The sequence below is a fragment of the Oryx dammah genome, unplaced genomic scaffold, assembly GCF_014754425.2.
Source record: "Oryx dammah isolate SB20612 unplaced genomic scaffold, SCBI_Odam_1.1 HiC_scaffold_12, whole genome shotgun sequence".
NCBI lineage: Eukaryota > Metazoa > Chordata > Mammalia > Artiodactyla > Bovidae > Oryx > Oryx dammah.
The window spans coordinates 12,947,668-13,019,756 of NW_024070196.1; the positions used below are offsets into that span (position 1 = coordinate 12,947,668).

Consider the following 72,089-nt stretch of genomic DNA (forward strand, 5'->3'; position numbering starts at 1 on the left):
CATCTAATATCTCCTACTGCAAAGGAGTCATAGCTCTTACTATGCTTCTTTGGGTTCCAGGCACCATATTCCACACCTAGGTGTACTTTAGTCTGTTAACTAGGTGACACAGAATGCTGCCATATTTGAGTAGGATCAGGAGCAGGACAGGGCTCTGCAGAGGGGCCATTTGACCCGGAAGACATCATTTTATCATGAATAGTGGAGCAAAAAAGTGGGCATACGACCAATACTTTGGCCACCTGGTTCGAACAGCTGACTCACTGGAAAAGATCCCGATGCTGGGACAGATTGAAGGCAAAAGGAGAAGAGGGCGGCAGAGGATGAGATGCTTGGGTGGCATCACTGATTCAATGGACATGAACTTGGGCAAACTCTGGAAGATGATGAGGGACAGAGAGGTGTGGCGTGCTGCAGTCCATGGGGTCACAAAGAGTCAGACATGACTTAGTGACTGAACAGCAACAGGACCATAGGACTGACTAGTCATATCATGTATGATTTTACCCACATCACCCAGAAGTTGCCAGGCTGTTAGAGTAATAAGCAGCCTGCCAAAAGGGGCAAATGAAGCACTAGTTCAGAGGCAATGCCTTATAAGGATATTGCCCATCCATCAGGAAGCAATACATTCACAGGATCAGAAATCTCTCAGTGATGCTGTGTTCCCATCAGGAAGAATCCATGGATCTGGAACCAAGAGACAGAAGTAGAATTGGCCCCGCTTCCTATTACCCCCAGTGATCTGCTTGGGTATTCTGTGGATTCCTGTCTCCACAACTCTGGGCCCTGCAGGATAAGAAGCCCTTGCTCCCAAAGGGGGCAGGCTGTCACCAGGGGACACAGCGAGGGTCTCATTGAAGTTCAGGCTACAGCTTCCCCCTGAGCCCTTTGGGCTTCTCAGGTGCAGGGACCATCAAACAAAAAGAGGAATCATCATCTTGTCAAAAGTAATTGACCCTGAACACCATGAGGAGGAAGCCTTCTGATACCCAGTGGAGACAAGGAAGAATGTGTGGGCTTAGGTGACCCAGTGGGAGCACCTCCTGGTACTCTTCGCCCACATGAATGGAAACATACAAGAAGCCTGGGAGGAGAAGCTTGTATTTCATACGGAGCCAGGTTCTTCGGAAAAACTACCAAGATCAAGATCAATCTGGGTGGTAGCTGAGGGTGAAGGGAATTTAGAATGGAGCAAGGAGGAGGGAGATGTTGGATGCCAGTTGTGACGCTGAGTTAACTGCAGAGATGGGGGCTCTATTTTGTTACACAAACCTCCCTCTACCCGTGTTTCCATCCAGGAAGTGAGGCCCATCAGAGCCCAGGAGGAGCTGTCTCCATATATCAGGGAGACATAGATCTGTGTGGCACACAGGGTGGATGACGGCAGGCACGGAGATGTGGGGCTCAGCTCTCCTTTAAGAAGGATGACAGGAGGAGGAAGGTGATTACCTGACAGGTTCCCAACTGTTGGTTTCTTTGGGATTTCCCTCAGCATTTAAGTGGCATTCATGCTGTCTTCTCTGAGAGGTCCCCAGTGAATGACTGAGCAAAGGCAGCAGTACAAGAGGTCAGAGCATCCATGAAGTGGTCCCCAGCCAACAACAGAGGTCTAGCCCTTTGCACACACTCCTCCAACAGGGATCTGCTCTGGAACTTGCTGTTGGGCTGGCCCAGACATTGTCAGATCTTCACTATGTCTGATAACCCTCTCCTCTCGGTCCTGCCTCTTCCACGTCTCCTTCCAGGGCTGACTTTCCTGCAAAAAAAAAGGTCTGTACTATTTTTTAAAATTAATTGTTATTACAGTATAGTTCCTTTCCAGTGTTGTTATTTTCTACTATACGGCAAAATGAGTCAGCTGTACATATACATATATCGCCTCTTTTTTTTGCATTCCTCATTCCATCTCAGTCACTGCTCTCCAGAGAACTCCACTTGCAACCCATGTTTTATTCATTTTTGTAACTGGATTACCTCGTGTAGCTCCTGGAACAGAAGAGATGCCCAATAAATACTTGGCAAATAAGACTGAACTGTCTACTGCGGCCTTGGATAAAAATGTGTGCTTAGTCATGGTGAGGGGACACAGCAGATGCAAACAGAATTTCTTGTCTTCTTTAACTTTTATCTTCTCGTTCATCAGACTTTTAGGGGCTTGGATGCAGCAAGGATGATGATGTTTTTGTTGGCTTCTTGTTCATTAAAATGACACAATCAAATTCTTCCAAGTGTTTTGCAGTTTTCTGAGGCAGAAAATTTTCCATGCTGGGAAAGGGAGACAAATTTGTACTTCTATCACAAAGAATTTTCCCTAAGTTTCGCTTGAATGACTAAAAGATGTGTTCATCAGAGCCAGTCAAATTGGAGATGCAGTTGAAATAGCCCGAGAAAACCACAGAAAAGCGCTCAGTGTGACTCTGAAGCCACCCACATAGCCATGGCTGAGCCTTCAGTCAAGTCATAGGGACAGGAACTAAACTCATGGGGTGGCTAAAAGTCTATTTGAAGCGCTTGGCCAAAGTATGTAGATTTTATGAGGCAGCCTTTAAGATGAGAAACAAAAAGTGATTTAGATCAGCTGCCCCCACTGTGAATCAAATTTCTTGGGTCACGCTCTAGATGGCTCTGCAGTTATATACACTGCTTTGAGCACTCATGTAAATAGCAGGATATAAAGTCTGTCGAATGAGTGTAATCCCAATAGCATCTCTAGATAATTAGCAGTTGCGTCTCTCCAGGTCAGAGGTATTTAAAAGAACTTGGGCCGACTGTTTTGTTTCAGGAATAGAAGACAAAGAATGGAAGAAATATCTCCATAAATTTCCTTTGAGCTTGCCAATGATGAAGTGAGTGAGCTTGTTACCTTTGTACCGAAAGCCTGACACACTCTCCACAGCCATGTTTCTTTGGGGTCTTGACTTAGTTTATATTTTAAACAGAATCAGAGTTTGAGCAAGCTTAGAGAACTACTGTAAATTCCCATGAAACCCTTTCTGTTGCTACTCAAAGTCCCACAGTCATTTGTGAGTATAAATGTTGTGACTTGTAGCATCATTTGAGTCACCTATGATGCAAAGCCCCGTGAGGGCTTCCGGCAACTACACCTCCCTCTTAGCCTAGCCAGATGCCAATCCTGAACTTCCTCTTCAGTTCAGTTCAGTCACTGTCGTGTCTGACTCTTTGCACCCCCATGGACTGCAGCCAGGCTTCCCTGTCCTTCATTGTCTCCTGGAGCTTGCTCAAACTCATGTCCGTTGAGTCGGTGATGCCCTCCAACCATCTCATCCTCTGTCGTCCCCTTCTCCTCCTACCTTCAGTCTTTCCCAGCATCAGAGTCTTTTCCAATGAGTTGGCTCTTCACATAAGGTAGCCAAAGTATTGGAGCTTCGTCTTGGCTGTCCTGTATTATAGTTGTGCTGAAGCCTGTACTTCAAAACTTCTTTTTGCTCAAGACATTAATTATGTATAAGTCCTTCATTATACCATTTTAAGAGATGTGGAATAATTTGGTATTCTTTTACCACACAATTTATAGTCACGTTAAAAGACAGCAATTTTCCTTGTGTGGAATTTCCTCACCCTTTGTTTTGTCAAGGCATCAGAGATTCATTTAATAAAAGGGACCCTTAACATATAAAGCATGATTGACTTCATCCAAAGAGAATTTTTTCACATATTCATGTGGATCTTTATAGTTTGTTTATACTAAATATAAACAAACACCCTAGTTTGTTGACACATTAAACAACTGTGACCATATGTCTGGCATAATTCTGGGGATAGAGAGTGAATTTTAAAAGTAAATTCAGTTTCATGTGCTAAATACATCTCTTTTAAAAGGAAAATGAACTGCCTTCAATGGAAGCTTCTAATACAAGGCATTTAAATGCAAGTTGCTGGAGGAACCTTGCAAATCCCTTACCAATAATCTGCTGTGCTTCCAGTTTCTCCTTAATTGCTAGCCACTAAAGCAATTGTTTTGTTAAGGTCACATTGTCAGTATTAAAATATATGTGTATGATAGACTATAGTTTTAATTGGCATTAGGTTTCCAAAGGTATTACTATGACCTAGCAGCAAAAATATTTTTTAAAGGAGGAGTGCTGATAAATAATATTCACTGAAAATTTAGTATGCTAAACAATTTCAGGGCACATTATATAGTTTCCAGTAGCCACACAAAGAAGGGTAACGAGTCCAGTCATTAATCAGTTATCAAAATACATATTATTTTGTACTTCTTGGAAGCCAGCATCAATGTTTTTAATATTTTGTTGGTGCTAGCAAGAAGTCTGCTTTTTCCTGATATCAATTAAAGAAAATCTCCATGAGCAGAGTCACAAGTTCTTTCTTCTAAATAATTTAATGAGCCTAATTGTACATGCCATGCCAAGAAAAGAAAGGGCACAGAAGTGTGCTTTGGCACTTTTTGCCCAAGTAAATGGCACTCTGGTTTGAACAGATGGCTGCTAAGTGATAATGGTTTGAGCAGATGATTGCTGGGACATACTGTAATATGACTAAAGAAGGAATTTTGAAGATTTGGAGGTATTATTAGATGCCATGGAAAGAACACCTAAAAAGTTACAAGATATACCTGAAACTGTCTATGCATGCATGAAAGGTGATGTTTCAATTACTGACTTACGCCTAACAAACTATTCCAAACTTTAGTGTTTTAAAACAACAATTTATTACTAGCATGTCTCACTCTTCTGTGGGTCAAGAATTTAGACAGGACACCGTGGGGACAGCTTGTCTCTGCTCCACAGTGTCCGGGGAGTCAGCTGAGATGACTCAAAAGGCCGCAGCTGGAAGAGATGGGTAGGGGGCAGCCTAGGCATCTCTCTCTCTTTCCCGTGATTTCTTTCTCTCTCTTAACCTGTCCCTTCTCCATGAGGCTACTGAGTGTTAGCCTCAGGGCTGTCAGACTTCTTCCATGAAAACTGAGAGTCCAAGAGGACCAGACCAAAGCTTCTAGACTCCTAATACCTAGACCCAAGACTGGCTCAGCATCTCTGCTCAGCCAAAGGTCAAGGGAGGGAAACCAGATCACAAATCTCCAAGAGCAGAGTATCAAGGAATCTGTGGCCCTTTTTAGTCAACCACAGGTGAATAATGGAAACATTTGAAATTTGGGGGCATTAAAAAAATCATGAAGCACATCATAGTAGTTTGTCAACGGAATAACACATCTAAGTTTGAAGAAATGCTTGAACCCCCTGATCTAAGATAAAATAAATGTGTCTACCAATAGTCCTAGAGATATATCTTAAAGACCACATACTGTATACCTAAATACAGTGAAATAAAGTAGCAATCAGAACCCTGCTAATCTACCAACACCGAGACTCCTGACTGTGTGAAATCAGGATGGTTGGTTAAGGTTCGTGAATGCATCGGCCCACACAAACCTCTCCCACCTAAGATCATTTGGTGGCATAAGTGATCTACCTTTTCTGCTCACTTTTCAATTTGGTTCAACAAATGTGTATCGAGAAGCAGGTTTTATGCTAGGAAGTGAATAATTAGATGACATGACCACTGCCTTGGTGGGAATTACCATCCGGTGATGATTGTCTATCTTTCATCTTCCTTGCCCTCCTTGAAGCAGTCTCATGGCATCCCTGTCCCATTTCTCATTCAAATATATGTGTTGAGTGCTTAATCTGCACCAGTTATGTGAACCACTTGCAAATCCAAACAGAGATGCTATGGTTCCATGTGTCTTGTGTTAGTCTCCCAGGGTTCCCATAACAGCGCACCACAAGCTGAGTGACTTCAACAGCAGAAATGTAACGTTTTGCAGCTATGGAGACCAGAAGTTTCCCATCATAGTGTTGTCAAGGTCAGTTCCTTCTGAGGGAGCATCTGCTCCATGCCTCTCTCCTAGCTTCTCCTGGTTCACTGACCGTCTGTGACTGCCATTAGCTTGTAGATCTTGACCTTTGTCTTAACACGGCGTGTTCCCTGGATATGTGTCTGTGTCTACATTTCCCCTCTTCATAAAGACAGTAGTCATATAGAATTAGGGATGCACCCTACTTCTGTTTGACCTGGTCTTAACTATCGATAATTACCTCTACAACAATCCTATTTCCATATGAGGTGCTGCAGGTTAGAACTTCAGTGTGTGAATTTTGAGGAAGAATAGTTCAATCTACAACAGGTCCATAATGGTCATATTTCCAGAGCAGTTCACTTTGCCCAACAAATAGAACAACTTTACTTCTTTTTTTAATTTTATTTTTATCTTTAAATCATTTTTAATAGACACAGTTAATTTGAAGTACTGTGTTTCAGGTGTACAGCAAAGTGATTCTGTTATACATATACATATGTCTTCATATACAGACATACATATATACATATATATGTCTTCTTTTTCAGATTCTTTTCCATTATAGACTATTACAGGATATTGAACATAGCTCCTTGTGATACAGAGTAGGTCCTTGTTCATTATCTCCTTTATATATAATGGTGTGTATATGTTAATCCCAAACTCCTCATTTATCCCCAATCCTTCCTGTTGGTAACCATAAATTTGTTTTCTATGTCTCTGAGTCTCTTTCTGTTTTATAAATATGCTCATTTATATCTTGTTTTAGATTCCACATGTTAGTGGTATCATATGATATTTATTTTTCTCTGTCAACTTATTTCATTTAGGATGATACTTTAGGTCCATCCATGCTGCAAATGACATTGTTTTATTCTTTTTTGTGGCTGAGCAATAGTCCATTGTGTATATGTACCACATCATTTTTATCCATCCATCTGTCAAGGGACACTTCAGCAACTTCTGTCTAAAGAATGACAGTAAGAATGGACAGAGTGATTATAAATGTAAGCCAGCTCTCAAGAACTAAAAGCTTTGGTCTGAACGTGTTCTGAACAGGGATAATTTAGGAGAAATTTTGTATGCAGAAGAAAGTAGGAAGGTTTCCTTGACTGTCTGAAATTTATCCATTTAACAAATGTTTTGGTTTTGATCACTGAGGATAGAGCCAAACTGAACAAGGTGGACACAAATCTCTGAACTCATGAAGAGTATATTCTATTGGAGGGAGACAGGAAACATTTGAAATAGACAAGTCATATAGGGCTTTAGTAGGTGTCAAGCATTATGAAGAAAAACAAGAAAGGGTAAGAGGAATGGGGGATGGGGTTGGAGCAGGGGCTGAAATTTTTAATGGGGTGGTCAGGGGGGCTGCACTTAGAAAGTAACAGGTAAACAAGGAGTTGAAGGCCACAAAGGGGCAAGACAGGGGTATCTGGTGAAGGAGGGTCACAGGCAAAGGAAAGGACTAGGGGGCTAGGAGGGCGGCTGATGCATTTAAGGAAAACAGAGGCCAGGGCGGCTGCAGAATGAGACAGTGAAAGTAGAGCTGGTGAATAAGGTAAAAGAGACATAGTCAGCCAATCATAAAAGGATTTGTAGGTCTTGTACGGACTTCAGCTTTTCTCTAAGTAAAGGAAGAGGTCTTGGAAGGTCCTGAGCAGAGGACTAACGTGATCTGTGCGCATGCACACGCAGTCACTCAGTCAAGTCTGACTCTCTGAGACCCCATGGACTGTAGCCTACAAGGCTCCTCTGTCCAGGGATTATTCCAGGCAAGAATACTGGAGCAGGTTATCATTTCCTCCTCCAGGGGATCTTCCCAACCCAGGGATTGAACCTGGGTCTCCTGCTTCCTCCTGCTTCTCCTGCACAGGCAGGCAGATTCTGTACCAGTGAGCTACCTGGAAAGCCAATGTGATCTGAGTTGGGTTTTATTAGCATCATTCTGGTTCTAAAGGTGAAGGAGCAAAGAGAAACTCAGGGGGAAGCCCTTGGAGGTCATTGCAGATAGTCCAAGTGAGAGATGTTGGTGGATGGGGGCAGAGTGGTAGAAGTGGAGATCATGAGAAGTATCTGGATTCTGAATATATTTTCAAGCAAGGAAAGAAAGAAATGATAATCCCCAAATTTTATCTTGTGTCAAATGGCAAATTCTCTTGACCTTTCATTGTTACCAATTAATTATTTTTATCTAGACAAGACAAAAAGTAGTGAATATTTAAATCCAGAAGTGAAAAATCCAGGTAATAAGTTGCTTTGATTTTGAAATATAAAAGATTCTCTAGAAAGATGCAGTCAGCTAAGTCCAAAATGTGAGCAATACCACAGGATGAAAAATCCAAGTTCTTCAATAAATAAATAATAAAGAAGAAAAAACAGGGCTGGTGAACCCATAGATTAAAAGATACTTAAGAGACATATCAATCATATGCAATGTGTAGACCTTGTTTGGATCCAACTGTAAAACAGAAAAAATATATGAGATAGAGAAATGGAAACATTGCTTTCTTTGATGTAGTCATTTGATAATTATTGTGAGGAATTATTAAGGCATTGGAGAAGGCACTGGCAACCCACTCCAGTACTCTTGCCTGGAAATTCCCATGGACGGAGGAGCCTGGTAGGCTGCAGTCCATGGGGTCGTGAAGAGTCAGACATGACCGAGCAACTTCACTTTGACTTTTCACTTTCATGCATTGGAGAAGGAAATGGTGACGCACTCCAATGTTCTTGCCTGGAGAATCCCAGGGATGGAGGAGCCTGGTGGGCTGCCTTCTATGGGGTCGCACAGAGTCAGACACGACTGAAGTGACTTAGCAGCAACAGCAGCATTAAGGAATTATTGTGCATTGGTGGGGTGGATACAAAATTAGTATTACAGTTAGCTTTTAAAGAAAGAGTTCTTATTTTGATGGATATGTAGCAAAATATTTATAGATGAAATATGATGGCTGAGATTCACTTCACTGTAATCCAGTGGAGGAATAAGAAGTGATCATAAATGGAGGATGACTATTCATTTTACTGTTCTCTTGACTCTAATGTGTTAGAAGCTTTGCAAAATAAAGAACAAGTACATACATAAATAAATATACAAGTATATCAATACAATCTAATGACAACACATTAAAATTGATGATATCAGTTGTCTTAAGAAAGAGGGTGGTTGTGAACAGGAATATCTGGGGATTCTGCCCTGCTTCTTCCTCTTTTGTATCTTTCAGTGTCAAAAAAGATACATGTTATTAATAGACAACACATTTTTTTTGAAATGTGTTGTCTATTCAAAACTAGAACAAAAGTTATTAAACTGCCCTGGCAGATGTGCAGAGGAAGTAACTTGTACAGAAGACAAGCTACTGATTATTTTCTCCTGGAGTCTCCCTGTTCTGATCTCCTGCTGGCCTCAGATTATCTCATGACTGCTCATTCTGAGGCAATGCTTAATTCAGCAAAATATAAGCCAGTATTGGAATGACTCAGAGAATAGTACCCCTGAGCATTAGTGTACATATCATTCTGAAGCAAGTTTTTCCATGCAAGTTTCACTGAATCTGCAAACTGCTATTAACGTCTGATTTAGGATGGTGGCCTATTTTCCTAACCTAACTGATAGGTTTATATCCTGGTACTGAGTGAGCAGGTTAGATTTCATCATGTGACTGCCATGTATATTGTGGGAGTAACTTTTATTAATGAAATGAGCATATCTTATCTTACCTGAATGACAAACATTTTATTTTATTTAAAATTTCATGCCATTTCAGCCTAGCTCCATTAACTTTGCAGTGCACTTCCTATACAGTAATCAGAAAGTCGTCTGAACTTCTAACACTCAAGAGACCAAGTTCAAGGATGTAGAGTGTTAGTGGCTCAATCTAGTCTGACTCTTTGTGACTCCATGGACTATACTGTCCATTGAATTCTCCAGGCAAGAATACTGGAGTGGGTAGCTATCTCCTTTTCCAGGTGATCTTGCCAACTCAGGGATTGAACCCAGGTCTCCCACATTTCAGGCAGATTCTTTACCATCTGAGCCACCAAGTATATCAATCCAAAAGGCCTTCTGTGAAGTTCTCCAAATGACCAAATTTTAACAAATAGTTTTCCTGGAAAGATATAACTAAATCACTCTCCATACATACCCTTTGCAGGGTCTAAAATAAGCTGAACATTTACATCTTACATTTCTTGGTCTAGAAATCAAATCATGGATTAGACAAAGTTGAGTAGACTGATTCACATGAAAACTATTGTTGGTTTTTGGATTTTTTATGCAAATATTGGTCAGCATCAAGGTTGCTGCCCCTGTGGTTTTAGAGCTGAAAACCTGTAATTTTCTGCTTCAACGAAATAAGACCTAAAAAGCAAAATGAGTCGATGGCATACTTAGCTATTAGGGTCAGTGTGTGTGTGTCTGTGTGTATGTGTGTGTGCCTGGTAGAATATTAGCATTTAGCCTGGTAAAGAGATTATTAGGGTCTTACCTCCTAAAGATGAACTAACTGTGTGACCGTGTTAATTATTAAAGCAAGTGTAATGGCCAAATCTCATATGAAGTTCAAGGACTCTGCTACCACTATCTTTGTAAACTCTGGCTATGCTGCTTACATATCTCAGACACTTCTTCTTCATATATAAAATGAGGGGGTTTGATTGGACAGCCTTTAAATGCACTTCTAGCTTTTAGAGTCTGTAATTTTTAATTTTTTAAAGAGAAGCACAGGAGAGTCTATTAATTTCAGATCTCTTAGTTTTACCCCATCTTCAATTTATTTATAAACCTCTAATTTAGTAAAGGAGAGTTTGCAACACTACTGTCCAGTGGATGTCCATTTTCCCTCTTCCTCACCAAAAGAAGTTGGATTGAATATAAGACAACATTGCATCCAGCTAAAATACTGGGTTTTCAGATGCCATTGTTGATGGGGGAGAGGACAAAATGGAAGCAGAAGGTGCTCGGCGAGGCTTCCAGCAAAGCTCTTTCAAAGTGGGTAGACGTCCCCAGCAGTTGTCTTTCATTCGTTGGCCTTTTCTTCCTGCCTGCAACTTGAGCAGGATATTAGGTGTGGAGCAGCCATCATGTGAAAACAAGGCAACAAGCACCGCTGAGCAGAAAAGTGTAAGAAGCCTGGGCCCCTCTGTTGGTTTCCTAGGGCTCCCATAACAAAGAACCTCAGACTAAGTGGCTTAAAACAATGGAAACTTATTCTCTCACTGCTCTGGAAGTTAGAGGTCTGAAATCAAGATTTCAAGAGGCCATGCTCCCTTCATAGCCCCTAGGGGAGGATCCTTCCTTGCCTCTTTTAGCTTCTGGTGGCCCCAGGTGTTCCTTAGCTTATGACAGCATCAATTCCCTCTGGGCCTTCATCTTCATATGACCATCTTCCTCTGTGCCTCTACCTACATATCCTTCTTATAAGAGCACCAGTCACATTGGATAGGGTCCATCTTAATGACCTCAACTTGACAACATCTGCAAAGACTCTTTTTCCAAACAAGGTCACAGTCACAAATTAGGACTTCAGCATCTTTGGGGAGACATAATTCAGCCCACACCAGTCCCAATGGCATTCTGGAGCTGTTTCACCAGCTCTGGATTTTCTCTCTCTGAGCTCATGATATGAGGAAAATAAAGCCCCAATGGGTCTAAGCCTCTATGTATTCAGAGATTTTTTTGTATTCACAACAGAACTCATTCCCTAACTTACACAGTTATTTCTAAGTGAAGGCGCTGGCAATTAAAAAAGTATCTGTCATGTGGAGCCTACCTATTCAGAGCACAGTTTGTAATTTTTTAAAAGACAGAGACCATTATTGTCTTATTTGGGAGTGGAGCAATGGGTGGGAACCTGTGCCTGGCTAAGATTTTTCTAGTCATAATTTAAAGATTGAGTCTGTTTTCAAAATAGAGTCTGCCAGATATTGAAAAGGTCAATGGCCATGTATTCAGCAGCCAAATTTAGGCCCTAACCTTACCCTCAACTCACACCCATCTCAGATATGTCTTCATTAGTCACCACTACAAACCTCAGCGAAGGAGCCTGGAAAGGCAGCTTCTCTGCTTAAATTCCCAGAAGCACAGTTTACTTGTCCAACACAGTCAGGTTCGCTCTTATGGGACTGTCTTTCTGCCAGGTGAGGTGCTCAGAAACATGGATGCCAGAAAGCACTTCGAGCAGCCAACTCTGAGATTTGTCTTCGTTTTGAGAGTCTTGCCACGAATTCTCAGGCCATTTTCGTGGCATCCATACCCAGAACCTAACCATGATTCATTCAGTTTATTTATGGGCTCCTGCAGTGGGGGCAAGCAATTACTCCCATCATCTCTGTTAGTCAGAGAGCCCTGAACTGTTCACTTTATTACTCAGTGGACCTAGTAAAGGCTGATGTCAGAGTAAACACACAGTCCTCATCACTTCTAGAAGGGCAGAGTTGATGTCTGGACTTCTCATCCTTCCATCCTTTCTCCAAGAAAGGATTGAGTGCCTATCTGGTGCCAGATGGATGCCAGGCACTGAAGATTAGACAAATCAGATGTAGCCCCTACGTTCAAGGAACCTACAGTTTAGTTGGGCTTCCCATGTGGTGCCCAGTTGGTAAAGAACCTGCCTATCAATGCAGGAGACTCAGCTTTGATCCCTGGGTTGGGAAGATCCCCTGGAGGAAGGCATGGCAACCCACTCCAGTATTTTTGCCTGGAGAATCCCATGGACAGAGGAGCCTGGTGGGCTACAGTCCACAACGTCACAAAGAGTCAGACACACAACTGGAGCAACTTAGCAGGCATGCACAGTTTAGGTAGAAAGATCGAGAAGTCACCTGGTAACCACGGGAAACCCAAAATATTGATAAATGCTGAAAGGTTTAAGCACAGAATGCGAGGGAAGCACAAAAGGCAACAGACTCTTTTTGGGCAATCAAGGTAAAGTTAAACTGGTTATCAAAAGTTAGACCTGAGGGTACACTGGGAGTTAACCAGGTGAGACAGAACAGCATATTCAAAGGCCCCAAAGCAGAAGAATACACAACGTATTTTGAGAGCTGCACAGAGTTTGTAAAGGTGGAGTGTGAGGTGGAGGAATGTCAGTACAAACAGACAAAATGTGGTCTACTCACTGAAGACGCTGGGGAGCCATGGAACCACCAGGCAGTTACTTGATCAGGTTTGTGTTTTAGAAACTATCTTTCTAGAGACTTTCCTGGTGGCCTAGTAGCTAAGACTCTGTCTGAGCTCCCAGTGCCAGGGGCCCAGGTTCAACCTGTGGTCACAGCACTAGATCTCACATGCTGCAACTGTTAATAAGAATTTGCACACTGAAACTAAAGACTCTGTGTGCCGCAATGAAGACTGAAGATCTTACGTGCTGCAACTAAGACCCAGCACAGTGAATAAACACATGGATATATTTTTTTAAAAAGAAAATATCACTGTGGCAGAATGCATTAGAACAAAGTAGGACCAGACATGAAGAAAGCAGTAGAAGTCTATCTTGGTACGCTACGGGAGGGAGAAGTAGAGAAAAAGGAATGAAAAGACACGCTTAGGAGTCAAATTGACAGCACTTGATGAATTACCAGATTTAGCAGTCACCCAAGGATGACTCTAAAATTTACGCTTTGGTTAGCTGGTGTGTGATGTGAGAAGGTGTTCTTACAGGTTAAGCGCTAGGAAACGTGATAAACATTGTGAATTCTCTGATGTTCCAAATCCATATTCTAATCCATACTCTTATTTAATAAATATGAATTCTGACCCTAATCACATTCTGTTATAGGAACTTACTGAATTTTTTATATGTGAAAAGCAAATGTACTGTAGATACAATTAGATATTGTTGGGGATGAAATAAAAATATGTAGAGTATAAAAGTCGTAAGGCATGAATTAGTCATTCTCAGTTATTTTCATCTCATAATTTCCTTGAGAGTCTGTATTCCTCTTTTGTAATTCAACTGCAGTGAATGATCCATATAATTGTCATACAGATAATATAAGGTATTGTGATATTTCTTTTTTGTAGGAAATGAAAAAGGGATATTTTGGAGCCAAAAGGAGCTTCAGAGATAATGAAATATGGATTCATTAGGTTGGAATTGTTGTATAACAGCATTAAAATATTTTAAGGTAATAGACACTTAGGATGCCATTATGTTAATGACAATAGGTGCAACATGAGAAGACATGGTTGATGACTGTTACAAGTGAGGGGGCCTGAGGCTTGTGTGGATTAAATGAGGCAGTATTTGTATCATCAAGCACAGTTCTCATTGACTGATAACTACGATAGCAAAAGATTATCAACCAAAATCCATTCTCTGCCTTGCTCAGGGTACAAGGCTGCCCTCCTTGATTGCATTTCCCAACCTTCTTTGCATTTAGGTCTAGCCATATAGCAATATTCACCACAGGAACAAGAGCAGAAATGATGAGGGCTGTTTCTAAGCCTGAACCCTATAACTCTGCAGAAATGCCTCCACACTACCTCTTTTCTTTGAGCTGAACAGAGGCATGACTGCAAGCCAGCCAATGAGGGCAATGCCCTAGGGAATGGTATGGGAAGAAGGCAAAGGGGCCTGGGTCCCTGCATGGCCACGTAGAGCATAGGTGTCTGCCTTCCTGCGCTGGACTGATGTGAAGAGATGCCAGGTGTCTCTCTTACAGCAAGTTTGTCTGTCCCAGATACTATAGCTTCTTTCTTTTTCTTGTTCTTTCCCAACACAACTCTTTTGTTTCTGTAATATTGTCTTCCATGGGTATCAATATTGTTGATAGCTGCAATCACAGTGAAGGTATTATTTTGCACTCCATTATTTTCATTTCCCATATCACAACCTTGGTCCAGAATGAAATTATCTTCAGTTATTTATTTTAAAACAGAAAATAAAATCACTCAGGATGTACAAGGCAAAATAAAAAAATTTTTTTTGAGATTCTCTTTTTTATGTGACTGTTGTATCCACAGTATATAGTGATTACAGAAGATTGAAGGTAGTGATGCTGTCCTGATAGTGACATGGGTCACTCCCAACTTTATTCCCCTCACAAGAAGACCAAACTAGCAGCTATCCATAGACAGGACACCACTGGGAGAATCCCAGAGCCCAGGGGTAGGGCTGAAGCACCCTGGACCACAGAGTCGGGGAAGGGCCACTTATAAAGTAAGAGGAAGTGGCTATACCAACTGCATCGCCTCTCTCCCAGGTCAGCCCAGTGATGCATGCAGACATTCCCCTTTGGCCTCTGGTTTTTCCAGTCGGTAAAGAGAGCCCAAAGTGAACATCCAGCTTCCGCAGCAATTGCAGGAAGCCGATCTCAGAGCTCACTGAGGGAATCTGCAGGCTCGACCCCTTGAGGATCAAATAGAGATATAGAAGGGGTGGAGCTTACAGCAGCCACTGCTCAGATCTTGACAAACCACCTTCCTGCTTGCAGTGGCTCCTCAACAGAGATTCCAGCCAGTGGATCTGCCCATCTGCAGGGCAGAGCTGGTAGCCGTGTCTGGTCAGGGAGCTCATTTGATTAGGGTTTCCAGTCAAGGGGCTGTACTGGCCTTGGAGCCTGTCATGCTGCCCACCCCAGGCATTGAAGCAAATGTGCAGTCCTGCTCGACTGCTGAGCAAAGCCTCCAGTCCCCACCAGTCCAGGATGCCTGGTCAGAGAACCTGGGCAGTCATAGAGCCCAGCCTACAGCCCCATTAGAGCAGGGAGCCAAGCCAGCACGCTGGTGACATTATTGAACATGCATCTGACTCCCCATAACCCAGAGGGCTACACAGTGACCCTGGGCAATCCACAGTACCACTGAGTTACAGAGCCTGCCTATAGCCCTACTGTAGTAATTTAAACATTTCACTATTAAAAAAAAATCCACTAAACAAAAAAGAAGACACTAATGCAATAAGTAAGACAAAAATGCTATATGTTATATATAGAAAACAAGTAACAAAATGACAGAAGTAACCTACCAGTTGTGAGTGATAAAGAAATATAAAAATTTTAACAGGCCCATGACAAGTAAGGAGATTGAATCCATAATCAAACACCTCCCAATGAAGAAAAGCACAGGACCAAATGGCTTCACAGGTGAATTCTACCAAATGTTTAAAGAAGATTTAAATTCAGGCTTCCCTTGGACTGCAAGGAGATGCAACCAGTCCATTCTAAAGGATATCAGTCCTGGGTGTTCATTGGAAGGACTGATGCTAAAGCTGAAACTCCAATACTTTGGCCACCTCATGCAAAGAGCTGATTCATTGGAAAAGACTCTGATGCTGGGAGGGATTGGGGGCAGGAGGAGAAGGGGACGACAGAGGATGAGATGGCTGGATGGCATCACTGACTCGATAGACATGGGTTTGGGTGAACTCCAGGAGTCGGTGATGGACAGGGAGGCCTGGCGTGCTGTGTGCAGTTCATGGGGTCGCAAAGAGTCGGACACGACTGAGCGACTGAACTGAGCTGAAACTGTTCCCAAAAACTGAAGAGGAAAGGAACACTCCCAAACTTCTTTTACAAGGCCAGCATTACCCTGATGCCAAAGCCAGATAAAGACACAACAAGAAAGGAGAACTACAGGCCAATACCTCTAATGACTACAGGTGCGAAAATTCTCAACAAAATCCTAGAAAATTGAATTCGACAACACATCAAAAGGTTCATATACCATGATCCTTCAGTTCTTTCTTTAGTGTCATTCCTTCAAATGTGGCTATTTGGCTCCCTTCCCCACCACCAAAAAACCACACATCTATGGTCAGCTAATATTTCACAGGGGAGCCAAAAATACTCAAAACTCAAACCGAGGTCTCCTACTTTGAATGTGGATTCTTTACCAGCTGAGCTACCAGGGAAGCCCCAAAGTGAATGTGAAAGTCATTCAGTTACGTCTGGCCCTTTGCAACCCATGGACTATACAGTCCATGGAATTCTCCAGGCCAGGATACTGGAGTGGGTAGCCTTTCCCTTCTCCAGGGAATCTTCCCAACCCAGGGATTGAACCCAGGTCTCCTGCCATTGCAGGCAGATTCTTTATCAGTTGAGCCACCAGGGAAGCTCAATATTGACAAGAGAGCCTAAATACTCAATAGGTAAAAAATAGTCTCTTCAGTAAATGGTGCTGAGAAGATTGGATGTTACACACAAAAGAATAAAACTGGGCTCCACCTTACATCATTCATAAAAATTAACTCCAAATGTATTAAAGACTTAAATGTAAGATCTGAAACCGTAAAACTTTTAGAAGAAAAGCTCCTTCACACTAGTTTTGGCTTGATTTTTTAGATATAACATCAGAAGTACTGGCAACAAAAACAAAATTAAATAGGTAGAACTATATCAAACTAAAGAGCTTCTGCACAGAAAAGAAATATAATCAACAAAATGAAAAGGTAGCCTACTGGATGGGAGAAAATATTTGCAAATCATATATCTGATAAAGGATTAATATCCAAAATACATAAAGAACTCACAATTCAATAGATTAAAAAATGGACAGATGATCTGACCAGATATTTTCCCAAAGAATACATACAGGTGGCCAGCAGGTACATGAAAAGATTTTACTGTTGCTAATTATCAGGGAAATGCAAATTAAAACCACAGTGAGATATCACCTCATACCTGTTAGAATGACTGTTATCCAAATGACAAGAGATAACATTTGTTTTTGAGAATGTGGAAAAAAGGGAATGCTTGTACACTGTTGGGGGAATGTAAATTGGTACAGCCACTATGGAGAATGTTATGGAGGTTCCTCAAACTATTAAAAATAGAGCTACCATATGATCCGGGAGTTGGTAATGGACAGGGAGGCCTGGTGTGCTGTGATTCATGGGGTTGCAAAGAGTCGGACATGACTGAGTGACTGAACTGAACTGAACTGATGATCCACCCACTTCTGGGTGTCTACCCAAAGAAAATGAAAACACTAACCCAAAAAGATACATGCATCTCCATGTTCATTTCAATATTATTTACAATCGTCAAGGTATGGAAACAAGTATATATTGATGGATGGATGGATATTTCATTGTGTGTCTGTGTATATACACACACACAATGGCATATTATTCAGCCATAAAACGAATGAAATTGTGCCATTTGCAACAACATGGATGGGCCTTGAGGACATTGTGCTAAGTGAAGTAAGTGAGACAAAGATAAATACTGTACTATCTCAGTTATGTGTGAAAAACAAAAAAACAAGCTCATAGATACAAGAACAGATTGGTGGTTGCTAGAGGTGGAGGTGGGTAGGGGATAGGTGAAGGGAATCAAAAGGTACAAACTTCCAGTTATAAGTCATGGGGCTATAATGTTTAACAAAATGGCTGTAGTTGATCATACTGCCTTGCATACTTAAACATTACTAAGAGAGTAATCTTAAAACTTCTCATCAGAAGAAAACAAATTTTGTAAACATGTAGGCAACAGATGCTAACTAAACTTGTGATTACTTTTCAATAAATATAAATATAAGATCATCATGTTGTATACTTGAAATTAATACAGTGTTTTGTCAATTATGAAAAAGTGAAAGTAACTGAGGTGTGTCTGACTCTTTGAGACTCCATGGACTGTGGCCTGCTAGGCTCCTCTGTACATAGAATTCTCCAGGCCAGAGTACTGGGTTGGGTAGCCGTTCCCTTCTCCAGGGAATCTTCCTAACCCAGGGATTGAACCCAGGTCTCCTGCATTGCAGGCGGATTCTTTACCTTTGAGCTACCAGTGAAGTCCAAGAATGCTGGAATGGGTGACCTATCCCTTCTCCAGCAGATCTTCCCGACCCAGGGATCAAACTGGGGTCCCCTGCATTGGAGGCAGGAAAATTCTTTACCAGCTGAGCTACCTATACCCCAATTAAAAGTTATTAAAGGATACATAAATTTCCAGTTATAAGATAAATAATTTCTGGGGATGTAATGTATTTTATATATATTTGATAACACTGTACCATGTGTATGAAAGTTGCTGAGACAGTAGATCATAGACATTCTTAACACATACACAAATCATAACTACATGAGATGATAGATGTGTTAGTTAACCTTATTGTGGTACGTTTTCTACATATACACATATCAGATTACCACATTTTATAACTTAAAATCCCATGGTGTCATATGTCAGGTAGATCTTAATAAACTGAAAAAATTTCATAAACAAAAGGCTGGAATTGCAGACTGTTTGTCAAGCAGAAATTTTTAAAGTATCAGTTGTTCAGTATTTGACCCTTCTGCTTGGATCACTAGAAAACCTGGCTCCCCTTTGACCCAACAATTACTCTTTTCCTAAAGCAGCCTAACTTCCTAAGGGGAAGTTGAGATCATTTTAAAACCATCAGGAATTTTGCTGAAGTGCAAACACCCTGGTGTTATTTTTCCCTTCATGGAAGAACAATGCGTACCTCTGATTTTCTGACACCTGAAAAATTTGTGATTTTGCTTCCTTGAGAATCTAACCAAGAGATTCATTCAAGTTAATATTATTTCAAAATAGCAAAAATTGATAAAACATTATATATAAGATGGAACCTTAAGGGTGCAGATAGGGTTAGACCTGAACTTGATTGGTTCTTGCAGAAAAGGAAATCAACTCAGCAAACCACTGTCAAATCAAGTTAGAAGCATTTATTAAGCACCTACAGTATGCAGAGCACTGTCTCAGATACTTTCCTCCCTCACGAACAGATCATTGTCTCTGCCATTGCAATCTCATGAGAACAACGGATATAAGTAATAAAAATCCATGGTATAAGAAAACAAATTCTATAATACTTGTATAAGCAAAGTGCATTTGGGCCATCTTGGGAAGAGGAATTAATTCAATAACTGTTGAGGAAGAGAGTGGGAGGTGCGGAAGAGGAGGAAAGGATCTATTAATGTAATAACAGAGAATAAAATCAGTATTTCCCTCCCCCCCGCCATTCCCATTTCTCAACCCCAGAGTCACCTTCCCCTAGACTCTTTCAGAGAAAGGATGTTTGCCTCGCATTTGCTCCTGAGTCACCCTCTGCAGCTGCTTCTGTGAGTCACTTGCTGCTTCCCATGGCCCCCAGCTCTGCTTTGATTCTCATCCTGGTTCCCACCTGAATGATCTAGGATTCCTTTTCTCATGAAATGACGATGGTTTCCATGGAAGGATATAAGATCACACTTCCTTCTGTGGCTCTTCTTTTTGATTCCCCATAACACCAAAGCAGAACTTGTGCACGCCTCATATGCTTAATTAAATGGCTGGTGAAAACTAGCGTGTTCAGTCGCTAAGTTGTGTCTGACTCTTTGCAACCCCATAGACCATAGCCCTCCAGGCTCCTTTGTCCATGGGATTCTCCAGGCAAGAATACCGGAGTGGGTTGCCATTTCCTTCTCCAGGGGATCTTCCCCACCCTGGGATTGAAACTGGGTCTCTTGTGTCTCCTGCATTGGCAAGCAGATTCTTTACCTCTGTGCCACCTGGGAAGCATCCAGTGAAAACTAGGGAGGTTTATAATACAGGAGGAGAAAAAAAATGGGAAGACAAATTATCATATTCTCATGGCCCAAGAGGAAACATTGTAAGTCCTCGGTAAGTGTCCTCTTGTGAAAATATCTTAGTTCCTAACTTTGCTCCATTGCTTGGACTTCAGTCTCCTCTTGCCACTTCTAAGAATGGCTTAGTTCTCTAGTCTTTCAAAGCCAAATCCTTACTGCTACCTCACCCCATCCTTTGTCCTTGAACCCCGCTTGGATAACTCAAGGACACAATAGCTATGGCAATCCACTCTTTTAATTGGGAGACTTCAAGGGCAGCCAAGATGAGCTTTGCACTACAGGTCCAATCACTCATTTGAAGTCTCCATGCCAAGCTAATGTGAACCTCTGCACCCTCATCATTCTTGCAGTTTCCCAGTGAATAACTGTGGGATTAAACATGCCCCATGTTCCTTTTCTAGTAGAAACAATACTTTTCAAAGATAGTGCCCTCTAAATTTATGTTAAAGATGACAAGCTTTTTCTAAATGTGAGGCTGTCTCCCTATATATATTCCTCTGATCACAATGGAAATAACACTTTACAGTTTTCCAAGAAGTTTTGATTTTTTTTCTTACCTTCAGGTAATTTCCAGAAGCTTACCTGTGCTTCAGAAATAAAACCTACCATAGTACCTCACCAAGCAACAAGACCATCCATCCTGATGGCCAACATTAGCTACAGCAAGATGAAGAGGAAGCTTTCGGAGTTCTTTCTTTGGGCCGGGTTGACTTCATGGGTAGTCCTTTCCCACTAAAGGATCTCTGTTAGAGTAAAGGAGACAACGGAATGGTGGCAAATGGCACAAACTGGTATAGGTGCCCGGGCTTCCCAGGTGGCACGAGTGGTAAAGAACCTGCCTGCCAGTGCAAGAGACCTAAGACATGTGGGTTTGGTCCCTGAGTAGGGAAGGTCCCCTGGAGGAGGGCGTGGCAAGCCACTCCAGTGTTCTTGCCTGGAGGATCCCATGGACAAAGAAACCTGGCAGGCTACAGTCCATCGTGTCACAAAGAGTCAGACAGTACTTAGCACACACTGGACTGTAGCTGCCTGGAGCACAGCGACCCCACACCCTTCTTTAGGGTAACAGAATCTACCCCCTTAACCTCAGGGGTGGACCTGAAACCAGTCTGAGCCAATCATGGTTCTTATTTTCAGCCACAAGAATTCATCCAAGGATTGGAAACATGATTTAAACCCAGCCAATTAGAGTCCTGCCCCAGGATTTTTTTTAACCTAGTAATGGATAAGAGAAGCCCCTTTTCCTTCAGGCATGATGAAAGCCCAGGCCTGGCTAAAACTTCGTTAACCACCACAAAGAAAGAGCCTACTTTCTACAGTAAAACAGAATAAAATCAATATGCTTATGGCAGCAGAATGAGATCCAGAAGAACCGCAGACAGTGTTGGATCAGAACTGCTATAGATCCTAAGAATCATGCCTCAACTCTCTGAGTTATTTCAGTATTCTTTTTTTTTTTTTTTTAATGTTCAATGTTCTTTTAATTTTGTTCACATTTTGCTTAAATTAGATTGAATTGAGTTCAAATTGCAAGCAAAATGTTCCTGAGATTGTACCCTGTCCAGACCAAATCGACTTCTCTAAAAGTAGGAGTTAAGATAGGAAAAGTTACTCTTTCAGTGAACGTAAGAAAATCCTACATATGAAATCAGAAAGTCCTTCTCTGGCTCATAGCATTATTCTACAGAAAGCCCAGTGCAATCCTTTGGTAAAGGATTTCTGACCATGCTAGCATAATATCACAGGTCCTGTGTATCCTAATCAACCAGTTGTTAACTAGACCTCTATGGGAGGCTGTGGCCAGTCCTGCTGGGCTCATCCCCTCCCAAGTACTGAAGCAATTTAATTTGTGCTTGTCTTCAGGATGTAACTGCGAAACAACCACACATGTGGTATCTAGTAATTATTCAGCAACCTTTGCTCAGTGGGGCAAAGGTGATGTGGCATACTGAGAACTGTGCTTGGAATCTATTTTAGCCAAATGATAAAGCTTGCTGAAGGCTTTTTCTCTTCTTATAATTGTTTCTGGGTGTCCAAAGTGTGTTTACAGGGATGGTTTCCCACTCATCTTGATACAGGGTACTGTTAGTGCTGCTTCTGGTCTGAAGGAGCATCATTCTGTTAGCTTTTCCTCCTGTAGGCTGGCAGACAGTAAAGCAGCCAATACACAAAACTACTCTTTGGGTACGGCTGAAGGTGGTGATGATTGTGTACCATCCTGGGCATTTCACATTCATGAAATAGGAAGTGGGGCTCTGTGCCAGGCACTTCTTCTTGGGTTTCCTCTTCTCCTTTGGAGAGGGATGAAGGAGAACCTTTGTGAGAGGCATGTTCTTATTGGGAGATCATCACCACCAGAAAGGTCTTTTTATAACTTTATAAAAAGTAGGATAGAGGGTTTTTCTGTTTGTTATTTGGACTGCATCGCACAGCATGTGGGATTTTAGTCCCGCAACCAAGGGTCAAACCCATGTCCCCAGCAGGGGGAAGCACAGACTCTTAACTGGACCACCAGGAAAGACCCTAGGATCAAGTTTTAGAGTAGGGTGCTTGATGAGAAGTTTTGTAGGTCTCTAGTTGGGGCTTCCTGTTTTCTGAGAGGATAGCCATGGTCCTGTAGCATGCCATTGCCACTACACCAGGCCTGTCTCCTATGAAGAACTGGGGAGATCCAAGGAACCACATTCAACAAATCTCCCAGCCTGATACTTCCTGAGGCTTTGCTGTAGGTGGTTGTTTTTTTTTGGTGGGGGGGGAGAAGGGGAGGAATATTACAACAACATATAACTTCTGTAAGATTCATCTGTCAATTGACAAACTCTCTGACCCTATGAAGAACTACTTTAAGGTCACAGAAATCAGGAAATACTGGGAAATGTAGAATTTGGTGCAGTTTTTACCAATAGCTAAAGCAGAGCATAAGCTGGAATCAAGATTACTGGGAGAAATATCAAAAACCTCAGATATGCAGATGAAACCACCCTTATGGCAGAAAGCAAAGAATAACTAAAGATACTCTTGATGAAAGTGAAAGAGGAGAGTGAAAAAGTTGGCTTAAAACTCAACATTCAGAAAACTAAGATCATGGCATCCGGTCCCATCACTTCATGGCAAATAGATAGGGAAACAATGGAAACAGTGTCAGACTTTACTTTCTTGGGCTCCAAAATCACTGCAGATGGTGACTGCAGCCATGAAATTAAAAGATGCTTGCTCCTTGGAAGAAAAGCTATGGCCAACCTAGACAGCATATTAAAAAGCAGAGACATTATTTTGCCAACAAAGGTCCATTTAGTCAAGGCTATGGTTTTTCCAGTAGTCATGGATGTGAGAGTTGGACTATAAAGAAAGCTGAGTGCTGAAGAATTGATGCTTTTCAACTGTGGGTGTTGGAGAAGACTCTCGAGAGTCCCTTGGACTGCAAGGAGATCCAAGCAGTCCATCCTAAAGGAAATCAGTCTTGAATATTCATTGGAAGGACTGATGCTGAAGCTGAAACTCTTAATACTTTGGCCACCTGACTCATTGAAAAAGACCCTGATGCTAGAAAAGATTGAAAGTGGGAGGAGAAAAGCATGACAGAGGATGAGATGGTTGGATGGTATCACCAACTTGATGGACATGAGTGTGAGTAAGTTCTGGGAGTTGGTGATGGACAGGGAAGCCTGGCGTGCTACAGTCCATGGCGTTGCAAAGAGTCAGACACAACTGAGTGACTGAACTGAACTGAACTGAAAACAGAGCTGTGAAACTTCTAGAGACTCAGCCCAAGACCCAAGTTGTTATTTTAAAAAATGAGAAACTTCAGTGTCTATATTTTATATCTTAACTACAGCCATAGGCTTCAAAAGCAAAATGACTTCTTACCTTGTAACCCAGATGTTAGATGAGTCCCTTTGCCTCTTAAGATGATTCCAACTCCCATTTCATATTTTTTCCAAAGCCCAGTGCCCAACCCCAAATTTCTGAAAATTCCCAGGGGACCGTCACTCTCATTGTTGTTTCTAGCTCCAAATCCTGCTTCTGCTGATTAGTGTTACTGACAGATTATCTTGCCACGTGGCACACACTTCCCCTGTTCTATACCACATAAACCCGACTGGGGGGCTCAGTCCGTATATTCCCACAGGACACAGGCTCACACATACACTGCATTCTCACAAGGCATTTATGTATAAAGCAGAACTCACTAAAGATTTGGGGTGGTAACGGTAGGATCTACATCACAGAAATAAAAAGATCATGAAACAGAACACTGCATGGTCTTCACCTTAAAACATTTTAAGATAAATCCCTGTATTTCTCCACCTTCGCTCTCCCATAGTCCCTATCTGTTCAGGTTTCTCCATCTGTAGGTGTTTATTGTAGAGAACTATAGCTAGGACTGTTCTTCTTTGTCTCCAGGTACCCAGGCTCTCAGGATGCACCTGCCACCCAAGTAACTTATGGAGTATTTCCCTAAAGCAGATTCTCACCCCACTGTTAAGGTTTTATCCTATAGAATACACAGAATGAATTAAATTTTGAAGCTGGATGATTCTAAGGGATTCTAGCTCTTTCATGCACTATGTTTCTTGGATTTTTACACTGGAACCATGAAAGCTCTCAATTTACTCCCCATCTCTTGTGTCTGAGAGCCTTGTGTTACCCAGTTCCTTTGCTGCAGGTAAGTCCTGCTAAGCAATAATATTGTCACTATACTCTTAGAAATTCGTCTGTAAGAACAGTTGGATTTTTAATAATGCATAATCTGGGAGGAGTTACCCCATGCCTGAGGTTGGGGCGGTGGCCAAGAGGAGCAACCCTACGTCCAAGGAGTGGTGGCTGGATGGGTGCAGGAGGGCCTAGAGGAGCTACTCCACGTTCAAGGTCAGGAGAGGCGGTGGTGAGGAGCTACCCCTCGTCCAAGGTAAGGAGCAGCAGCTGCATTCTGCTGGAGCAGCCATGAAGAGATATCCCATGTCCAAGGTAAGAGAAACTCAAGTAAGACAGTAGGTGTTGCGAGAGAGCATCAGAGGGCAGACATACTAAAAGCATAATCACAGAAAACTAGTCAATCTAATCACATGGACCACAGCCTGTTCTAACTCAATGAAGCTAAGCCAGGCCCATGGGGCCACCCAAAAAGGATGGGTCATGGTGGAGAGGTCTGATAGAATGTGGTCCACTGGAGAAGGGAATGGCAAACCACTTCAGTATTCTTGCCTTGAGAACCCCATGAACAGTGTGAAATGACAAAATGATAGGATACTGAAAGAGGAACTCCCCAGGTCAGTAGGTGCCCAATATGCTATTGGAGATCAGTGGAGAAATAACTCCAGAAAGAATGAAGTGATGGAGCCAAAGCAAAAACAATTCCCAGTTGTGGATGTGACAGGAGATAGAAGCAAGATCCGATGCTGTAAAGAGCAATATTGCATAGGAACCTGGAATGTCAGGTCCATGAATCAAGGAAAATTGGAAGTGGTCAAACAAGAGATGGCAAGAGTGAACGTCGACATTCTAGGAATCAGCGAACTAAAATGGACTGGAATGGGTGAATTTAACTCAGATGACCATTATATCTACTACTGCAGGCAAGAATCCCTTAGAAGAAATGGAGTAGCCATCATGGTCAACAAAAGAGTCTGAAATGCAGTACATGGATGCAATCTCAAAAACAACAGAATGATCTCTGTTCATTTCCAAGGCAAACCATTCAATATCACAGTTATCCAAGTCTATGCCCCAACCAGTAATGCTGAAGAAGCTGAAGTTGAACGGTTCTATGAAGACCTAAAAGACCTTTTGGAACTAACACCCCAAAAAAGATGTCCTTTTCATTATAGGGGACTGGAATTCAAAAGTAGGAAGTCAAGAAACACCTGGAGTAACAGGCAAATTTGGCTTTGGAATACGAAAGGAAGCAGGGCAAAGGCTAAAAGAGTTTTGCCAAGAGAATGCAAACACCCTCTTCCAACAATACAAGAGAAGACTCTACACATGGACATCACCAGATGGTCAACACCAAAATCAGACTAATTATATTCTTTGCAGCCAAAGATGGAGAAGCTGTATACAGTCAGCAAAAACAAGACCAGGAGCTGACTGTGGCTCAGATCATGAGCTCCTTATTGCCAAATTCAGACTTAAATTGAAGAAAGTAGGAAAAACCACTAGACAATTCAAGTATAACCTAAATCAAATCCCTTATGATTATACATTGGAAGTGAGAAATAAATTTAAGGGCCTAGATCTGATAGATAGAGTGCCTGATGAACTATGGAATGAGATTCATGACATTGTACAGGAGACAGGGATCAAGACAATCCCCATGGAAAAGAAATGCAAAAAAGCAAAATGGCTGTCTGGGGAGGCCTTACAAATAGCTGTGAACAGAAGAGAAGCCAAAAGCAAAGGAGAAAAGGAAAGATATAAGCATCTGAATGCAGAGTTCCAAAGAATAGCAAGAGATAAGAAAGCCTTCCTCAGCAATCAATGCAAAGAAATAGAGAAAAACAACAGAATGGGGAAGACTAGAGATCTCTTCAAACAAATTAGAGATACAAGGGAACTTTTCATGCAGAGATGGGCTCAATAAAGGACAGAACTGGTATGGACCTAACTGAAGCAGAAGATATTAAGAAGAGGTGGCAAGAATATACAGAAGAACTGTACAAAAAAGATCTTCATGACCAAGATAATCACGATGGTATAATCACTCACCTAGAGCCAGACATCCTGGAATGTGAAGTCAAGTGGGCCTTAGAAAGCATCATTACGAACAAAGCTAGTGGACGCGATGGAATTCCAGTGGAGCTATTTCAAATCCTGGAAGATGATGCTGTGAAAGTGCTGCACTCAATATGCCAGCAAATTTGGAAAACTCACCAGTGGCCACAGGACTGGAAAAGGTCAGTTTTCATTCCAATCCCAAAGAAAGGCAATGCCAAAGAATGCTCAGACTGCCGCACAATTGCACTCATCTCACACGCTAGTAAAGTAATGCTCAAAATTCTCCAAGCCAGGCTTCAGCAATATGTGAACCATGAACTTCCAGATATTCAAGCTGGTTTTAGAAAAGGCAGAGGAAGCAGAGATCAAATTGCCAACATCTGCTGGATCATGGAAAAAGCAAGAGAGTTCCAGAAAAACATCTATTTCTGCTTTATTGACTATGCCAAAGCCTTTGACTGTGTGGATCACAATCAACTGTGGAAAATTCTTCAAGAGATGAGAATACCAGACCACCTGACCTGCCTCTTGAGAAACCTATATGCAGGTCAGGAAGCAACAGTTAGAACTGGACATGGAAAAACAGACTGGTTCCAAATAGGAAAAGGAGTACGTCAAGGCTGTATATTTTCACCCTGTTTATTTAACTTCTATGCAGAGTACATCATGAGAAACACTGGGCTGGAAGAAGCACAAGCTGGAATCAAGATTGCCAGGAGAAATATCAATAACCTCAGATATGCAGATGAAACCACCCTTATGGCAGAAAGTGAAGAGGAACTAAAGAGCCTCTTGATGAAAGTGAAAGAGGAGAGTCGGAAAAAGTTGGCTTAAAGCTCAACATTCAGAAAACTAAGATCATGGCATCTGGTCCCATCACTTCATGGGAAATAAATGGGGAAACAGTTGAAACAGTGTCAGACTTTATTTTTTTGGGCTCCCAAATCAGTGCAGATGGTGACTGCAGCCATGAAATTAAAAGACACTTACTCCTTGGAAGAAAAGTTATGACCAACCTAGATAGCATATTCAAAAGCAGAGACATTGCTTTGCCAACAAAGGTCCGTCTAGTCAAGGCTACGGTTTTTCCAGTGGTCATGTATGGATGTGAGAGCTGGACTGTGAAGAAATCTGAGCACCGAAGAATTGATGCTTTTGAACTGTGGTGTTGGAGAAGACTCTTGAGAGTCCCTTGGACTGCAAGGAGATCCAACCAGTCCATTCTGAAGGAGATCAACCCTGGGATTTCTTTGGAAGGAATGATGCTAAAGCTGAATCTCCAGTACTTTGGCCACCTCATGTGAAGAGTTGACTCATTGGAAAAGACTCTGATGCTGGGAGGGATTAGGGGCAGGAGGAGAAGGGGACGACAGAGGATGAGACGGCTGGATGGCATCACCGACTCGATGGACGTGGGTTTGGGTGAACTCCAGGAGTTGATGATGGACAGGGAGGCCTGGCGTGCTGCGATTTGTGCTGTTGCAAAGAGTCGGACACGACTGAGCGACTAAACTGAACTGAATACATTAATTGAATCCCAAATTATATTTCAAAAGACACATTCCCGGGAATGGAAAGGAAGTTAGATTCCTTCCTGCAGCAGAACTGGGGGACTGAAGAATCTAAATGACATCAGGAAACAGCTGGTCTCCAGATAGATGTGTTTATTCTCTAAAGTGATTAATAACCACATCATTTGGAATGTCAGAATGGCTGTTTTCCTAATTCTGCAAGGTCATTCAAGTCAAAATGATTGTTTCTTTTCTATAGGCAGTGGTATAGGGAGCAGGCATCACCCCTTGCCTGGAGAGGATGGGTAATGAATATGGCAGAATGATCCATGGGTTTAAAGTTTTCCGTTGAGTCCAGGAATATGATCACATGGGTTGCTCTTAGACATAGAGGGCTAGAGTTTTAATACTATGGCCTAAACGCCCAGCTACCTAAAGCAATTCAAGAATAGAAGAATAACGTGTAGTTGGCCATTTTTTCCTCAGAACCGTGGAGGCAATGTCAATCAACTCCCCTAGTCTTTGGAGTTCAACTGTGTCTCTCAGCTGTGTCTCTGCTCTCTAACGCCTCCCACCCCCGAATCTGCTGAGTCTGAACTCACAGACTCAGTATAAACAGTCTCCCCAGCATCTTACTGTGCTCCAGCCCCAGCAGTCTCTGAGTGGTTCCCCCATACACCCAAGGCATGAATCTTGGTACCGCTGCTTCTCTGTCTGGAGAGCTTGTCCTCCTTATGACCCCCATGACCTCCCTTCATCATTTCGTCCACTTCAAAAGGCTTTCTCTGATCACCTTATCCAAAACGGTTTTCCTGTCATGCTTTATCCCTCTTCCCTGCTTTATCTGTCTTTATAGAACTTACCTGATATTATAACTTAACATCTGTCTCCTCACTTAGAAAGTCCCTGACGTCAAAGACTTCATTCAGTTCACCACTGTATCTCCTATACCTAGAACAGTAGGTCCTGTGCAGTCTGTTGAATTAAAGAAAATACGAATGGATAAGTGATAGATGTGGAAGAAACTCTGTAGCTTAGTGGTTTTAGAGCATGGACTTCTGAGACAGGAAATTCAGGTTCAAGTTCTAGCTTCTCTGTTTACAGGCTGTCTGAACTTCACCAAGTCACTGGACCCATCTCACAGGATGCTTGTGCAGATTAAATAAGGAACTAAATGTAAGTGCTTAAGTGGGATAAGCATCATTGTTTTCTTCTTTGTTTTGTAGTTGAGGAACCAGAGGTAGACTGAAGATCTGGGCTTCTGATCTTGGGGATATCCTGTGCAAAGAAGGAAACAATCTCTTATTCCCTCATAAAGCCTTTCTCAACAGGAATCAAACCCCTTAAAAACATTCACTTTGACTCAGCAGTTTTATTTCTGCAGATTGATCCTAAGGAAATGATCACCTCTGTGTGCACAGATTTAGTGACATAGATCTTTACCACAGTCTTCTTTATAATAGCATTTTGGGGCTTTCCTGGTGGCTCAGTGGGTAAAGAATCTGCCTGCAATGTGGGAAACTTGGGTTCAGTCCTTGGGTTGGGAAGATCCCCTGGAGGAGGTCATGGCAACACATTCTACTATAACAATAGGAATTAGAAGTGTGCCAAGTGTCCAATAGGGAACTGATTTGATAAATTATGGTATAGCCATATGATGTAATATTAACATGGCCATTCAGAATGAGATTGTAGAAAAATTGTTAATAACAAAAGAAAATGCTTACATATACTCAAATGAAAAAGACTGACATACACAAAAAGGGCTGGGTGATTGGAATCAGAATGAATTGTATTTTCTTTGTGCTTTTGTGAATTTCTCACATTTTCTTCAGTAAATAGACCTTATTTTTATAGTCAGTCTTTTATATGCAAATAATAATAGCTTATTAGCCTCTTCAGAGCAAAGTGTTACTACATCTTACAGGGTAAAACTATGAGAGATGCCTAAACTTGAGGGAGTTTCCCAAGTCCTGATGGAATAAAATTCTTATCTCTTATTCCAAATGTCATGATTTTAAGTGAGCAATCTCCCCTAAAAGCTTTGGCATACAGCAGATTCTAGAGTATTCCAGCCTTACGACTGTTAGGACCAACTGTGTGTGTTCCGAACATCCACATTACTCTGTATTAGCACATTTAACTGATGACCTTAGCTATGTTGCATTTTTAAAAAACCAAAATTGACTTACAGCATTACTCATTAGATTTAAATTCTAGGGTGATTCATCATTTACAGTAAATCTATTAGATAAATTACACTGGAAAATTCACCATTGTCAGTGTGGCAGGCCTGCCTGGAAATTAAGAATGGGAAGGGAAATTGAAGGAGAGAGATTCCTATCCATGATTTGAAATTTAAACTTAGATAGCTATGGCAGGCATCCACGCCTCAGCCAAAGAGGAGAAGGCCCCTGTCACATGTCGAAGATATTCTCCTCTAATAATAGCCTAGGATCTCTTTTGGAAAAGGTTAATGCCTTGTTTCATAAGGAAAAATCTTGTATGTTAAAATACTTTCAGGAGTATTTCCTTACCACTTGAGATTCTTCTTTTCACAATATAACTGGACTGCATATGTGTTACATGCGGCAATAGTTAGGTTTCTGTCTGTTAAATATAGTCCCAAAACAACAGCATGTTCGGCTGGGGGCTCTTGCTCACCAGATGTTATTCCACTAATAGTGAGTGAGCTCATCCTTGGTGTGGAAGGCTATTCATTTGGGAGAGAATAAGTGAGACAATCACTACGTCACCTTTTCCTGTACATTATTCTCCCCTGCAGCTAACAAGGAAAATATGCTTCTGTGTCTGTTGTAACTAAGTCTTGTTATTGCTTTCTCAGATCTACATAAAGTGAATCTCAGGCAAACCCCAGTCCGAATTAATATGGACCTGATCATTGACACTGGAGGCTTAGCTTTGGGTGTGGGCTTTGTCTCAGATGCGACCATCATGACTTTGGGGGTGTGACTATCTGATCTTGCCTCCCAGGGGTACTGTCCTCTCCTTATGCTCTTGCAAGGGTAGTTATCTCATTTCCCTGAGTTGGCCATTTGGGAGGCAGGGACTGCTGCTTCTAGAATCATGAAGACTTTTGAATAATAGGGTAAACTTTTAAAATAATGCTTATGAGATCCTGTCTTTTTTTGTTTGCGTGACTCATGTGGTGCTACCCATCTAATCACAAGTCCAGGTTCAGGGTAAAATTATAGATAAACAGCAGAAGGGTGTATATGTATATACACATTTACACATATATCTCACACATACAGATATTTGTGTATATATGTTTTATAAAAAACAAAAGCAATCTTTATGTGGAAGCAATTTTTAGAAAGCACACATTATCAGTGAAGAACCTTAGCCCATTACTAAATTTTATTGCAGCCCTTCTTTAAATACGGTAATAGCAGCACACAATATTACTAAATTTCATGAAAAGCTTTAACTTCTGCAAAGGGCCTAAACCAATGCTGTTTTTCTAGTGTCTTATTTATCTTTAGAGAACATGATTACAAAGGGAAGTGAAACATCTAATAGTAAACCACTTGGCGAAGCTTTCTTTCCCTTTTTTTAAATTATTTTTTTATTGAAGTATAATTGACATACATCATTATATCAGTTTCAGGTATATATTCGTATGTTTTGCAAATCATTTTACAATATATACAAGTATCAAATCATTATCTTGTGAAACATGTTAGACAGTAAGTCTAATTAACCTGTCTTCATGCATAGTTGCAGAATTCCTTTTCTTAAGATGAGAACTTTTAAGATCTGTTCTCAACTTTCAAATGTGCAACCAATACAGTATTGTTACCTTCAGTCACCATGCTATACATTACATCCCCAGGACTTGTTTATTTTATAACTGGAAGTTTGTACCTTTCGACTCTCTTCACTGATTTCACTTATCCCCACCCTGACTCTGGCAACCATCAGTCTGTTCTCTGTATCTGTGAACCTGATGCTTTGTTGTTATTGTTGTTTTTAAAGTCCATGTATCATAAGATCATGTGGTATTTGTCTTTCTCTGCCTGACTTACTCCATTCAGCATTGTGCCCCCAAGGGTGTATCTATGTTATCACAAATGGCAAGATTTCATTCTCTTTGTGGCTAAATCACGGTCCATTGTATGTGTGTGTGTGTGTGTGTGTGTGTGTGTACATACCATATCGTCTGTTTCCATTCATCTGTCAACAGACACCTAGGTCCTTTCCATGTCTGGCTGTTGTGAATAAGGCTACTATGAATACGGAGTTAGTTTTCATTTTCTCTGATAAATATCTGGTAGTGGAATTGCTGGGTCAGGTGGTGGCAGTTCTACTTTTAATATTTTGAGGAACCTCCATACTGTTTTCCATAGTGGCTATGCCGATTTACATTCCCCTCCACAGTGCACAAAGCGTCCCTTTTCTCTACACCCTTGTCAGCACCTGCTGTCTCTTTTCATTTGGAGAAAAGCCGTTCTCACGGGCGTGAAGTGATATTGCACTGTGGTTTTGATTTGCATTTCCCTGATGATCAGTGGTGCCGAGCATCTTTTCATGTTCCTACTGGCCATCTGTATGTCTTCTTTGGGAAAATGTCTGTCCAGATCCTCTGCCCATTTTTAATAGGATTGTTTGTTTTTTTTTATTGAGTTTTATGAGGTCTTTATATACTTTGGATGTTGTCATATATATAAGTTGCAAACATTTCCTCTTGTTTTAATAGGTTGTCAATGAAACTGTTTTTAGTCGGGCACTCAGCAGTGTCCACTCACTTTCCCTCATGCCCTCTTGAGCTGCCTAATCTTCTTTTTGGTACCTAAATGTCACATCAGAAAGGAAGTTTGATGCCTGAGGAAATACTTGGCCAATGATAAAACCTCTTATATTTTTAATTTTTACTGCAGTCTTTCCTGTATTGATCTCTACCCCACATCTGTCCCTTCCTATGGCACATTTGTGCAGAGACCTGAACTGAAAATCAGGATTTCTGAAGCAGTTACCAACTCCATCACTTTCTGTGTCCTGACTTCTTCCCACGTTTTGAAATCTTCATTTCTATAATTGGAATAATAATATCATTAGTGGCAAAAAAGAAAAATCCTAGAATGCATGGCGCACACATGTTGAGTAAATTTGAATAGGTTGGGACATGCCCCTGGATCCACGGCTGTGTGTGACTTTTGTGTGGACCCTCGGCACATTTGCCTTCGTGGCCCCTTCCTTTATAAAAAGACATTTATAAGCTATATTTTATGATTGCATTGATTTAATGATAAATATATTAACATTTTAAGTTGAACTATTTTCCTTGACCTAAGAGTTTATTTTTCTTCTGACATTAAAGGAATGAAAAGATTTTCATGGGCTCTAAAAGTATCGTAGAACCCCCAGTAACTGTGCCTGTTTGATAAGTTAGCCCTGCTTACATCACAAAATCTCCACTGATGTATCAGGCTTCTCCATCCTTGACCACTTTTGTTGTTCCTTTCTTCTCTCTTTTTCTTTATTGCTGATATTTTCAACGGATACAGGTTGTCTGTTTCCCTTCCCTCCATAGGTTCGCCAACTCTGGCGGGCCAAGGCGTACTAACCAACAGAGTTCAAGAACTGAGTAGGCAAGTAACAGTGATGTATTGTACTGCACAGGGAATCATAGCCATTCTTGTAATAACTTCTAATGGAGTATAGTCTGTAGAAATACTGAATCATTATGCTATACACATTAAATTAATATAATGTAAATCAACTGCATGCCAATTAAAATTTTTTAATTAAAAAAAAATACTGTTCTACTAAGGGAATGCCTCTGTGGCTGAAACCCAGAGTGGGTGGAGGGAAGGATTTCTTTGAAAATTAAAATTAAAAATTTGGTTTCCTCTCTGGCAGTACAACATAGTGCAACATCTAGAGTCCGGCTGTTTGAGTTCAGCAAATTCTGACTCTGCCACTCTCTAGCTGTGTGACCTCTGGAACCTTCTTAACCTCTCTAAGTTCCAATTCCCTTAACAGAAACATGGAATAATGTGGTTACTGTCAGGGTTTAGTGAACTGCTGCTATACAGAAAGCTCTTAGCCCAGTTCCTGGCTTATAGGAAGTCACCAATAAAGTTTGTGTATGTCCTGAGTTGCTCGATTGTGTCTGATTCTTTTGCAGCCCCATGGACCGTAGCCCATCAGGCTCCTCTGTCCATGGAATTCTGGAGGCGGGTAGCTATTCCCTTCTCCAGGGGATCTTTCTGATCCAGGGATCAAACCTGGGTCTCTTGAATTGCAGGCAGATTCTTTACCATCTGAGCTTCCAGGGAAGCCCATAGTTATTATCTAATAAATAATTCAATAATTTTTTAAATAAAATAACTGTTCTAGGAGAATAGAAGATGATTCAAGTTCAGTCCAGGCTACTATTCTCTACTGTCTCTGGAGGTGATTGTGAGTAAGTCAGAACCACTTCTAGGTGGAGAGGTAAATATGCAGAGAGGTTCCTGGAGTCATGTACACCACCTTTTAAGAATAATTTTAATCAGACTATGGGCTTTGGGTGGTTTTTATCTTTCCTCTTGGTAATTTCTATATTTCTTGAATGTTTTAAGTGAACATTATCTTTAATAGAAAGGATAAAAATATTAAAACTTAATTTTAATAAGGGTCAACTACTCTGTTTTTTCAGACTAGGTGCTGACCCAGCTTCTATTTATCCATTCTAGAACAGGTCCTTGGTCTTGAAAGAACACCCTGCTAGATCCACACCCTGAGATAGTCCCTTTCCAGGCTACCTCTGAGTTGGCTGTATGACTTACTCTGGCCCGTGGAATAATAGCAAGTAGAAATTTAAATAAATTTTCTTTTTTTATGATTTTTTTAAAAATGTGGATCATTTTTTAAAGTCTTTGTTGAATTCATTATAATATTGCTTCCATTTTATGTTTGGGGTTTTGGCCACAAGGCATATGCGATCTGGATTTCCCTGGTGGCTCAGTGGTAAAGAATCTGCCTGCCAGGAGACACAGTTCGATCCCCTGGTCAGGAAGATCCCTTGAAGGAGAAAATGGCAACCCACTCCAGTATTCTTGCCTGGGAAATTCCATGGACAGAGGAGCCTGATAGGCTACAGTCCATGGGGTTGCAAAAGAGTCAGACATGACTTAGCAGGTAATAAACAACAGCAATATGTGGGATCTCAGCTCCCCGACCAGGGATCAAACCCACATCCCCTTGCATTGGAAGATGAAGTCCTACCTACTGAACCGCCAGGAAAGTCTCTAAATAACTGTTTTCTTGGGTTGATATTTTGAGTTGGAGATTAGGGCACATCTTCCATAAGACTTTCATTTTCTCCCAGTCAACACGATCACCAAAGAGAGAGAAGTGCTGCTTGCATTTTCTTTAACATGTTTTTCATTTGCTATCACTTGAAAGTGTAAAAGAACTTCTCCAAGTGCCTCAGTAATTAAAAAGGAGGAGTTAATGTGCTAAGACACAATAAGTTGAATATTTTTCTCAGTGGGTGGCCTTGAGAGTAGCTGATCTAGCCAACCATATGGTCCTTGTTTTCTGTATCTCTATTTATGTTAACTCCGGAATTCTGCCACTGTAAGGCAGCTGAGTAAACTTTTGCCCCTCGTTTCTGTCTTGTATTAAACAGAGGGCTTCACCTGAAACATTTCCTGGGTGCCGTTTCCTTCATGGGAAAAAGAATTCAAGGACAAATTCCTTAGGAAAAAAATTACATTCGCGTGATTATTTTCTTTTCACATGTTTCTCTGTCTCTCATTGTCTAAGTCCCTTTCCTTTTGTATTCCATTTATCATCTTACTGTCTCTTTCTCCATCAAGAGAGAAAGCAAAAGGTCCTAAATAATTTTAGCACATGAAGAACCAGATTCAGTGAATAAGCCAGCAACTACTGAGCACCCACCGGGGGTCTCATGTCCCACTAGACGCTACAGGAGGTTATGAGCGCTTCCTGACAGAACGGAGGTCTGCTGGCTGGGTGTCCACACACTCTCCCGTCTCGGGGCGGGTGGGGACTGTGCAGAACTGGAGAGCAGGGGCTCAGGCGGCCCCTGCTCAGCTGCTGCTCAACCTCAGCCAACTGTTGCCATGTGGGAATGAAGGGCCCCATCTTGCCAGGTCAGCTCATTTTTTCCCAAGAAGCTAGGAATCAAGATTTTTTGCCTGAACTCGCTCCATTTAAAAAGTTGTCAACTAATACAAAATTTTTAAAAACAATGCGTGGGCCAACAAATGTGCAGGCCAAGTCAAATAAGTCTGCAGGCCTGATTTGGCTCACCTTCTTGCTTTACATTAGAAACTCTCCCTGAATTTAAAAATGCTTACCCCTCGGAATGACTCAGTGACATTTATAATCATCTATTACCTTTTCTGAAGAAAAACCTTGAGTAAGGCTCTTGAATGCAAATCCTAAACAACAAAACCTGCCATTGTGATCATTTATACCAGAGGGCAAAGTAACTTGTTGACACAATTTTTCACGTTTAAATACTTGTTTTCGTATCATGTAGATTCTGCCTAAATTGTGTAGGAATCAAGTCTTACCATCATAGTTTCTAAGATCAAATCTATATCAGTATTCCCCCCACCACCCACAGACAAAATACCATCCCGTAACAAAAATGACCCCTACTGAGGGTTATTTTGGGTTCCTGCAGGATTATTATTGCTGGAAATAACAAGTGGTTGGCAAGGATGTGGAGAAATTGGAATCCTCGAACACTGTTGGTGGGAATGTAAAATGATGCAGCCGCTATGCAAACAGTGTGATGATTCCTCAAAAAATTAAAAATAGAAATATCATATGATCCAGCAATTCCACTTCTGAATATATATATACCCAGAAGAATTGAAAGCAGAGTCTCTAGGAGATATTTATACACCCATGTTCATAGCAGTGTTATTCACAACAGCCAAAAGATGGAAGTAGTCAAAGTGTCCATTGGCAGATGGATAAAATGAGGTATATACACACAATGGAATAATATTCAGTGTTAAAAAGGAAGGGAATTCTGGCACATGGCAAAATCATGAACTTTGGGGGCGTAATGCTAAGTGAAATAAGCCAGTTGCAAAAAGGAAAATACTGTATGATTCCACTTATCTAAGGTATCTGGAGTAGTCAGATTCATAGTTACAGAAAGCAGAATGGTGTTGCCAGGAGCTAGGAGGAGGTAAAAAGGGGTAGTTGTTAAATGGGTGTATTATGTTCTCCAGAGAAACAGAACTAATATGATGTTTATAACAGAGATCTATTTGAAGGAATTGGCTCATGAAATTATGGAGGCTGGCAAGTCCAAAATCTGCCGGGTAGGCCATCAGGCTGGAGACCCAGGGAAAAGCCAGTATTGCAGTTTAAATCTGAAGACTGTCTTCTGAAGGTATTCCTTCTTTCTTGAGGGAGGTCGATCTTTTGTTGTATGTAGCCCTTCAGCTGCTTAGATGAGGCCCACCCACATTGTGGAGAGCAGTCTGCTTGGGCACACTCTACCAATTTAAATGTAAGTCTCATCCAAAAACACCTTCAAAGAAACATCCAGAATAATGTTTGATCACATAGTCAGGCTCTGTGCTTGCTCAAGTTGACACATAAAATACCATCACATAAAAGTTGGCACATAAAATACCATACTATACTGGTACAATGTGTATGGAGTTCTGGTTTTGTAGCATGAAAGATTCTGGAGATTGATTGCATATCAGTGTGAATACACTTGCCAGTACTGAACTTTAAGATGGTTAAGATGGTAAATTTTATGTTATATATCTTTTACCAAAACTGGGGGGAAAATGTATATTAAATTTTCCCCTTAGGCCTGCAATGTCAATGGGATGGACAAGTGTCAAGATCTTCCTATTGCCAGGAAACTCTGCAGCCACTATCAGGACTGGAAGTGGCATGATAAATGATACAAGAAAGCCCATTTGGGCCAGCCCTGAAGATCAGCCTCTTTGGAGGCACTTCACATGCAAAGGGAATTTTGCTAGAATGTCAGAGTTGAAGCCAAACAGGTAAATTCTGGCTTTGAGAAGTATTTCAGGGTCCAGCTGGTCAATAAGAGCAAGAAACTCAACAGTTTCTTACCCAATGATGATTGCTCAAACGTTACTGCAGAACACAGTGAAGTTTCCGTTGCTGGATTTGACCACAAAATAGCATGCTCTTGGTGACGTTCCTAGAGTCCACTTTAAAGTTGTCGAAGTAGCCGGTGTCTGTCTTGGCCTTATGCAAAAGCAAGAAGAAAAGACTAAGATGAAAAGTTTTGATGACGCAAACATAGTAGTAATAAACTTTCATATATCAAAAAAAAGTGTATTAAAGAGAGAAATTTCTTTTCACTAAATAGAAAAACAAATATTTTCATAAAGGACATTAGGGTACAATCTAGACTATATTTTAACATTAGGGTCTTACCAAAAAAAGTTCTTTGTATAGCAAACTTCTATAAAAGTTGAGAGGTAAAATAATTGTATCTCAGAAAGCTATTTCCATGGGAAGCTAAGATTATATAGTCTAGTTATATTGCTTCCTCAGGAATATTATTTTCCTCAGGGATAGAGCACGGAGAGCAAGAGAAATAGAAGCTAATACCTCCCCCCTTTTGATTGTTACTCTCAGATAACAAGCTTTTCAACTGAAGTGTTGGTAAAAGCTAAATAGCAGTCAGCTCATGACTGGTCATATGATAAATGGCTATAATTTTAGTAATTTGGTCAATATTGCTATGTACACAGGAGGTAGAATTTTTATTGAAATATAGTTGATATGCAGTGTTGTGTTAATTTTAGGCATACTGCAAAATGATTCAGTTTATATATGTGTGTGTATATATACACACACACACCCCCTTTTCTAGATTATTTTCCCTTATAGGTTATTACAAAATATTGAGTATAGGTCCCCGTGCTGTATGGTAGGTCTTTGTGCTTACTCATAGCAGTGTATATCTGTTCATCCTAAACTGCTAATTTAACCCTCCCCCCACCTCAGGAAGCACAATTTGATCCAGAGGACCACAAAACCTATGCTTTCAATGCATTTCAAGTAAACTTTCTGACATTTTATGCTCATACTTGGAGATTCTTCATAAGGTAAGTGAGGTATCATTAAATGACTGTTCAGCAATCTTAACTTAGTGACTCAGATAATTTGTTCAAGTTTCTACATGCTAGAGAAAGCCTTTCAAGTTCAAGTTTCTAAAGCTCAAACCTAACTGATGTGAGAGAAAGCATCCTTTCTTTGGTCCCACTATAATATAGACTGGTTTATCCTAATACCAATGTTATATGAGTAACAATAGCTTCAATCCTAATGCTGACATTCAAGGTATGATCGTGATAGTAAAATAATTACCAGTTGTAATTAAAAAGGCATACACTACCATGTGTAAGATAGATGGCCAGTGGGAATCTGCCATATAGCACAGGGATCTCAGCTCAGTCCTCTGTGATGACCTAGAGGGGTGGGATGGGGTAGGGGTGGGAGGAAGGCTCAAGAGGGAGGGGATATATGTGTACATACAGCTGACTCACCTTATTGTACAGCAGAAATGAACACTGTAAATAAATTATACTTCAACTGTAAAAAGTTAAATTAAAAAATAATTAAAAAGGCAACATCAATTTTACTCAAAACTCCATAAAGGAAAGATCAGTTCAGTTTTTTGTAATTTTGGGGGGGGTTTTCTGTATTTTGTATTACCCATTTCTCTAAAGGCTTTTCCTACCTGCCCACCCCCCGCCCCCATGAAACTGAAGAGTTAAGTAAAGGAAATAGTAATTGCTGCAGCAAGAATGAGCTTTCCTTCTCCACAAGAAGGCAACCCCGTGACAGGCACTCCAGTCTCGGTTCAGACAGCTGCCTCCTGGAGAAGCTCATTTAGGCCCAAGTGGGCAAGTCCGATGAGGTGATGACAGAGGTGCCGGCTAAAATGCTGAGCTCAGCCCATCGCAGTTTCAGAGTTTTGAGTCTCCTTGTTTTGAAAAGGAATTTATTATTTTCTTCCACTATTACCTCATTAAAAAAAATTCTTGGTACTTCCCTGGTGATCCAGTGGCTAAGATTCTGTGCTCCCAATGCAGGGGTCCTGGGTTCCATCTCTGGGGAACTAGATCTCACACGCTGCATCTAAGACCTTATGCAGCTAAATACATAGGCAAATAAATAAATAAGTATAAAATATAAAATAAACCTTAAAACAATTCTCCACTGTGAACGCAAACTTGGCAAACCACTGAATTATAATACAAAGGTATACACTGAAGAAACCTAACGTAATCTAGAGGGTTTAGGGAAAAGCCTTCCCTAGAGATAAAGTTTTCAAAGGTAGGCCTAAGTTTGAAGCTTGATTTAATTTAGAAGCAGAGAAATGTTCTATATATTGTGCCTATTAGAATAGGGGGCTGTGAAAAAGGATCAGTTACTGTTCTTGCAAATTTAAAATGTGACTATCTAAATTTAAAGTATTACAGCTATTTTTAATATTAAAAATAAGATTTTTCCCTTGACTTCTAGTTATGTTCAACATCTTGTCATGGTTTGTTTGTTTGTTTTTGACTATTTATAACTCCCTTTCTTTGAACTGCCTGTTTATATTTTTTGCTCATTTTTTCCTCTTGAGTCATTTGTGATTTTTCTTATTGATTTGTGAGTGCTCTTTGTATACTGACACTTTGCTTGATATATGTGAGCAGGTGATTTCTCTCAGCCTGTCACTTGACATTTAACTTGGCTTAGTGTCTTTCAAATGTCAGCAATTAAAATTTTTATAGAGAATAATTTGTAATTATTTTCTTAAAAGTGTATGGGGTTTTAGCTTTTTATTTTGTATTGGAGTTGATTAACAATGTTGTGATAGTTTCAGGTATATAGCAGAGTGATTCATTTTGCTGTAATAGATACATTTTCCGTTTAGATTGTTACATAGATAATAAGCAGAGTTCCCTGTGCTGTACAGCAGGTCCTTGTTGCTTATCCATAAGCTTGTGGATTTTAATTTTGCTTAGGAAAGTCTTCTCCAATGCAATACAGTAATAGAACTTCTTCTGGTATAATTATACGTATCAAAACCATCTAATCTCTCCACAAACATTTTACAGTTTCCTTTTTCTGTAAAATGGAGATGATATCAACCTTACAGTGTTTTGTGCAAATGAATAGACACATGTGAAATATCTGGCACACACAGGCACTCAATAGACTTATTGTGGAGATAAGAAAATTGAGAGCAGTGAAATAAGAGGACCGGCCGAGATCAAATACAAAAATGCGACCTCCCAAGTCCCTGCCTCAAGGCAGCTAGACTAAGTGGCCTCTCCTTAGCCTCTGTATGGACAAGTAGAGTTGACTTTCCTTTTCCGTGGCTTTATGTTAAACAAGTACACAGACACCTGAAAACAGCTTCCCATCCCCTGCAGGAGATGGTTACATGTTTGGGGTTTGATGTTTTCCTCCCCTTCTTTCCCACCTCCTGCTTGACCTGCCACAGGGTGTATCTGCTTCGTCCTTCCCTCTCCTCACCTTGCCATTCCCATGCCTTGCCCTTGCTTTGAATCCATCAGTCCACACCCAAGCCCCTGAAGCCTGGGACGCCGATGAATGTGGCACAGTGGGGATCCAGGATCGCCATGCCCCATGGGGAGGAAGGCACACTGCAGACGCCCCCCCATTCTGATTCCTAGTGTCTCATCTCACTGTGTTTCATGTATATTACTTCCACAGCCTCCCTGCCTCTCAGCCTTCCTACCCACCGCTACTGCCCTCCACACACTCAGACTCCACTCTGCTGCCTTCATGTTGCTCCTAAAGCAGAATCTGGTCACGTTACTCTTTACTTAAAACACTTTGGTGCTCTGCCACGCACTAATTATTTTGCTGTAGGCAAATATTTTCCTTCTTTGGATCTCTTTCTGACTCTGATGCTGGGAGGGATTGGGGGCAGGAGGAAAAGGGGACGACAGAGGATGAGATGGCTGGATGACATCACCGACTCGATGGACATGAGTTTGAGTAAACTCTGGGAGATGGTTATGGACAGGGAGGCCTGGCGTGCTGCAATTCATGGGGTTGCAAAGAGTCGGACACGACTGAGCGACTGAGATGAACTGAACTGAACTAACAGCTTTTAGTAGACAACACAGGGACTTCCCTGCTAGTCCAATGGTTAAGAATCTCCTTTTCCAGTGTGGGGGCCATGTATTTGATCCCTGGTTGGGGAAATAAGATGCCACATGCCACAGGGAGACTCAGCCCACGTGCCACAATGAGAGAAGCCTACACATCGCCACAAAGAACCCATGCACTGCAATGACCCAGCACAGCCAAAGAGAGTGTATCAAATATATTACAAATATTTTATATTACATATATAAAATAGAACTATCTAACCTGACCTATAAATCCTCTGTGAAGATCTCCAGCTTCACCCCTGGCCGTCTCCTATCTTGCGTTTCTTGGTCCAGTCATCCCCGTCCCCTTTCCACTCCTAGAATGCAAACCTCACTCGTGTTCTGTAATCTGCACTCACTGTTCCCTCTGTTTGGAAGAACACTTCTCACCCTGCTTCTGGGGCCCTGCTATCCACCTTCAGTGCCTACTTTTTATTTATAATGTGAAGTTCAACTTCCTCCTGAAATATGTTTCTGACGTATACTATCCTCTCAACGAATATGTGTTGAATGAAGAACGATTAAACACTGATTAGGTATTGATACTATCTGTTAATAATTGTATGTATATTATCTCATTCAGTGCTCACAAACTTCCTGTGAGGTTGATAGCATTAATCCCATTATTATGGATGTTCAGACCAAGCCTAAGAAAGGTTGAGTAACATGTCCAAGTTTATGCAATTATACAGTTATCGGTGGCAAAACTGATATCCAAATCCAGGTCTGTCTGACCCCAAAGGCCAGGTTTAGAGTGAATTAGAGCAGGACATGAAGGAAGAAGTAATCAATCGTCACATAAAGCTCTCAAGAACAAGGTTTTCTCATGTAAAGTGTGCATAGATTTGCAGAAGCAGGGCAGAATCTTTCAACCCTGGCTTTTTCACCAATAGCTAAGGAGGTACCAAGGGCCCACAGAGCAGTGGGTTCTCTTGTCCAGCAAGGAGATATGGCAACTATTCCAGACAACCCTCCCCCAAGGACCACCCTATCCCACAGTGTCTCTAGCATGAGAAATCAGGAATTTGAAGGTTCTTTCCAGACAATTAGATCTCTTTCTTTCTATGCCATAAAGAACAGTCCATGATATTTCTTAAAAAGAAATGTCTCTTTTTAAACAAAGTCTCCCATCTTGAAGTGTAGGTTTATAAACAATTCATATTATTAGAGTAGAAACAGCTTAAATATAAAGAGTAAGCCACTTCAGCATTCATTTTCAGAACTTGGGACTGTCAAGTTTTCTAGTCATATCACATTAAAGGACATTATTTTGGTCTTAGACATGGTCATACATTATAGGTACAGGAATAAAAGAGCTTCCCTGGTAGCTCTCAGCTGGTAAAGAATCTACCTGCAATGCAGGAGACCTGGGTTTGATCCCTGGGTTGGGAAGATCCCCTGGAGAAGGGAAAGGCTGCCCACTTCAGTATTCTGGCTGGAGAATTCCATGGACTGTATAGTCCATGGGGTTGCAAAGAGTCGGACATGACCGAGCAACTTTCACTTTCATTTTTCACAGGAATAAAAACATGAGACAAAGATAGGTCTCTATCTTTTCAAGAGATATGAGGGCCTTTATGCTCTGTTCATCGTTAAGAAAATACTTTTTAAAGAGTTGCATGTTTGCGGTACTGTTAAGTTTTCTGGGAGCTTTTTCAAGTGATTTGTTAATGGTATATATCAAGTGGTTTGTCCTCAAACAATGGTGACTTTAAATAGGAAGGAGGATAACTTCCTCTAAAGACGGATGTAATGATGAATGGAGGGTAAAGAGAAGGTTCAGTTCAGTTCAGTTCAGTCGCTCAGTCGTGTCCGACTCCTTGCCACCCCATGAATCACAGCACACCAGGCCTTCCTGTCCATCACCAACTCCCAGAGAATTCTCTGGTGGTTCAGTGGTTAAGACTCTGTGCTTTCACTGCTGGGGGCCCAGGTTCAATCCTGGGGTGCGGATCCTGCAAGCCGAGCAGCACAGACAGGAAAAAAAAAAAAAAAAACAGAAAGCAGCTGAACAATTAGAAATTCATCAGCTCAGGGAAGACATGTGCTAGCAGAAAACAGGAATAAGATGGAAAGTCTTTTAGGTTTGTATTTCAAAAGCCAGCTCCTTAGAATAAGAAAACGATGACAGCAAGGTTTGAGAGCAGTGAAGAACGGGCCTTCTCTGACCACCTTTCTTACCAACTAAAAAAGGATTCTGTGTGTGTGTGTGTGTGCTCAGTCACTTCAGTCATACCTGAGTCTTCGCGGCCCTATGGACTGTAGCCTGCCAGGCTCCTCTGTCCACGGGATTCTCTAGCAAGAATACTGGAGTGGGTTGCCATTTCCTCTTCCAGGGGATCTTCCTGACCCAGGGAACCTGTGTCTCTTACATCTCCTGCATTGCAGGTGAGTTCTTTAACACTAGCACCTCCTGGGAATCTGCCCCGCCCCACCACCCCCACCCCTCAAAAAAGGATTCATTACATCTGGTGAAAGAACAGAACTGAAGGGGAAATGATGAGTTTGACAGCAGTGTGACCCAAGATAGGTGGTTGTCTGTGCCCTGCCCTCCAGGTTGGGCACCGGAACGTGAGCCAGGGCCAAACCCCAAGCTGGGATGATGGAATCCAATAGCAGAAGAGACCAGAGACCAAGAAACTGGGCAGAATCCTGGGGAGGTACCATAATATCAGAGGTTAAATAGCTCTGTGATCTGTGCAGGCAGATAGCCTCAGTGTCTAAGCTATTGTGATGGGGCAGCAACAGACTGAGTCTCATGCATCCAAAGGAGGCAAAGGAATAGTTGAGAGGAATTCACTAGATCTGAAGAGTTGAAGAGATGAAAATGGAAGTTGTCTCCATGACAACCTGCATGGACCGTTCAGGGAGGAAGAGACTCCTCCCTGACCCCCACCTCAATGAAGACTGGATTTCTTTCAACCGTAACTGCTGCCACCAATGCTTTAGAACCATATAGTCCATATAAACAATAAAATTACATAAGCCAGATCAAGTCAGTACTCAGATAAAATGCCATGTATAAGGGAGGAGGCAAGAGTCCAAACTGGCAGAGATTAAGGGTCTGCCATCCTTATGGAATGGTGACTCAGAACAGAAATTTAACTAAGTTACTTAAGAATAAAGTTGGTATGTGTCTTGTGTACCTAAATTTTTGGCCTTAGAGCCATACCCTTTTTTTTGTTGTTGGAAAACACCCTGATACTGGGAAAGACTGAGGGCAGAAGTAGAAGAGGGCAGCAGAGGATGAGACGGTTGGATGGCATCACTGATTCAATGGACATGAACTTGGGCAAACTCTGGGCAACGGTGAGGGACAGGGAGGCCTGGCATGCTGCAGTCCAGCACTTGGTGAACGCACAACAGCAAGTCACACCCACCATACATATTATATACTTCAGCCTCCTGTGAGTTTGAGAAGTTGGTCCAGAGCCACTTACGTGCTATCTGCTATTGGAATGCCAAGTTTCCCATCAGTCGAGTGGAATAAACATCTTAATGTCCATTGTATGGGCTTCATCTGAGACTTCAGTGTGATAATGTATGTGATAACGTATATAAGGGACCAGGCCCAATGTAGATGTTCTGAAAATACTAGTATTTTCATCATCCCAATATCATCACTTCCATCGACACCCACAGAATATTACAATTTCCAAGTTTATAGCGGGTGAGACATTAATCGTGCTTTAGGTTGGCTGCTTCATGATGGCATCTTAATCTCATCAGTAAAATGTCCTCAGATCACGTGGATTACTTCTGGGAAGGGTTCCCATAGGCAGTTAGTCCCACCCACAGTGTGTGATTTCCAGTAAGCTTCAGTCAAAGGGAGTGTCCCTTCCCTGACCTGAACATGCTGTCATCCCCAAGGCCTTTTGCCACAATCAGCGCAAAGTCCATCTCTTGGCATTCTAATTTCCTGTCCCTCATACATGAGATAAGCCACGGCCTGCTGGTTCGGGTCCAAGAAAAGTGAGCTGCACCATTGTTCAACATCTTTTCCTGGAGCCAGGTAAGGAAGAGGGAAGAACATCAGTGCAGGCCCTCTATAGACATTATTTTAATAATCCAGGCTTTCCATCATTATCATTTCATTGACCAAAAAACTAAGGTTCAGAGAGACTAGGTGATTTCCCTGCTAACCAAGAATGAGTAAGTGATAGAGCAGAACCTGAAGCTAAATCTGGAAGGCTCCAAAGTTCATGCTCATCCCATCACATAACCAACCATGGAAGAAAGGACATGAAGGACAAGTACGATTTGTACGAAAATGATGGTTGATTGGAATACATGGCCAGGAAACAGAGAGACCTGCAGCTGTTGCTAAAGCACATGTACGTGTTTGTAGATGTGGTTTAATCCCTCAGTCATGTCTGACTCTTTCTGCGACTCCATGGACTGTAGCCCACTAGGCTTCTCTGTCCATGAGATTCTCCAGGCAAGAATACTAGAATGGGTTGCCACGCCCTCCTCCAGTGGATCTTCCTGACCCAGGGATCGAACCCATTATCTCTTGCATCTCCTACTTTGCAGGTGGACTCTCTACTGCTGAGTCACCAGGGAAGCCTGTATGTGCTTCAGTTCAGTTCAGTTATTCAGTCATGTCCGACTCTCTGCAACCCCATGACTCGCAGCAACGCCAGGCCTCCCTGTCCATCACCAACTCCCGGAGTTCACTCAGACTCGTGTCCATCGAGTCCGTGATGCCATCCAGCCATCTCATCCTCTGTCGTCCCCTTCTCCTCCTTCCCTCAATCCCTCCCAGCATCAGAGTCTTTTCCAATGAGTCAACTCTTTGCATGAGGTGGCCAAAGTACTGGAGTTTCAGCTTTAGCATCATTCCTTCCAAAGAAATCCCAGGGTTGATCTCCTTCAGAATGGACTGGTTGGATCTCCTTGCAGTCCAAGGGACTCTCAAGAGTCTTCTCCAACACCACAGTTCAAAAGCATCAATTCTTCGGCACTCAGCCTTCTTCACAGTCCAACTCTCACATCCATACATGACTACTGGAAAAACCATAGCCTTGACTAGATGGACCTTAGTTGGCAAAGTCATGTCTCTGCTTTTGAATATGCTATCTAGGTTGGTCATAACTTTTCTTCCAAGGAGTAAGCATCTTTTAATTTCATGGTGGCAGTCACCATCTGCAGTGATTTTGGAGCCCCCAAAAATTAAGTCTGACACTGTTTCCACTGTTTCCCCATCTATTTCCCATGAAGTGATGGGACCGGATGCCATGATCTTCGTTTTCTGAATGTATGTGCTTAGGTAGTAGCATTTAAACTGAGAGAAAGAGAAAGAGAGAGAGAGAACATTCAAACATCTTTTGTTAGAACTACAGTTAGAACTTGGGTTGACCTATCTCTGTAGTAGCAACAGTAATGGTAACAATGCTTCATGTATGTACAGTACTCAGCTCTTCTAAGTACCTTTACATCCATCTGATTCTTAGAACACTCCTGGTAAGACTTACAGGAAAAGCATGATTATTGCTATGCCCATGAGAAAGAAAAGAGGCATGAACCTGTTGCATCTTCCCTAGCAATCTCGGAAGCACAGAGCTGAAGTATGTGTGGGTACTCCAGGTGATGACTGAAGATGTGATGGGGTGTGACCTCTTTTTTGTTGGTGGAGTAGAGAATAAGATGTGTCAGTCAGGGCCTCAGCAGGAAGCAGATGACATGGTTCAATTGCTCAGAGTGCAGGGAAACCGCAGACATGGGGCAGTTCTCTAGTTTCCATCGCTGAGGACCCATGCCCACATAAGACTGAAAGGCAAGAGGAGGATGTGGTTATTAAACAGGAAGAGAGAACACTCTGTGCAGAGAGACCGGTTGACCAGAGCCCTGGCCTTCAGCCAAGGGGCCCAGCCAGCCTGCAGTGGCCCCACAAGGAGGGGTCCAGGAAATTAGATACCTTGATTTAATACACACACACACACACCCCCGCCCCCCCCCCCCCACTTACCTCTCATCACCTGCTGGTACTTCCTGTTGGTCAAATCCAACTGGAAGTCAGAGGTAAGGATACCAACTGATGTGGTCAAAACAGTTCAGCCTCGTGAGGCACAGAACAGGGAGCAGAGGGGTTAAAGTGAATTTGGAGGAGTAAGTGGAAGATAGCCTGGACATGAAGTTTCGTGCCAAGAGTTAGAGGCCACACAAGAACTGTGCATCAGTAAGACTTCAGCTTACCTTAGATGATTAAAGAATGAAGAGGATTTATGGGACAGGCTTCAGGTTCAATCAGAAGGTTGGCTATCTGTGAGGGTGTAAGATTTGTCCTTCTCAGTGTGACAGTTGTGTACTCAGGCTGCCTTGCCACATGGTAGCAAAATGACTGCCACAGTTCCTGGCATTGCCTCTGCACACCACATTTGCTGGAGAAAGAGAGGAACGATGTTTCAGAATTTCCAGTAAAAGCCCTGAAACTCATTCTGATTGGACTATCTTAGGTCATATAATCAACTGTGAGCCAAACATTATGGCTGGAACATGGAATGTATCAGTTGGCTTAGCTTAAGTTAAGTGCTTCATCCCTAGATACAGGAAGGGAATGGCTTCCCATAAACCACATATATTCTGGAAAAAAAAATTAGAATTTTGTGGGATGTTTGGAGGGGCCACTAAGAACTGCCACTGTGAAAAAAGAGAGATGCCAACTGAGTTTAAGGAATGTTTTAGTCCAAACTGTAATTAAATCAACAAAAGCCTGACATGGAGCAAATGGACAGCAGTTGGGGGGAAGGGAGGTGGTGGTATTTATTTCATTCAATGAAACACAATGAGTCCATCAAATGTTGGTAGTAGCTCACTGATTGTCTTTGGAACTTGAATTCCTTTCTCATGATTATTACCTCATGGTCAAAAGATGGCTGCTGCACTTCCAGGCATCCCATACAAAGTTCACTGCCGAAAAAAGAAAGGAGGAAAAGATGGTCTGAAGGAAAAAAATTGTTGTCCTCGAGAGCATTTCCTTTCTATTTGCAGAGGGAAACCCTTTACTTCATCGGCCAAAAATATGCTATGTGGCCACCTCTTAGCAGCAGAGGACTCTGGGAAATAGAGGACTCTTGTTTTCTAGCTCCAGTTATAGAAGAAGATAAAGGATTATTTTGGAGAACTCATCCATGGTCTCTGCCACAGGAATGAGTGCCTAACAGCACTGAAGACCCAGCTGAGGCTAGAAATCATAAACCTGTGGTGGAGCCAATCAGCAAAGAGTCACTCGCTTGACAGTAAAATTCGTTAACTGGAAAAAATGACAGCTTTGTACTAAATTTCACCGATTCTGCTGACTTGGGAGAACTACAGGCCAACTCTTCCTAGCAAACAGGGTGGTAAAGCCAACCACACAGGCACTTCAGGAAAACTGCTGAAACAATGCTACTATCTCATTTCCAGAAAAACTAAGAACCTTTGTGAATAAATTTCTAAACTAAAGCCCATAGTCTGTGACATATATAATACTGATTACTTTCCCAGAGAAGCTCATTCATCTAGTTTTCAAGACTACTAACAAAGTTTTAGCAGTTTCTAGATAATCTTTAAAAACTGGTCCATATTGTGTTCAGTCGGTCTTTAAAAGGAATCACTTGGTGTGCAGGTTCTGAACGTTTCTGCATTGTCATCAAAACACAATTTTTTTCTTACGTAAGCTCCTAGACCAGGGCCGTATATAAATATGTGTTTCATTTAATTTTGTGTGGTTATATAATACAAATATCTGATTGCTGTTCTCCTAGGACCCACAGTGACAGATCTGAAATATATACAAATTCAATTCTAAGAGCCTTGAAGAAAAATGTAGATCTTCACAGGTGTTCTCAAGGAGCAGCTAAGAGGATTTACTGTACATAACACACCTTGGTGTTTCCTCAGCCCCACATCACATGGCAGCTGCTATCCCCACAGTTTTCTTCCCCTCTCTCCTGCCTATTCAGCAGAGACATCTTGTATCCTTATGTAGATTCATTCACCCCCTTTCCAGGCTCCTGTAGGTCTGAAGTTTGACACGTGTCTCCACCAGTACATCAAAGGTCCCATCCATCTTCCCGAGCAGAAAAGGACCTTCCTTCTTTTTTTCATATTTATTTTCTCTATTTGGCTACAGTGGGTCTTGGTTGTGACATGTGGGGTCTTTAAGCTGCCGCATGAGAACACTTAGTTGCAGTGTTTGGGATCTAGTTCCCCAACCAGGTATCAAACCTGGGCTCCCTGCTTTGGGAGCTCGGAGTCCTATCTACGACCACCAAGGAAGTTCCAGGACCTTCCTTCTTAAACAAACGTATAGGGAGGCTGACAACGGTCAAACCATAACAACGCCAAACTCTAGGCAAGTGCTTAATATAACTTCGTAGAAAGTGCCAGCAACTTCCCACCTTTAATGTAAATAATACAAGTATTTGAGAAAAAACATATTAAGAATTTATTTTCATATGACACCATATGGCAAAAGAATAAACATCACAAATTTCACAGATCTTCAAAGTGAAACAGAAGAGAGAAAGGATAAGAGGAAGATAATGACTAAAATGATATGAAGCAAAAACAGTACTTACATTTCCACTGGAAAGGGACTGATAGAAATGTGAATTTTAAACTCCTGACCAAAAGAAATATGTGTTCTATTAAAAAAATAAAATAGAACTTCAATGTGTAAGAAAAACTATACTTCATACAAATATGAACTAATGAAGTTACTTTGTACTTTGTGGATATCCTTAGGTATATTAATAACCAACAAGTAAAAGAAAATGATGTCTATATCAAAACAAGGAAATGATTAGTGTAATTATTAAGATAGCCAACAAGTCCATGAATTACTTCTTTCAATCTCTATGATGCTTGTTAACAACCATGGGTAACAAATGATGTCTAATTGATATACAGGGTTGGAATTTCAGGTATACAGCACAGAGATTTGTTTATGTATCAGTACATCTATCCAGACCATGGAATGAAAGTGTTAGCTACTCAGTTGTGTCCAACTCTTTGTGACCCCATGGACTGTAGCCTGCCAGGTTCCTTAGCCCATGGAATTCTCCAGGCAAGGATACTGGAATGGGTAGTGATTCCCTTTTCCAGGGGATTTTCCTGACCCAGGGATCAAATCCAGGTCTCACACATTGCAGGCAGATTTTTTACTGTCTGAGCCCCCAGGGAAGCCCAATTCATATATAGATGTATACATATATGAATATATATACACATACACACAAACATTCTTTTTCAGATTCTTTTCCCTTATAAATGATTACAAAATATTGAGGCTGGTTCCCGGTGCTATACCGTGGGTCCTTGTTGGTTATCTTTGTTGGTCATCTATTTCATATATAATAGCGTGTCGCTATACCTGCTTCTACTACACGTGACTGTGGCTTATCTCTACTGCTTTCTTCTTTTTTCTCTTTCTTTGCTCTTCTTTCCTCATAGGTCACCTATTTCCACTTTTCTCTAGACTTTCATTTGAAAATCTGGCTTTTTATAGACAGAATCCACCTTTTCACTCAATGAAAAGTATGAAAGTAAATAATCACAATGACTTCAATGCATTCCTAACATTTGTCTTTCCGCTCAATTTACTTCTTGCCCTTGGCCCAGAATTTGTCCCATTGGCAACAGATCTTTTTTAGGGGGTCTCCGAAAACTCCTCACAGGCTGGAGAGGACCACCAGTACTTCCTGGCCACCCTTCCACATCTCCTTAAATTACTCCCCAGTCTCTACAAGGGCTGTCCCTTGTTTCGCTTTCTCTTCGGACATTCAGCACATCCTCCTCCATCTCAGCTGAATGGAAGGGAAAGGGAAAGTGAAGTCGCTCAGCCCTGTCGGACTCTTTGCAACCCCAGGGACTGTAGCCTACTAGGCTCCTCTGTCCATGGGATTTTCCAGGCAAGAGTACCGGAGTGGGGTGCCATTTCCTTCTCCAGGGCTGAATACCTCACCTCTAATTTTACTGAGATAATAAAAGTAATACAAAAAGACCGGCCTGGTCTCCCACCTCCAAATACACCATCTTACCCCTGTCCATAACCTTGTCCTCTCTCTTTGCTCTCTTTTCTGAGTTCTGGGCTATTCCTTTTGACAGTCTTGCAAGTCACGAATTCTCCCTTTGTATTGGAATTTGAATCTAATACATTTGTACTCCAATGACTGTATTTTTTATTAATTTTCATTGGAGTATAGTTGCTTTACAATGTTGTGTTAGCTTGTACGTACAGGAAAATGAATCAGCTATACCTGTACATATAGCCCCACCCTTTTGGATTCAACAACTGTATTTTTTATGTACAAATTTTTGATCATCTCTTTCATGTTTCATCTTTGTTCATTTTTATTCCACAATCTCTTGTTCTTTTTGGTAAAGTTATGCCTTTAATTCTTTGATCATTTCAATCATATTTATATTAAAATCTTATCAAACTACTCCAGAGATGAAACTGATTTTATCTGTAGTCAACTCACATTCTAACTGTTGATTTTGTTGGCCTTCTTCTCAGTGTTAAACCCATCCACATGTTTTGGAATTTGAGGTTACAGTCGCATGCTGAAGCATTTGAAAGCTTTTAACATTTTTCTGTCCTTCCCCATGCCTTCAACCATGAGCTCACCCCTCTCTGTCAGCAGACTCTTGATCAAAAGCCAAGTATTATAGTAATAACTTGGAATTCCTGACCCAAGGTAATATTGTAGATTCTGCAGATCTGGTCATAGGGCAATTAGGCAGCTTGGTTCAATTTTTTAATTGTATCTGGGTACCCCCATCTCCCTAGTTCTTTAGCTTTATAAAAGCCACCTTTCCAAGTAGAAGTTATTTAGAGTTTTGATCTTTTTCAGTATTTTTACTTAATATAAATATATAACTTTTAAAAAATATTTTCTCACTTTTGAGAAGGCAGTTTTTAAGCTATAAAGTTGAATCTGATTTCTCATGGAGCAGTTTTAGTGTCTGCTATGCCTCCAGCCAGAGCTCTGCACTTTTTGGATTTCCTATAAAGTTTGTGGCTTCAGCCTACTTGCTTTGACATTCTTGCTCTATTTCCACCTAGGAGATGTTTGTCTTATTTTTTTAAACCAAGATTTATATGGATTGTTTTCTCTCTTTAGGTTTGACGTATTATTGCCATTTATTTGGTGCAGAGTAGGTTATCAAAGCTTCAATTTAGTAAGCTGTCTTGACTAAAAGCTGGACCTGTAAACTTGTTTCCATCCAAGGCCAGTCTCCTCACTTACACGCTACATTTCATCCACCCTGCCTTCTTTATTTTATTTTATTTTATTTTTTTTGGTCATACTATGTGGCAATTCTCCCATCAGGGATCAAACCCCAGCCCTCGGCAGGGAGAGTTCAGAGTGCCAACCACGGGACCAACAGAGAATTCCCACTCTTATCTTCTTGAGGACTTCACTACTGCAATTATTTCCCCACTGCTCCTTTTAATATCAAAATTCCTTGAAAGGATTCTCCATATTCATGCTCTTTTCTTTCTCATTCCTCCTTCCCTCAACTCATCCCAACCAGGCATTTATGCCTGAGATTACATTGTAAAGGGAACACTTTGCTCATGTTGAGCTGCTACATAGAAATCTAAGCAGAGCTAACAAGTAAGTCTTGAGGCTCAGAGAAGAGTACAGGGCTGGAGATATTTACACGGGACCCTTCAACATATTGATATTACAGCAGAGATTGTTGTTGTATGCTCAATCATGTCCAGCTCTTTGTGGCCCCATGGACTGTCGACCCCTAGGTTCCTCTGTCCATGGGATTCTGCAGGCAAGAACACTGGAATGTTGCCATTTCCTCCTCCAGGGGATCTTCCTGACCCAGGGATCGAACCCACACCTCCTGTGTCTCCTGGATTGTTGACAGATTCTTTACCACCGAGCCACCTGGGAAGCCCAGCAGAGATTACTAGGTGCTTATCAAATATTCTTTCTTCTCTTCCTCCTTAGTATACAACTTCAATGTTAGCTGAGCATATTGCTAGGTGGGATAAAGGCCACAACTACCAGTTTCCCTTGTAGCGAGAGGTAAGCACATGACTGAATCTAGCCATTGAACTGAGACAAACTTGTAAATGTATATGTGTTGGGGGATGGGGCTTCCAAAAAAGAGTCTTCTTTAGAAGAGCTGGTCTGCTGGGTGGCTCCCCTTTCTCTTTTCCTTCCTCCTGGTATGTGTAGATCATGTCTAGAGCTAACTTAGCCATCTTAAATCACGAGGTAAACCTGAGAATATAAGCCCCATGCTAGGATGATGGAGCAGAAAATTAACAGTAGCTTGAGTCTCTGATGACTTCGTGGATCTGCCACATCAGCTGTGGACTGGGCCCTTCTGGCTCCTTCTGGCTCCTTCTGACTCGTGGTAGGTGAGAGAGTGAACTCTTCTGGGTGTAAGCTATTGTCATTAATCTCAGTCATCAGCAGAGGGGAACATGATTCGTTAGGGAACAGATGGAATTTAAAGCTGTAGATCTGGAAGAGATAATCTAGGAAATGAATTAAGTTATAGGCCAGAAGATTATGCAACAGACAGAGCTATGGAACTGCAGCATACAGAGAAAGAGGCAGGGAATCTAGGAAAAGAGATTGACAATGAAGGATCAGCAAGGTAGCAGGAACATCAGGTCTTGTGGCATCCTGGGAGCAAGTGAAGAAAACGTTTGAAGTAAGAAGCGTGTTTGTCAAATGCTGCTCCTAGGTCAAGCAGGATGAGAACCAAGACTTGACCACTGAAGTTAGCAACATCAAGGTCACTGGTGACCTGGACAAGCCAAGTTCAGAGGAGTGTTGGGGAAAGCCTGACTTGAATGGACTTAAGGCAGAATGAAAGGAGAGAACGACGGAAAATACAAACAACTCAGATGTAGTTTTGTTTCAAAGAGCAGAAAATCGGGATAATGACTGGAGAAGAAGGCTCAAAAAAAGCTTATGTTTGTTTTAAGAGGAGAAAAACAACAGCATGTTTGAAGCTTGTGGAAATGATCTAATTTAATGAAGCAAGAATGAAAAGGTATTGATAGAATCATTGGTGTGATGTTTCTGTTTAAATTAAGTTGTTCCCTGAGCTCAACTCTAATAATTACTTTAATTGGTACTTTATTATGTTTTCATAACTAGCTATTATGTTGCTAATTTTCCTGATTCTTTTTTATTTAGATAATAAACTCAATGCATTTTTAATGGCATAAATAATTTTAAAGAGAATGAAGAATTTTAAAGAGAATGCTTGATTAAAAAAATATATTCTAGTTCAATTGTATTTTTCTTATATTGTTTAGATGCTAAGTACTTCAAATACATACATACAAAATTCTCCAGTGGGACTTCGCTGGTGGTCCAGTGACTAAAACTCCATGCTCCCAATGGTTCAATCTCTGGTCAGGGAACTAGATCCCACATGCTGTAACTAAGAGTTTGCATGCCCCCAGAAAACTGAAGATCCTGTGTGCTGCAACTACGACTCAACACAGGTAATTCATTCATTCATATAAAAAAAGATTCCTAGTTTATTAGTATAAAGCATGAATTGAAGAAAAAGAGAAAAGTGTAGTAATTTTACTCTGTAATATACTTAAGGCATGATTTGGCCTTTCCTGTAGGAATTATAGCAAAAATAAATACACTTCTGAAATAAAAGTTCTGGCTTCAAAAAAGGCTTAAAGCAGTAGCCAGTATTAAATAAGAATAGAGAAGAGTACAATGTGAATGTTGACTCTTAGGTGTTTATAATGTTATGTGGAAACTGGAACTCTACCCAGACTCGAAAGTGTGGTTTTGACCTTGAACTATACGGGTAATTAACTATATGGCTCTCTGGGAAGGAACTAGGCTGACCCCTGCTGGGGACGTGAAGTGAAGGGTGCTTCATACAAGGCCACATTTAGGGTAACTGGGAGGCTGCAAACTCAGACTTAAGTGGATAAGGATATAGAATGAGGAAAGAAAAAGAACACAAGAGAAAGTGATGATGAGTGGATGGTCCAAAGTAATGAGTCTTCTAGAAAAATAAGAGTGAAATTAGGAAAAAATAGTCACAGGAAGAAAAGAATTGTGATACCCGCAACTCCAAACAGGGTAATGAATGTGGAGGTTTGGGTTCCAGAGCCCTTTAAAGGACATCTCTGAATCCCCTAAGACTTCTCAGATCCTACATAGATCGAAAAACCTTGCCAGGAGAAGAGAATATTCTCTGAGACATGCACACACATGATCAGTCCTGATATACCAAAAAAAAAAAACCCACAAAAATCCACAACTCTTGAGAAACTTATTGGGGTTAAAAGAAGTCTGAGGAGAGGGGAGGAGGTGCAAAAGGACTGACAGGGCAAAGGCTGGGCCAGGCTGGGAAAACTGAGAAGGTTTCTCACTGGGCTTCAGTGACATTTGTACCATAGTTTATGAATTGCTGCTCTGAATTATTAAGATGATTCTGTATCTCACTTCAAACAGTTACATCTAATACATAAAGTACTGTAAAGGTGAAACTGAAATTAAACAGAGAGGAAAAGAAACCAGAGAGAGGTTAGTACTGTAAGATATTAAACACTACCCAGGTGGGGCTTAAAGTCCAGGTTAGTCTGAGCTTTCTGACCGAAGATCCAACCTGTGGGAAAATATATTTTTCTTTTATGTCTTCTCCAATATTTAAAGTTATAGGAGCAAAACTTTTTGCCTAGCTTTTTTTTTTTTTAACTAAAACATTTATTTCACACTAAAGTAAAAAGAAAACCTGTAAAGCAAAGTACTGTTTGGTCGTTTATAACTGTCATCATTGACCAGTGATAATATTTATCAGGCCTTCCTTTAACATGAATTGCAAATGTTTCATGTCATTATGACTATGAATATCTATTATCTATCTATCTATACCTTGAAACCAACTTAGGCTAGGAAATATCACCATATATATAGTTTGGTTTGTTTTTATCAATGGAACATGAAAGTTGGGACACCCCAGTGACTCAGTGGTAAAGAATCCTCCTGCAGTGCAGAAAACGCCGATTCAATCCCTGGGATGGGAAGATCCCCTGGAGGAGGGCACGGCAACCCACTCCAGTATTCTTGCCTGGAGAATCCCATGGACAGAGGAGACCGGCAGGCTATCGTCCAGAGGGTTGCAAAGAGTCAGACACGACTGAAGTGACTGAGCATGCGCACAAAACAAAAGTCAGAAGGCGTCTTGTGTGGCAAGCTGCTTACCCATGGAAGTAGGAAAACACAGAGCTGAAGTGGTCCACTCCATCCTGACAATTTATCACCCAGTCTGCTTTTTTGCCTAAGGGACAGGCTCAATTGAAAAACATTAAAATTTCACCAGAATTGGATTTGCTTCAACACAAAGAATGTTGTCTTCAGCCATCCTAGAAAACTGCTTATTGTAGTTTTATCTGTTACCAGACAAAGGACTTTGATGAAGCGTATGTCTTGGAATGGTTAAGCTTATTTATGCCTTGGAGGAAAATTTAAACTCAGGCAATGCTCTGTCAAATATTCTCACCCACTGCAGAATCACTAAAATCTATTTCAGTATTTTGAGCAGATCATTGAGGAATTGCCTTTCTCTCTCCCTCTCTTTTTATATATCACTTAAATATATATATGTATTATCCACATCTTTTCATATTCTTTTCCATTAAAGGTTATGAAAAGATACTGAATATAGTTCCCTGTACTAGACAGTAGGTCCTTATTGTTTATCAATTTTTTACATAGGAGTGTGTATCTGTTAATCCTATACTCCTACTAATTTATACCCCCCATCTTACCCCTTTGGTAACTCTGTGTTTGTTTTCTGTATCTATGTGTCTGTTTCTGTTTTGCAAATAAGTTCATTTGCATCATTTTTAAGATTTCACACCTAAGTGATAGCATATGCTATTTATCCTTCTCTCTCTGACTTAGTTCACTTCGTATGATAATCTCTAGATCCATCCCTGTTACTGCAAATGGTGTTATTTCAGTCTTTTCATGGCTGAAGTCATATTTCATTGTATGTATGTATGAATATACATATGTGTGTGTATATGTGTTTCAGTTCAGTTCCGTTGCTCAGTTGTGTCCGACCCTTTGTGACCCCATGGACTGTAGCATGCCATGCCTCCCTGTCCATCACCAACTTTGGGAGTTTACTCAAACTCATGTCCATTGAGTCAGTGATGCCATCCAGCCATCTCATCCTCTGTCATCCCCTTCATCTCCCGCCTTCAGTCTTTCCCAGCATCAGGGTCTTTTCCAATGAGTCAGTTCTCATCAAGTGGCCAAAGTATTGGAGTTTCAGCTTCAGCATCAGTCCTTCCAGTGAATATTCAGGGCTGATCTCCTTTAGGATGGACTGGTTGGGTCTCCTTGCCGTCCAAGGGACTCTCAAGAGGCTTCTCCAACACCACAGTTCAAAAGCATCAATTCTTCAGCACTCAACTTTCTTTACACATGTATGCATATATGTATTTATCATATCTTCTTTATCTATTCCTCTGTCAATGGATATTTCAATGGCATGTCTATTGTGAATAGAGCTGCTGTGAACACTGGGGACCATTTCTCTTTGTGAAAATATTGACACCTCTTAGCATAGCCAAGTCCTGTTTTGCATGTGGTTTGTACAAAGTCAGTATCAAAGGAGGATTCCTATGTTGGGAGTCCTTTTGGAAAGTTCAGAGATTTCCCGTGGTTTTGAAATTGTAAAAACTTTATCTGCCGGACAAAACTTCAGCTCAGGCACTGCACGGTTGGAGACCCAGCCATATTGGGCAGCACCTCTGAGCTTTCTGACTTGGTAAAAAAAGAAATTCCACACATCACTGAGACTCATTCCACTGTAGACTGTTTTGCATTCACGTCAAAGACAAACTCTGGTTAAAATTGTATACTACCCCAAAAGTCATTGACCTATCCATTGTCAGAACCTTGAACATCTGTCTTTTCTGAAGTTTTGCTAGGAAACCAGAATGAAGTTCTCCTCTGCTATACAGAAATCTCAGCTGTCTGAAAAGCAGATCTCGCAGCATTTAATTGAATTCAAGGTAGAGAACTCCTTCTTGGCCTTAAGATCTCAGATTAAACCACACTTCTTTAGGGTCATATCTCTCCATTATTGGTTCTCATAAAACTATGTAGCTTTCTTCTATAGTGATTTTATATTTGCAGTTATGATTCTTTGATTCATATAGGTCATTCCTTACTAGACTATGGGTTCAAGGAGGTCAGGGATTAATTCTGTTTTAGTTGATCATCATATCTCTAGCACAGAGCATAGTGCTGATCTCAATAAATATTCAGAAACACATGAATGAATGAACAGAAGAATGAGTACAGGAAAGAGTTTTTCCACAGCCTTCCAGAGGTATGGCTCAGATGGTAAAGAATCTGCCTGTGATGCAGGAGACTGGGCTTTGATCCTAGGTTAAGAAAATCCTCTGGAGGAGAGCATGGCACCTCACTCCAGGATTCTTGCCTGGAGAACTTCATGGACAGGGGAGCCTGGCGGGCTACAGTCCATAGTGTCGTAAAGAGTCAGACATGACTAAGGGACTAACACTCACTCTCCAAAGGTATGTGGCTATTAGAATAATACCAAAATGGTGGCTGCCCCTATTGTAAAGCTTTATCTAAATTAATCTAATCCTCACAACAGTCTTATCAAATAGGAACTGTTATTATCCACTGATGAGGAAATTGAGGCATACAGAAACAAGTCACTTGCCTAAGTCCCCAAGGTTTTAAAGGGGGGTTCCAAGCTTCAAACAGTCTAAATTTGGGACACACACACTTAATCAAAGTCCCTTATTATGAGGGAAGTTTCTAGAAAACTACCTACTCTCTGGATGAGACTACTCTCTGAAAGTGAAGACTGGAGGTAGACAGCTAAGGAAACCATAGATCTGGGAAACTTTTTTCTGCCAGCTGGAATCCAGGGTGGCAAGTTCTCCTAAAGAAACCTCTAGAACGGGGAAGCATTGCAGAGCTCTGCATGTTACCTCTGTTCAAAATACCAGTAGTATCAGTGGAGCAGATCTTGAAAAAGATGACCTGGGGGATTGCCCTGGCGGCCGGTGGTAAGACTCAGCGCTTCCACTGCAGGATACAAGGGTTCACTCTCTGGTTGGGGAACTAAGATCCCAAATGCTGTGCTGCATGGCGAAAAAAACAAAAGCAAAGATGACCTCTGAGATTGGAGGACAAAGAAATGGTACAAAAGGAATCCAACTCACAGCTTGTTTGAGAATTCTGACTTTTTTCTCCTTCAAAGCAAGAAATGGGAATTGTCATTCCATCTGCAATACCAACCTTTGTTATCAGGGATTTCATAACTTACAGCTGTCAGAATTGACATGTGAACATGTCAAATATGACATTTCAGCATGCCAGTGACCATTCCAAAGGAAATTATTCTTATCGGAGCAAAGAAAAAAAAAAGCCACATACTTTTGAAATGTCGTTTTGAGCAAAAGTTTCCTATTGAATTCTAATTTTAAATATTCAATCTGGATTTATTTCAAAAAAAGTTTTCAGATATTGGCCACAATTTTTTTTTCATGCAAGAATATCAGTAGGAAAAATCTACTTGTTTAATAAAGGCTCCCTGTCTGTAAGGAGGAAAAGTATTGTATAATAGGTAAATTTATGAAGGTGCTTTTATGTGCTTTTTGGAGTCTGTGAGCCAGAAGGAATTGGGAATCACCAGTCTCCAGGTTGAAACCATTCTTTCTTACTTTCTGGCTGGAAGTGACTGGGTTAAGGAGTGAATGGAAGGACAGAGTGGGATTTCACTGGGACTCTGTGAGGATGTGCACGTCCAGTTTCACTGCCCATCCCAGCTCTTCTTTGAACCTCTGGCCACTGACCTGTGCAGAATACATCATGGCTCCCCTGCTTTCTGGCTCCCTGATGGTTCCTCTACTTAAGGCCACACTCCTGTCCAGCAGCCCCTCTCCATTAGCATCGAGGGGCTGCCCCTTCCCATGGCCCCTTTGGGTCTATGACTGACAACTGCTTCCAGAAACTCAGTCGTCATCTTATATTTCCAGTAACCCTGACCACATCTCAGTAAGTAGTATCTTCATTATAATCTTTTCAGTGACTTTATGATTGTGTTTTCTGCTAGGACTCTGCCTCTCTTCTTTCACTTGGCCTAATCAAGAGGACTTTATTTATTTATTTAAATTATTTATTTATTTGGCTGTGCCTGGTCTTGGTTTCAGCGTGTGGGGTCTAGTTCCCTGACCAGGGATCAAACCCTGGTCCCCTGTCTTGGCAGCATGAATTTCTAAATGTTTTTTTCTTTTTTTTAAGTGAGATTCACCACTAAAGACCTGATTTATGAAGGAAATAATTAATAAATTGAACTTCATTAAAATTTAAAACTTTTGCTCTGCAAAAGACAATGTCAAGAAGACGAGAAGACAAGTCACAGAATGGAAGAAAATATTTGCAAGGCATCTGATAAAGGAATGTTATGCAAAATATGGGCTTCCATCGTGGCTCAGATGGGAAAGAATCCACCTGCAGTGTGGGAGACCCAAGTTCGATCCCTGGGTTGGGACAATCCCCTGGAGAAGGGAATGGCTACCCACTCCAGTATTCTTGCCTGATGAATTCCATGGGCAGAGGAGCCTGGTGGGCCATAATCCATGGGGTCACAAAGAGTCAGACATGACTGAGTGACTAACACACACATCCAAAATACACAAAGAATTCCTTTTATTTTTGGCTGCACCAGGCAGCATGCAGGATCTTAGTTCCCCGACCAGGGATTGAACCTGTGCTCCCTGCATTAGGAGTGCTGGAGTCCTAATCACTGGGCCGCTAAACATACGAAGAATTCTTAAAACTCAATGGTAGCAAGAGAACCCAATTTTAAAATGACCCAAAGATTTTCACAGACACTTCACCAAAGATAAACAGATGGTAAATAAGCATATGAAATGATGCTTTACATTATATATCACCAGGGAAATGCAATTTAAATCAACAATGAAATACCACTACAAGCGCATTAGAACAGCCAAAATTCAGAACATTGACCACACCAAATGCTGGCAAGAATATAGACCAATTGAGACATTCATACAATGCTGGTGGGAAAGTAAAATGGTAGAGTTATTTAGGAACACAGTTTGGCAGCTTCATACAAAACTAAACATACTCTTATTGTAGGATCCAGCAATCATGTTCCCCGGTATTTACTCAAAGGAGCTGAAACTTTATGTCTATAAAACACTTGTGTATGGATGTTTATAGCAGCTTTATTTATAATTGCCCAAACATGAAAACAACCAAGATGTCCTTCAACAGGTAAATGGATAAACAAACTGTGGTACATCAAGGAAATGGAATATTTTTCAGTGTTAAAGAGAAATTAGCTATCAAGCCATGAAACAACATGAGGACCTTAAATGCATATTCCTAAGGAAAAGAATTATTTAACTTATATATTTAATTTAATTATAAATATATAATTATTAAACTTATATATTTAACTGCTTATTTAACTTGTATGCAGAGTACATCATGAGAAACGCTGGGCTGGAAGAAACACAAGGTGGAATCAAGATTGCCAGGAGAAATATCAATAACCTCAGATATGCAGATGACACCACCCTTATGGCAGAAAGTGAAGAGGAACTAAAAAGCCTCTTGATGAAAGTGAAAGAGGAGAGTAAAAAAGTTGGCTTAAAGCTCAACATTCAGAAAACGAAGATCATGGCATCTGGTCCCAACACTGCATGGGAAATAGATGGGGAAACAGTGGAAACAGTGTCAGACTTTATTTGGGGGGCTCCCAAATCACTGCAGATGGTGACTGCAGCCATGAAATTAAAAGAAGCTTACTCCTTGGAAGAAAAGTTATGACCAACCTAGATAGCATATTCAAAAGCAGAGACATTACTTTGCCAACAAAGGTCCGTCTAGTCAAGGCTATGGTTTTTCCTGTGGTCATGTATGGATGTGAGAGTTGGACTGTGAAGAAAGCTGATCACCGAAGAATTGATGTTTTTGAACTGTGGTGTTGGAGAAGACTCTTGAGAGTCCCTTGGACTTCAAGGAGATCCAACCAGTCCATTCTGAAGGAGATCAGCCCTGGGATTTCTTTGGAAGGAATGATGCTAAAGCTGAAACTCCGGTACTTTGGCCACCTGATGTGAAGAGTTGACTCATTGGAAAAGACTCTGATGCTGGGAGGGATTGGGGGCAGGAGGAGAAGGGGACGACAGAGGATGAGATGGCTGGATTGCATCACTGACTCGATGGACGTGAGTTTGAGTGAACTCCGGGACACGGTATGGACAGGGAGGCCTGGCGTGCTGTGATTCATGGGGTCACAAAGAGTCGGACATGACTGAGCGACTGAACTGAAGGGAAAGAAGCCAGTCCTAAAAGACTACATACTGCATGATTACAAGTACAGGACACTCTGGAAAAGGCAAAGCTATGGAGACAATTGAAATTATTAGCAGTTGCCAGGGTAGACGGAGGGAAGAGATGAATAGGCAGAGCAGAGAAGTTTTTAAGGCAGTGAAATTCTGTATATGGTGTTATAATGATAGATACATTTTATTATACATTCGTCCAAACTCATAGAAAGGATAGGAGAAAGCATTGGCACCCCACTCCAGTACTCTTGCCTGGAAAATCCCATGGACAGAGGAGCCTGATAGGCTGCAGTCCATGGGGTCGCTAAGAGTTGGACACGACTGAACAACTTCACTTTCACTTTTCACTTTCATGCATTGGAGAAGGAAATGGCAACCCACTCCAGTGTTCTTGCCTGGAGAATCCCAGGGATGGAGGAGCCTGCTGGGCTGCTGTCTATGGAGTCGCACAGAGTCGGACACGACTGAAGCGACTTAGCAGCAGCAGCAGCATAGAAAGGACAATACCAAGAGTGAGCTGTAAAGTAAATGATAACCTTTGGATAACAGTGATGTGTCAGTGTAAGCTCATCTTTGGTAAAAATCTATACCACTCTGGAGACCGTCGTTGATAAAGGGGAAAGCTTTGCATGTGTGAGAAAAGCAGTGTGTAGAAAACCTCTGTACCTCCCTTTCAATTTTGTTGACAGCAACCAAAAATTGCTCTTAAAAATTATCTTTACAATTTTTAAAAGTTATTATAAGTGATTTAAGACTAAATGTGTTGGACTTTCCTGGTAGTCTAGTGGTTGAGGGTCCACGTGCCAATTCGGGTGACATGATTTTGATGCCTGGTCTGGGAAGATCCCAGCTGCCTCAGAGCAACTGAGCCTGTGCGCCACAACTAGTGAGCCTGTGCTCTAGAGCTCAGGATCTGTAAGTATTAAAGCCCTCGTGCCCTAGAACCCATGCTCTGCAACAAAAGCAGCCACTTACAATGAGAAGCCTGTGCCCCACAACGAAGAGCCGCCCCACTTGCTGCAACTGGAGAAAGCCCGTGCACAACAAGGAAGATCCAGTGCAGCCAAAAGTAAAATAAATAAATCTTAAAAAAAAAAAAAAAAGACTCAATTTGTACTTGTTCAACATTTCTCTTTTCTTGGACCACTTCCTCTTCTCAATCTGTTTTGTGAGCTGAATGTCATAAAGTTACTCCTTGGTCCACCCCTGCTCTCTTTCTGTATCAACCTGGAGATTCCCCAGAAAATATAAGTCGAGCTCCAGAAAGCATTAATGAATAATGTTGGTTTTAAAGATGTTTTCCTGGACAGATGAAGATTATATCACCCTTGCACAGGACAATTTTGCCCAAATACTCCTTCTCTGACATCTCTTCCCAAAGTTCTTCCCTGAAGGCAGACTGCTCATCCTCCCAAAGAGTCAGACGCAACGGAGCATCGGAGAACACATCTTTGTCCAGAACTCACCTGTCTTTCTAGAGGCTTCACTCAGCCTCTTTCCCAATCCCCCATACTTGCAGAGTGAAACAAAGACTAATCAAAGCACATCCTTTCTAGCACTGTCTCTAGCGATACCCTTCTTCCACCAGCTGTTCCCAGATGCTCTGTTCATTATAATGCTATCTGAGAGGAGGTAACAGCAGCTGTATATAACTCAGTTCTTGTTATTTCAAGGTGATTCTTTGGATCCTCTTCACCAAATGATCAAATCTATAAAGACTGTCTTAAATGTACATTTGCAAAAGAAAGATAAATCATTTTTTCCTAATAAGTAATACATGCTCACTGCAAAAAAAAAATTCAGAAATGTGTAACTTTAAAATTTTCCTTTGATTCTGATATCCACAGATATCTACTTTTTTGCTTCAGGCAATGGTCTTCTAACCAATATTATTTTATTTCTTTTTATTTTTGAAAAATAAGGACTAAATTTTTTTAAATGAGCAAAAGATTTGAACAGATATGGATGGCAAATAAGCATATGAAAAGATGCTCAACAGCATTAGTCATTAGGGAAAAGGAAATTAAAACTACTAAGGAGATACTACCACACCTCTACTAGCATGATTAAAATTAAAAAGACTGACCATGCAAAGTGTGGGCCAAAATTCATTCAAAAATTGAAACTCTCATAGACTTCTGATGGAATGTAAAATGGTACAGTCACTTTGGAAAACAATTTGACAGTTCCTTAAAAAGTTAAACATACACCTGCCCTGTGATCCAACCATTCCAACCTTGAGTGTTTACCCAAAAGAAATGAAAACATATGTTCAAACAAAGACAGATGTTCATAGAAAAAATTTTTAATAACCTAAAACTGGAAGCAATCCAAATGTCCATCAAGAAGTGAATGGATAAACAAAATGTACTTTATCACAACAATGATACTACTCAATAATAGAAAGGAATGATTTACTGATACAGTCAACAACACAGATGAATAAAATGCTGAGTGAAAGAAGCCAGACAAAAAGAGAATATATTAAAAGTTTTTATTTTCTTAAAGCTCTGCTGCTGCTGCTGCTAAGTCGCTTCAGTCATGTTCAACTCTGTGCGACCCCAGAGACGGCAGCCCACCAGGCTCCACTGTCCTTGGGATTCTCCAGGCAAGAACACTGGATTGGGTTGCCATTTCCTTCTCCAATGCATGAAAGTGAAAAGTCAAAGTGAAGTCACTGAGTCGTGTCCAACTCTCAGCGACCCCATAGACTGCAGCCTACCAGGCTCCTCCATCCATGGGATTTTCCAGGCAAGAGTACTGGAGTGGGGTGCCATTGCCTTCTCCTCTTAAAGCTCTAGAAAATATAAACTAATCTTTAGTGACATAAAGCTGATCAGTTATTGAGTGGGAGAGAGAGGCGAGAGAAATATTATCAAGGTATACAGGGAAATGTTTGAAGGTGATGGAGATTTTCATTGTCTTGATTGTGGCGATGAGTTCATAAGTATAAAATTTATCAAAGCGTATGACCAACAAGGACCTACTGTATAGCACCCAGGTCAATATTCTGTAAAACCTAAATGGAAAAAGAATTTGAAAAAGAATAGATTCATGTATATGGATAACTCAATAACTTTGCTCTACATCTGAAACTAATACAACATTGTAAATCAACTATACTTCAATATAAAATAAAAAAATTTTTTAAACTTACCCAATGTATATACCTTAAAATATGCAATTTATCATAGGTCAATTATATCTGAATAAAGCAGCTTAAAAATGTAGACAACGCAAGACATACAGCTTTGCGATTATGGCTTTCACTGAACATATGTGTATGGTTATATACAGGAAGTGAAGTCACAGTTTCTTATAGTTTATTTATATTTGTCTTTTGGCTGTGCGGAGTCTTTGTTGCTGGGTGGGCGTTCCTCTCGTTGCAGTGGTGAGCAGGGGCTTCTCTCTTGCTGTGCAGCCTTCTCGCTGCGGTGACTTCTCTTGGTGTGGAGCAGGGCTCTAGGAGTTTGGGCTTCAGTCGTTGTGGCACGTGGGCTCTCGGGTACAGGCTCAGTAGTTGTGTGACCGGGCTTAGTTGCTCCGAGGCATGTGGGATCTTCCCCAGTCTGGGACTGAATTCATATCTCTTGCGTTGGCAAGTGGATTCTTTACCACTGACTCACCAGGGAAGCCCAGAGAAGGGTGCACATAAGGTCTGCTCTACTAAACAAGATGCTCACCACTAATAAGGAACTGTCTAGTTCAACATCACTAAGCTCATGCAACATCCAGCATCCACTAAGAGCCTATGGATTCCGTTGAGATTTCCCTTCATGCAAATCTTGAGAGCAGAGAGCAATGCAGCTGTGTAGACCCAAGGCTGTGATACACTGTATAGAGGCTAAGAATTCTTAGGAAGGCTTGTCATATGTCCCCCAGAGTTTGAGGGCAAAGAATGGTGCTGGTGCCTCAATGAACTGGAGCAGAGGAGGCTGGCTGGAGCTGCCAGCAATGCCAAGGCCAAGAGGAGAAAACCTGTAGTCAATGTATACTCCAGTTGTAAACATTTTGAGTTACAGTAAAGCTAGTGACATATCAGAATAAGAACTGCCTTACAAACTAAAGATAGATACATATGCATCTATAAGGTGGAAGGGGAGTTTAGGGTTTCATTGGACTTCTCATCCATGTGTATGTAGTTTATATATATGGATGAAAAGCAGTTAAACATAAATCCTTAGGTGGTTCTCGCTGGAGGCAGAAATATTTGAATATGTTCCAAAGTGATACCAAAATTTGTAATCATGAAAGAAAGTGAAAGAAAGCTCAGTAGTGCCCAACTCTTTGCAACCCCATGGACTGTAGCCCACCAGGCTCCTCTGTCCATGGAATTCTCCAGGCAAGAATACTGGAGTGGGTAGCCATTCGCTTCTCCAGAGGATCTTCCCCCAGGGATCGAACCTGGGTCTCCTGCACTGCAGGCAGATTCTTTACCATTTGAGCCACCAGGGAAGTCCTTTGTAATCATAAGAAATTCAAATTCAAAATACGACTATATATTTGAAGGTAGAGTCACCTACTTTTACTTAGCACAAATAATGTTTTTTTCTCTATGCAAGTATAGGTAAATAAAGCCATAAGTAATATCATTGAACTCATAAATTGTTAGTTTAGTTGGATCAGATACTTTCTATGATCAAAAGAAGCTATTCTCTGTTTCCAGAACAAGTAAGCGCATCTGGTGCCTTGAGATAGATTGTTATATAAACAAAGCAAATATGGCCTCTGCATACTGGCCCCCAGGTTCTTTATTTCTTCCCTGCAGGCTGATCTCCATTAGCTCAAAAGCCCATTGGCTGGATTCCGGGCTCCCAACGCAGGGGACCTGGGTTCCATCCCTGGTTAGGGAACTAGATCCCACAGGTAGCAACTAGGAGTTCGCATGCTGCAACTAAAGATCCTGCATGGTGCAACTAAAATCTGGCCCAGTCAAATAAAGTAATTAATTAAATGTCTTAAAGAAAAAAAAGCCCATTGGCACCAAACTCAAATTCTTACACTTCCAATTATTTAAAAAATTGTTTTCTTTACTTATCCTTAGTTGCACTGGGTCTTTGTTTGCTGCGCATGGGCTTTCTCTAGTTGCAGCAAGTGGGGGCTACTCTGTGTTGTGGTGTGTGGGTTTCTCATTGTGGTGACTTATCTTGTTGCAGAGCAGAGATTTCAGTAGTCGTGGCACATGGACTTAGTTTCTCTGCGGCATGTGGAATCTTCCAGACCGAGGATCAAACTCATGTCTCCTACATTAGCAGGTGGATTCTTACCTACTGTACTACCAGGCAAGTCCCCAGTTATTTTTAAAAGAGCCTAAACAATTCAAATGTTAGCAACTCAGTGCCTACTTGCTTTGCATATACCTCTAAAACATCACCCAACTGTTGTTACCTATGGATAAGACAGAGCCTTGCAATAAAAAGACCCGAAGCTGATGCTGCCCTTGGAGCTGCCTCACCAGAGGCTCCATGTAAGCTCCCTCCTTCATCTCTCTCTCCCCTGGGAGTTTCCTTGCCTAACTACCCTTCCTCTTCCAGCTGATAGCCACTTGTGGTTAGCCTCTGGATGGCCACCTGCTTCAGTAGGTGTCCCCTCTCTTGGATCCTCATTCAAGCACTACCCAGTAAAACGCGTGTTGCTGTCTGTCTCGGTCATCCTTTCCCTTGATCGAACCTCGACTAGACTACAAATTCAATGAATAAAAAGTAAAACGCTGTCAATTATGATTAAGATGTAACTACAGAAAGAAAAATTGTGAAATACATCTAAAGTTTATCATAATCAGAGATTATTAAAGAGAGAAAAGGTATGAAAATTTTACAAAGATTCAAAAGATGTTAATTTGGGATAAGCAGGTAGGGACAAAAAACGTTGACAGCTGCTTCAGTAATCAAAGAACATTGTGACCATAAAGCCATCAGCCACTGTACCGGCCCCTCTCGGTACACCCTGAGGGGAATTCAGGATAGGAAAAAAAAACCAGGGTACTGGCCCTAGAGAGTTAAGATGCTTATCAAAGGGATAATTTCAATGAGCCCAGACTCTTGCACCTTCCGATAGATAGAAAAGCACTAAATTACTTGACTTAAGATGTCTAGTTCTCTTTAAGTAACAGTACTCTGAAGTTCCAACTGTCTGGTCTTTGTTGCAAAAACTTCTATACATCGTGACTGCTAACTTACCTCTCTGAAACAGTCCCTCAGAACTATCTGAGAGGCTGCCATCCTGGGCTATAGTCCTCAGGAAGTCTGCTGAGTAAAACATAATTCCCAACTTTTAGGCTGTGCATTTTTTTCAGTCGACACAGCCAATTATGTTTCAAATTTAAATAAATTGTTTCTGTATCCACCATATATTCAGTCTGGATGAACCATGATCTTGGTTTTGTCATTGATAATTATATGAACTTGAGCAAGTCTTTTAAAAATTTTATTGACGTATAGTTGAGCCTCTTGATGGAAGTGAAAGAGGAGAGTGAAAAAGTTGGCTTAAAATTCAACATTCAAAACACTGAGATCATGGCATCTGGTCCCATCACTTCATGGCAAATAGATGAGGAAACAATGGAAACAATGAGAGACTTTATTTTCTTGGGCTCCAAAATCACTGCAGATGGTGACTGAAGCCATGAAATTAAAAAGATGCTTGCTCCTTGGAAAAAAGCTATGATGAACCTAGACAACATATTTTAAAAAAGAGATATTACTTTGCCAACAAAGGTCCGTCTAGTCAAAGCTATGGTTTCCTAGTAGTCATGTATGGCTGTGAGAGTTGGACTATAAAGAAAGCTGAGCACCAAAGAATTGATGCTTTTGAACTGTGGTGTTGGAGAAGACTCTTGAGAGTCCCTTGGACTGCAAGGAGATCCAACCAGTCCATCCTAAAGATGATCAGACCTCGGTATTCTTTGGAAGGGCTGATGCTAAAGCTGAAACTCCAATACTTTGGCCACCTGATGCAAAGAGCTGACTCATTGATGCTGGGAAAGATTGAAGGCGGGAGAAGGGGACCACAGAGGATGAGATGGTTGGATGGCATCACTGACTCAGTGGACATGAATCTGAGTGAGCTCCGGGAGTTGGTGATGCACAGGGAGGCCTGGCGTGCTGCAGCCCATGGGGTTGCAAAGAGTCAGACACGACTGAGTGACTGAGCTGAATCCCAAACTCCCAATCCTTCTCTTCCCTACCTCTCTCCTGCTTGGCAACCATTTATCTACTCTCTTTGGCCATGAGTCTGTTTATGGTTCCATTGATAATTTCATTGGTGTCATATTTTAGATTCCACATAAAAGTGATATCAAATGATATTTGTCTTTCTCCTTCTGACTTACTTCACTTAATATGATAAGCTCTAGTCTATCTATGTGGCTGCAAATAGCATTATTCCATTCCTTTTATAGCTCAGTAATATTCCAATAACTCCAGAAAGAATGAAGGGATGGAGCCAAAGCAAAAACAATACCCAACTGTGGATGTGACTGGTGATAAAAGCAAGGTCCGATGCTGTAAAGAGCAATATTGCATAAGAACCTGGAATGTCAAGTCCATGAATCAAGGCAAATTGGAAGTGGTCAAACAACACATGGCAAGAGTGAATGTCGACATTCTAGGAATCAGCAAACTAAAATGGACTGGAATGGGTGAATTTAACTCAGACGACCATTATATCTACTACTGCGGGCAGGAATCCCTCAGAAGAAATGGAGTAGCCATCATGGTCAACAAAAGAGTCCAAAATGCAGTACTTGGATGCAGTCTCAAAAATGACAGAATGATCTCTGTTCGTCTCCAAGGCAAATCATTCAATATCACAGTAATCCAAGTCTATGCCCCAACCAGTAATGCTGAAGGAGCTGAAGTTGAACAGTTTTATGAAAACCTACAAGACCTTTTAGAAGTAACACCCTGAAAAGATGTCCTTTTCATTATAGGG

At 41.2% G+C, this 72,089-nt stretch overlaps 2 pseudogenes; one reads left to right on the top strand and one right to left on the bottom strand.

Annotated features, from left to right (window-relative positions):
- Window positions 1-22,426: 22,426 nt before the first annotated feature.
- LOC120871629 lies at window positions 22,427-22,712 on the bottom strand (annotated as a pseudogene).
- A 15,734-nt stretch (window positions 22,713-38,446) lies between these two features.
- LOC120871630 lies at window positions 38,447-38,871 on the top strand (annotated as a pseudogene).
- The last annotated feature ends 33,218 nt before the right edge of the window (window positions 38,872-72,089 follow it).